Source organism: Petaurus breviceps, unplaced genomic scaffold, assembly GCF_028583685.1.
Source record: "Petaurus breviceps papuanus isolate PSGF00001 unplaced genomic scaffold, PetGlider_PUasm1.0 90731, whole genome shotgun sequence".
Taxonomy (NCBI): Eukaryota; Metazoa; Chordata; class Mammalia; order Diprotodontia; family Petauridae; genus Petaurus; species Petaurus breviceps.
The window spans coordinates 369,686-441,774 of record NW_027187325.1 but is presented as its reverse complement, the minus strand read 5'-3'; the positions used below and the strand labels follow the sequence as shown (position 1 = coordinate 441,774).

The following is a 72,089-nucleotide window of genomic DNA, read 5'->3' as shown; positions in this document are numbered from 1 at the left end:
TTGCAATAGTCACAGAGGGAAACCATCTGGGTCTGAACTCGGATGATGGTAGTGTTAATAGAAGGAGAAAAAAGGACACATGAATACTGTTATGGAAGTAGACTAAATGTTCCTTGGCAACTGATTCATTTCTGTAGGGGCACAAGGGAGAGGGAAGAGCCAAAAATAACTCTAAATTTTCCAGTTTAGATGACTAGGCGAATGGTGGTGCCATCAACCAAAAATATGAAATTGAGAGAGGAACAGCTATAGGAGTTTAGAAGATGAATTTACTTTTTTGACATGTTTAGTTCAGAGTACTATATACTTTAATATTTCAAAAGATCTATGATATTGCCAATGTGAATACTCCCTCCACTAAAACAGCTTAAAATCTTTCCTTGACTTGGTAAAAAATCTTCACAAGTTATTTAAGGTAAAAAAAAAAAGTCAGCTAGTGGTTAACTTTCTAATTAGTCTCTCCAAATTTAGACTGAACTTCAGTTATTACAAGGTAATATTCAAAGTTTCCAACTTGGTAGGACCTAGCAAAACATTCAAGAATCCAGGTCGCTTCCACACTATGAAGAAGGATGACAATAGAATCATAGCAAAGGTATACTTTGAACAAAAGAACAAAAATAAATAAGGAGAATATGAAATATAAAATATGAATAAAGAAATATGTGAAGAAAAATTGCCCAAGTAGTGAAATGATAGCCTTCTTATAAATATATTTTTGTTCTTTTTGTTTTTTCTTCTTTGATGGACCCAGGAGAAAATGAACAAAAGAGGAAAACGTATCAATAAACCTGGAGAAAGTGAGGAGGTTAGAATATCAATAAGTGAAAGGGAGGATGAACCACACTAATATTGTGTCCTCTCTCAGATGAATAAAATGTTGGTCTCCTGCTGAGAGACAAATTCATTATCATAACATTAAATGGAGCATTTTAAGAGGGTAAGGAACTGGCAAGGTTTTGTGCTAACCACAGTATAGTTCAAAAGTCAAGGGCTTTGTTCTTGGCAGATATAAATAATAAGGATATATAATAATAATATGGAGAACAATAACCTTATTATCGTCTTTGCTTAGGATTTGCTCTTGTAAAATTCATTTACATGTCAGTCAAAGATAATCTTGAGAGTTCTAGCCAACATACAGCTCCTGTGGGATATTTTTTTAGGAAAAGTCCCAGAAAATGAAGTTTTGTGGAGACTCCTTGTGGTTAAATGAGAGTAACAAAGAAATTTCTAACAGTACATCATATGATTGTGTGGAACAATGGACAGCAAATCAACACCAGATATTGGCAATCAAAAGAACAGGCCTTGGTTCACAGTGGCTAGCTTCTATAGACCAACTTGGTGGCTCATAGCTTCAATTATGGACTAAAAGAACACATCCTGCACTTGTTAGAGAGAGGTTTTTCAGTCACCAGGCCTTAGTAGATGGGAACAGAGAGCCAATAGTCCTTAAGAGATAAAACTCAAAAGAGAGAAACAGAGAAAAGCTCAGCCGGAAACAACCGCCAGAGACATGATGCCTCCAGTAAGCAAAACAACCTCAGCCCAGCCCCTAAGCCCTAGACATGTGTGTTTTCTAGGACATGTGTGTCTTGGTCTTATAGATGTCCCCTCCATGTGTATACATACACCTTCACACTTGTGAAGGCCAATGTGGAACAAACACCATTTCAGACCTTAGTACATACACTGAATAAGTACTGAGTGGTTTATTTACAAGTTATCAAGAGTAAGAAACTTGGAGTGATTTATTCACAAGTTGTAAAGGACAGAGGTACTTCTTTATTCCTTTATGAGGCATGAAAAATTTTTTCAAATTGCTTGATTGAATTATATGATTACTAGCTACTGGCTAGTCGAAGGATCACTCAGACACTTGGTGGCTCTTAAAGTGGGCCATAGCTTTGAGAAGAGCAATTCCTGAGAGTGAGGAGAGAGTTATGAAGTCAAGTCAAGCTATGAAGATGCAATTCGCAGGCCCAGTGGAGATGTTATGTCGGGGGAGAAGCATGGGGACACCATGAAAGAAGACAATGGGGCTTGTGAGTTGTGAGTTGCCTTGGCCACGTGTGTTCTTTACATGTATATCTCTATTAGTGTACATTATATATACACCTACTTTCTCCACTGATACCATATGGGAAAATGCGTTGCAGGTTTTATAGGGAATGTTTTGTTATTATTGTTCATGCTATGTCAATAAAATGCCTTTGCTTTTGAGTTAATTGTGTCAACGAGCTGATGTTTGAAGGCACACGTTAGTGGAGTCCGATGAACTACAGTTTTAGGTGTTCAGACACACAACTTTAAACTTGGTGCAGTTGTGCCCGCAGGACCCAGGCCCAATTGGTGGAGTAAGCTCAAAGGTCTCTACACCTCATGCTTGTACCCTGTCCTTCTGGTAGTGTGGAGTGTATCCCTTATGTGCATGGAAAGGAACTTTTTTGTTACATTATTTGCTACATTGTTTGATTAAATGAATTTTTAAAAAATTATTTAATCACGTTGGTGCCTTTTTTGCATCTCTCTCATTTTTTGTACCTCTTTCATTTCTGAATATATCCTTTGTACCTTTTTTGCAAATCTCTCATTTTTTGTACCTCTTTCATTTCTGAATATATCCTTCCCTATTCCCCTATCCAGACAGCCACCCTTTGTAACAAAGATTTTAAAAAGATAGGAGGAGTAGTCCAATAAAATTAGCTAACACTTTGACTATGTCCTATAATATTCCACATCCATGGTTCAACACCTTGGCAATGAAGAGAGGGAATTGCATTTTCTTACCTCTTTTCTGGGGCCAGGCTTGCTTGCTCCTAACAATTATACAGCATTCAGCTTTCTTTTTGTTGTTCTTTCCACTTACATTTTTATAGTTATTGTATATACATTGAGTGGGTCTATAATGTGTGTTTCAAATATGCAAATTTGTTTCAACCAGAATGATACATTAGGGAACATTTTTTTTTTTAAGCAATTGGGGTTAAGTAACTTGCTCAAGGTTACATGGCCAGTTATTTCTGGGTGGGTGCTAAGTATCTGCGCCCGGATTTGATCCCCAGGTCATCCCGACACTGGGGCGGTGCTCTTACTTGCTGAGCCACCTGGCCGCCCCTAAGCAATTGGGGTTAACTTGCTCAAGGTTACACAGCCAGGTGTTTCTGGGTGGGTGCTAAGTGTCTGAGCCCAGATTTGCTCCCCAGGTCATCCTGACACTGGTGCCAGTGCTCTTACTTGCTGTGCTACCTGGCCGCCCCATTAGGGAACATTTTAAGCATAATTCAAATGTTGAGATTTCTTCTGGGAGAACATCAATAACGCAGAAAACTATACCACTTCACAATAACTCCCAGACTGCAATCTTTCTCACTCCCATTTCCAAAAAAACCTTCAAGTCTTAGTTAAGGTAAAGTGCCATGTTCATTATATGCTGTAAGAGCTGTGAAGTATCCCCATCCTACCCCCTTCCTCTTTCAACTTGGCCTCTGGCCCAAGGCCCCACCCACCCAGGTTCAGACCTGGGGCCTGCCCCTGCCCAATTTGCTGGGGGTGAAGGCTGAGCAACAGCCCAAAGCTGCAGACACTGCCACTATTTATGATAGTGTTTTGTATTTTGTAACCATTTAACATGTATAAAATTGTATAAAAAATGTATAAACCTTTTTTAAAAATTAGGTTTCCACCTTTTTTTATGTGTCAGCTGACAGTTTTTGATCATTATGCCCCTTAGCCCCATGTCCCCCATAAGCAGAGTGGTTTTTAGCACAGTCTGGTATTTGGAGAGTGTTATAGGCTCTATTATTTTTCTAGTTCTACTCAGCTAATCCTCAATCAATGGGCACCTACTTTCATTCCAGTTTTTTGCTGCTATAAAATTGCTGCTCTGAATATTTAGGTATATAGGAGAACTTTCTTCCTACCTTTTACCTCCTTGGGGTATATGGCTGGCAATGGGATCTCTAGGTTAAAGAGTATAGTGCCTTGAGGCCACAGGTTCCCCACCCCCTGGATAATCATTTTTTTAAGTATAATTCCAAATTGCTTTGCACAAATGATTAGGCCATTCACAGCTCTGCTAATACTACATTAGTGTGCCTGTGCTTAAATGTCTTATTTTAAATGAGTATGGTTCAATGGTAAAAGTAAATACATATTTGGGACTCATGTACTATGGTTTTGAATGGGTGCTAACTCACAGAGTAATGAGGAGTAGGGGTTCATATGTCAAAAAGTGGTGACCCAAGTGCTATATTTTAGATAATTTTGTTATTATTGATTTGCAAATTGTGATTCTTTTATCATCTGTATTTACAAATATAATCACAGAGAAGTCATATTTCACATCTCTAAACCTCAGTTTCTTAATCTGTAAAATCAAGGAGTTAAATTAGCTAAATTTTAAGTGAATAGGAACTTCTTAAAAAAGCCTGAAATATAAAAATCCAAACTTGCAAAATATATTAGGATTTTAGTTTATATTGCTAAATAGCAGCTCTAATAGCACATTTTAAATAAGATTTAATTTGTATCAATTTGCTTGAGAAAGAATTTTTTAGGAACTCATAAATTATAAAAAGTGAGGTTCGTAGGCGTTTAAAAGGACTGTTCTTTATATGTTTCATTCAACTATGCCTCATCATCTCCCAAGAAGTATTGTAGGCACTTTAGAAATGGGTAAATTGGATCTGTGTATGTGCCATCCTTCACATCCAATCCTACCTGCAATCCTCCCTGGCAGCTGAGACAATAAAGATCACTAAATGAGGTTAAGGTGAAATGATCTCAAAGATTATTATTGAGTTGCTAAAGTTGCTCTAATCGACAATGAAAGAAAATTGTTTAACCTGATTGAATCTCTATGCTGTATAAGATTTTACATGGAGAATATTTATAGTAACCTATTACTTATTCAGTGATTAAGTGGACCTGTATTATTTCTGTAGGACCAAGTCTTAGTATTTACCATTTGTTGGATACTGATGGAGTTCCAGATGCTGTAAGAGCAAGATACTATAAAATTATAGTCCCTGTTCAATGGCATTTTCAGTAGTCTAATTTTGAGTAAAAACTGCCAATTTCTCCTTTTTTATAGCTGGGTTTATAGATTTTGCAGTTGAGATTTCTGTTTCCATTGGCATTGATGAGAAGTAAGCAGACACAGACTAAAGAGTTATATATTGATTTTTTTTTTTTTTTTGGCAAGGTCAGTTTCAGCGTAGTAGAGTGAAAAAAGCCAATTCCCATTTCCAGAGTAAATCGAAGTCCCAAACACCCTCTTATAAGATGACAACTCATTTTACTATGTATAAAACATTCATTTTGGCTTTGGTAAAATTGTTTCCTGTTTGGTAAAGGAGACCTGTAGCTGTACACTTTCCCAATTACTTTTGTATTTCATTCTCTGGATATAGCCTATTGATCAGCATGCAGGGAGGGAACTTACCAAAAAGTCGTTCCATCGTCTCATTCCTGGTGAGTTTCATTAATTCTAGTGGCTGATTTCGATGAATTGTCAGGAGGCAAGGAGATACATTAAATACCTAGCACAGTGCTCTGAACCTAATAGGTACTGAATGAATATTTGTTTCCTTAAATGAACTTCTGGGGTTTGCTCCAATCTATGATTTCTAAAAATAAAGACAAAAAACATAAAACAAACGAACAAAAAACTTCTTCATTTTCTCCAAGAGAAAGGTCTATGGAGGACATGTAGACTTCCTCCTCATTTTGTCTGTCCCCTCCTTTCCAAGTCCATTTTCCAACTTTACATCTCTCAGAAACTAGTAGAGTGATGTTATTGCATTATGATGTCTATAAATCCCCGTGTGCTTGTCTTTCAGTGTGTTTTCCTAGTTGTCAGTAAGGATAAAATATTTAGACATTTGGAGAATTGCCGAATGGAAAAATATTGCTGATATTTTCCTTCTCAACTGGCAGTCAAAATATACTTATTACCGGACATGTCCAGATGGCAATAATTACTGCTCTCTACAGGCTTGAATCAGCACCTCCAAGATGAGTGCTGTACCCATATTACACAACTTAAAACCCCGTTGGTGGCAAGCCTGGTGCATGTTTTAAGGAAAACTGGAGGGGCATTGTCCTGTACTGGACAGAGAGCTAGCTTCAAAGGCAGAAAGATTAATCGTTTGTGACACATAATCTCCGTGTGAGCATAGGCAAGTCACTTAACATTATAGTGTCCCAGGAAACTGTCTAAAATTATAAGTCGCAGAGAAGATAGGACCTGCTTTGATAAAAGGAAGTTTGTGAAATCATAGTTCTGCCTATAGTCCCATGGTTCTAGAATGAAAAGAAGTCATTTATAATGAAGTTCTAGTTCTGAGATATATGCAATACTTTGTGACTGGTTCTAATCCAACATGTGGAGCTTTGGTGAATCTTCTTCTGGCCATAAATGACTAAAGGGACTGATATTGCAATGGTGACAATGTTGTTGTTCAGTCGTGTCCAACCTTTCATGTCCCCATTTGGGGTTTTCTTGGCACAGATACTGGAGTGGTTTGCCATTTCCTTCTCCAGTGGATCCATTTTGTCAGAAGTTAATTGACTTGGCCAGGGTCACACAGCTAAAAAGTGTCTGAGGCTGGATTTGAAGTCAGGTCTTCCTGACTCTAGGCCCACTGCTCTATCCACTGAACCACCAACTGCCTCTGATAATGATTAAGATGATAAAAAATCTTCTTATTGGCTGACAAGTTGGAACTGAGCTTATATAGACCATTTCTTTCTTTCTCCCCTGGTAGATTTTGAGTGAGGAAGATTGCTTTGAACCACCAGATGGGGAAAGGGCAACAGGCAGGGTCTCCCACCCAACCACCATGTGGCCATAATTACACTGCCGTCCTTGTTTCTTAAGTGCTTATTATATCCTCATCTTATAGTGCCCAGGTGAACAGTGAGATTAGGAAATCATTAAAACCACCTGAGTCTCACTGACATTTAGAGTCCTGGAGCTGGTAACAGCAGTAGCTGAATCTAGTAAGCAGAAAGAACAGTAGCTAAGCAGCCTGTTTGATGCAGGCCATCAGCCAAGATATCTACCCCTAAAAGGAGCTAGCCCAGTTGACCAAGGGATGGATTCATCATCCACTGATGATGCCCAGAAGCAAACTGGGTGGGGCCTCCATGAGAGAAGAAAATGACTCTCAGGGCTAGGAGTCATGAGGTATCCCTCAGCTCTCTACACATGTGTCTAACTGCCTTTGTATCTTATATTCTGTTTGTCCTTTTGTCATTCTTTACTCACAATATGATCAGCCCATCTTTTTTTTTTTACTGTCATATAATGTTTTAATAATATCCTTTACTCATTCAGAGCTCCTCATTAGTTATGGATGAAGGCTGCTCTGATTTCTGGTACAGTTGTTTCTTTTACAATTCATCACCTCTACATGCTTTGATTGCATGTTTTTGTACTATAGAGAAATAAAAATATGGGAGGAAGATCAGAAATGAACATGCGAAATTTTCAAAAGGAATGAATAATTCAAAAGCAAACTCCTCTGATTAAAATATCAGTATTTAATTATGGAGAGGATAATTATTTTCATGCATTTTTATTGCTCCTCTGTTACTAACATTTCTAAAGGACAAAGCATGAAACAGAAAGTAAGGTAAAAAGAAAAGGACTCATTACCATTAAAATGCCACCATCTAGTCACTTAACCCTGTTTGTCTCAGTTTCCTCTTCTGTAAAATGACCTGGAGAAGGAAAGGGCAAACCACTCCAGTACCTTTGCCAAAATGGGGTCATGAAGAGTCAGACACAACTCAGCAACAACAAACCTATCAGGAGGTGAGCTGTTCTCTCGAGGCCTTTTCTCTCCTCTTAGAGAAGATATTTTGCTGCTTTGCTGTCCCTTATACCAAAAATTAAAAAGAGAAAAAAGTTCAACAAAACTAATGAGCACATACACCAAGGATGACCATATTATATGCAATACTCCTCTCAAAGGAGGAAGGGACGCGCATTCTTATATCTCTTCTTTGGGACAAACCTTGAGTATAATTTCATAGCATTCAGTTTTATTTTTTGTTGTTCTTCCATTTGCATTGTTATAGTCATTGTGTATATTGCTTTTCTGATTCTGCTTACTTCCTTTTGTATGAGTGTGATAGTAATGGAATATAAAGATTCCCCTGTATTGGCTTGGTTTTCAAATTGATTGTGTTAAAACCCAGAGCTTGTTAATCCCACCTGTGGAATGGACTTGTTGATGTGAAAAGAAAGTCCTGAACTGGGAGGAGCTGGTGACGTAGATTTGGAGAGACACAAGAGAGAGGCAGAAGAACTTTTTGGAAGCAGCACCCTCGTGGAGGCAGTGGGAGAGACTGAGAGAATTGCTGGGGGCCACTTTGAATTGCCCTGGACTTTTGAGACCTGCCCCCTGAGCTGCCAAGGACTGAGGAGACATGGCTGTTTTGCTGGTACTTTGTCTGTCTGTTTTGATGTTGTTTTGCCAGATTTGTCCACTGGTGAAAGACAGTCCTGTTGTTGAAGAAGTCCTGGAACCTGGCTTTTGGTTAAGAAGTCCTGAGACTGTCCTGCAGACAGAGAGTGAATACTGTCCACTGGTGAAGGACAGTGCTGTTGTTGCAGGGGTCTGGGAACCTTTCTGTTGGTTCAGAGCTACTGAGACTGTCCTGCAGACAGAGAGTGAATACTGTCCACTGGTGAAGGACAGTGCTGTTGTTGCAGGGGTCTGGAGACTGTCCTGCAGACAGAATGAATACTGTCCACTGGTGAAGGACAGTGCTGTTGTTGCAGGGGTCTGGGAACCTTTCTGTTGGTTCAGAAGCCCTGAAGAAGGATTTTCTTGTTGTATGTTTACAGAAATCCTGGGAGAGGGTTTTGCTAATGTTTTCAGGGGTTCTAGGACTGTTCTACAGACAGAGGATGAATTAATGAAGAGACTGGCAATGTATCTTGTGGCCTTGCTAAGCCTTGTCTCCCCAGGAACTAAGATTGCTGAGAACTTGCCTCGTGTCAAGATGAAGAAAAGACCTCCATTTGGGTATTAAGTGCTGTGCTTAAACTTGATGTAACTCTGGGGTAGATTCAATTGTGATCCAGGGGTGGGGAACTTTTGACCTTTTTGTGTTCTATGGTTGAACAAATGAATGTACTTTACTTAGATTGGAAACTAATCTCCATTTGAGAAGAGGGGCTTTGTGGTGGACTAAATGAAGGTACAGCCTAGGGGTGGAGTAGTATTTAGAACCGGGACTTTGTAATTGATTAAATGATTGGAAGGTCCTGGGGTGGGGTAGTACTTGGAGATTATTTAATCACGCTTAGTAAATGCTGTATTTTGAATGATGTCATGTTTTGATCTTCTCTGTTCTTGGTTGGTCACTGAATAAAATGGAGAGCACCTATGCTAGTATTCTGAACCTTGGGAAGTTGCCTTTCCTTGGCATTACATTACAATGAGTTCCTTTAAGTCTTCATATATTCCATGGGGTGAAGTCCAGTTCATTCTCCATTCTAGTTAGGTCTTTCACCAAGCTTTATTTAAACTAGTTTAACTTTCCACTACTTCTCTATGTACAGTTTTATAAAAATAACATACACATGCATAGAGAACATCATTAAGGAGGGGATTACTGAGAAAAGAATTTTTAATGGGTGTATTCGTGGGAATAGGCAAACTTTTGTAAGCCATATTACACAGTAGACCGTGTTTACCATCACACAATTAAATGAAAGATATAAGGAAGAGAAGAATCAATTGTCCTCATTGTTGACTATAAAAAAAAGCTTTGGATTTAACCAGTCAAGGTGCTACTTTTTTTTTTTTTGCCTTTTTTGGAGGGCAGTTGGGGTTAAGTAACTTGCCCAAGGTTACACAGCTAGTTTTTTTGTGATAAGTGTCTGAGGCCAGAACCGAACTCAGGTCCTCCCAACTCCAGGGCTGTGCTTTACTCACTGCCACCTAGCTGCTCCAAGGTGCTATTTTAAAGCCAATAAAGTTTATTACATGTATACATTAAAATTATGCAATTATATAAAGCTTTTGTAGCAGAGATAACCTTGCTAAAAGGTGTTCTGATCATTAATATCAAGTAATATATAAAACAGGAAAACATATGCTCACCAAAAGTGTTCACCACCAACATGATGTATATCCAGGGTAGAGTCCAAGTTGAAGAATTTCCTGTTGATTGTGAGTTCCTCCAGATGTTCCTATTTGTAGAAAATATTATGCTAGGGGTATCAAATCCTGGAATATTGCAGACTTACTGGATAATAACCACTCAAAAAAAGTGTGGTGTAACTATCCATGTAGAAAAATCCAAGTGGGTGAATATCTATTATCCATAAAATGATGTTCCATTAGATAGATAAGGGGGGGCGGAGTCAAGATGGCAGAGTAGAAACAGGACTTCCGGGTGGCTCCAGCTCTCACCACCTCCAATCCATGTAAAAGGGGACTCTGAACAAACTTTGGAGCTACAGAACCCACCAAATGACACAGAGAAGCTAACCTCCCACCGAGGACAGCCCAGCAGGCCAGCAGGTAGTGGCCAGCAGGTAGTGGCCTGGGACTCACTCTGGGAGCTGAGCCCAGGACATGGAGAATTAGTTGTACAGAAAAAGAAGAAATGACTAGGTTGCAATCTGCATGAGTAAAGGGAGTAGATACACTGATGATATCAGAGAACCGCTGAAGTTCACAGTTAACCTTCATTCTTCATCTCAAGCTAGGGTAGGTATGAGGGTGGAGTACACACATGTTCCAAGAGGAACTTGGTCATCCTGGAGAAGGAGTAATAAAAGAACATGGCCAAACAAACTGAGGGACAGGACTAGAAGAGAGTTAAGCATATGTCAGGGTCCAAAAGTTTGATGTTGAAGAAAGGCAAGTACCAGCTTAGCTTTCAAAAAAGAAAAGAGAATGGAGTTTAAAATCTAATAGGTCAGCGAACTAGACTTTGATTTCCAGCAAAATCAATTATAAGACAGAAGAGGAATAAATAAATAGCAGTAAAGAAAAAAAGAGAAAGGTGAGTCTGAAAAAGAAAGGGGTAAGTTTTAGCAATATTGTATGATGATCAACTGTGAACGACTTAGCTATTCTAAGCAATACAACAATCAGAGAGAATTTCAAATTTCATGATGAAAAATGCCATCCCCCTCTAGAGAAAGAACTGATAGAGTCTGAATGCAGATCGAAGCATACTATTTTTCACTTTTTTTGTTTTTTTAATCTGTGTTTTATTTTACAACATGATTGATATGGAAATATGCTTTTCATGATTACATATATATATAATCTATATCAAATTGCTTGCTCTCTCAGGGAGGGAGAGAATTTGGAACTCAAAATTTTTTTAAATGGATGTTAAAAATTGTTTTTATATGCAATTTGGAAAAATAAAGTATTATTATAAAAAGAAAAAAGATGAGTTTTAGTAGATCAAAAATTCAAGATGAGTCAATAGTGTGATACAGTAATAAAAAAACTAATGCAATTTAGGCTTCATTAAAAAAAAAAGAGTACCTAGGACTAGGGTAGAGAGGTATAGTCTTCTGACATTCTGCCTGAGACACACATCTGAAATATGTTTTTGGTTTTGTGTGCCATGTTTTAAAAGAGAGGACATTGATAGACTGGAAAGTGTCCAAAGGAGGGCTCCAGAAATCATGCCATGTAAGGGTCCATTGAAGGAAATGGAAAGTTTTTTAGTTTGGAGAAGAGAACATTTAGGGGTACATGATAGCTACCTTCAAGCATTTGTAATGTGAACAGGATTCCCCTTTATCTCCTTGTCCTCAGAGAACAGAAATAGAAGTGATAGGAGAAGTTGGAAAGAGACATGTGGATAGAAAGGCTCCAAGTAGGCAGTGGAGAGACTTGGGAATGGTGGACATGCATGGGAAGCGGACTCATTATGTCCCTGTATTTTCTTGAAATTCCAGAGACAACTGAGGGTGGACCTCCTCTTAATGAGTTCATTCCCTCCCTGATTAAGTTGCGATCCAGGCTTCCAGGTGGGGCACTCATTTACTTTGTGCATTCTTTGGTATATTCTAACTGGTATAACTTCTCTGATTACTGTTTGTTGTTTTGTTTAGATAAATGGATTTACTTGTTTTTTGTGATCTAATTCTAGCTCAATATCCCTCTTGGGGATAGGTGAGGGAAGGAACAAACACCCAGCCATGACTCTTTTCCTATTCTGTTCAAAGCAGAAATCTCAATCTCTCTTCAAGTGAAGTAGGCCAGATTCCAGATATCTACCCAAGACATATATCTACCCAGCCATCTTTTATATATAGGCTTACATATAAACCATATACATTTAATATTCCTTACACTGAACTAAGGTTCTAATGTTCATGAGTACTTTATAAATCTAGATTTTTATTGCCTGTGCTTAAGCTATATAGTTTCATGGTTTTCTTCTTGTGTGAACAAGTTGATCTTTTCTGGCACACTGTTAGTCAACAGAAACACCCAGAAATGAAATTAATTGCTCTGAAATAAAATTTTTTCTTGTGAGTCAGAATTATTAAAATAGGATAACAAGAAAGTTGAGCTGACATTGTTTAGGGACAAGTTATGGATTGCTGACTATGTAAATATAAGCAAATTTATGGGTTTTCATGGAATCTGGAGTCTGAGGACTTTGGTTCAAATCTCACTTCTATTGCTTGTGACCTGAACTTCCCTAAGACTTGGTTTCCTTCCCTGTAAAATGAAAGGGTTGGATTAGATGGCCTCAAATAACAAAATCATAAATTTAAAGCTGGAACTGACTATTAATTCCTTTATTTTGCAGATGAGTAAACTGAGACTTGGACATGAAATGATTTTTAACCATCAGATAAGTAATGTCAGATCTAAGATTTGATCTCAAGTTTTCCTTACTCCAACACTGTATCTACTGTCACACTGCCTTTCTTCCAGTTCTTTATCTATGATCTCATGATACCAGATAGCTCAGGTTCAATTTTGCTTACATATCACTATCCACTGGGAGTAGATGGGTAAAAGAAAAAGAAGGAACACATGGAAAATGGATCATTAACAGTGATCAGAATGACTTTGCAGAGGAGGAAAGGACTATTTCATAGCAGATGAAGTGAGGTAGAGTTTCATAAGCACTATCTTATACTTGGGGAAAAAACAATAAAAATGACAACGTGAAATTCATTTAAATAATTTCAACTATTCATGTAATTTTGCTTTCATGGGTAATCCTCCCACTGATGTAGCTTACAATAACTCTGTGACTTAGTAGACAGTCTTGGATAGTGGCGATGCCCAGAAATTAGTCACTCTGAGGCCCACCTGGAGATGAGCTTCTCTTAGCCTAGTTGGACCTGCTAGAACTTGTGATCTCTTGGCAAAGCCTTCAAAAACACAGGGTCTGTTAAGTTTAATATATACTTTTAAGCACTACTGTGTGCAAGAGACTCTGTTAGGCACTCAGGGTAAGGACAAAGAATGAAACATCCCCACCATCAAAGAGCTTACAGTCTACTGGAAGAATACAAAATGTAAACAAATAAGTATGTATCAAGTAATCACAAGAGTCAGAGAATGTTAATAACTGGGGAATAAGGAAGGTGTTAGGGATGCTCACAAAAGGCATCAAAAAAGGATTTTGTGAAGAGGAGGAAAAGGAGGAGGAGGAGGGAAAGAAGAAGAAAGAGGAGAAGGAGGAGAGTCCGCTCTAGGTATGGCAGAACCCTTCTAATTCAGCTACACGTGTTTGAGGCACTGGTGCTGCATGGTGATGGAGTCTTAGCTGTCTGAAGTGTCATAAGCACTGATAACTCATGAGAGACTGACTGAGCTGTAACTGAGAGCACTTAAAAGTGACTTGCCTGTCATTCTAACTCCTTTGGCTTCTCTTTTTCTTCCAGGTAATGAGTGAGGCAAGCTGCATTTCCTCATCTAGCAGCTATTGGGTTCATAAGTACATGGTACCTCTGTTTCTTTTGTGTTTCTTCTATGATCTTAGGTGAATGAATATCTCAAGATAGAACTGACTAGGTTTATGACCTTCTAAACTTCAAAAGGTTGAAATAGTCCCTGTGCCAATTTGAGGCAGTAAAAATTGACTAACAATTTTAGAGAGGATGTACCTGCAGAGAGTTGTGGAAAGCCAATCAGCTGGGGATTGCAGTGTCTTTGGAGTGTGGCTCTTTAAAAAAAAAATAATATCTTATTTTTCCCCAATTACTGTTAAAAACAAACTTTTAAAAAAAGTTTTGAGTTTCAAAGTCTGTTCCTTCTTCCTTCCTCTCCCCCCTGCCTGAGATGGTAAGTCACCTGATATACATGTGCAGTCATGTAAAATATTTCTATATTAGTCATTCTGTGTAAGAAGATGCAAACAAAAAAAAATGAAAGAAAGTGAATAAGAATATGCTTCATTCAATATTCAGATAATATCTGTTCTATCTCTGGAGGTGGATAGCATGTTTCATCATGAGTCCTTTGTGACTGTCTTGGATCATTGTATTGTTGATAATAGTTAAGTTATTCACAGGTCTTTGTCATTTAACGTTGCTGTTACTGTACACAATGTTATCCTGGTTCTGCTCACTTCACTCAGCATCAGTTCATATAAGTCTTTCCAGGTTTTTCTGAAGTCTGCCTGTTCATTATTTCTTATAGCACAATAGTATTCCATTACATTCATATACCACAGCTTATTCAGCCATTCCCCAATTGATGAACATTCCCTCAGTTTCTAATTCTTTGCCACCACAAAAAGAGCTGCTATAAATATTTTTGTACAAGTTGATTCTCCCCCACCTTTTAAAAATATCTCTTTGAGATATAGACTCAGCATTAGTATTGCATAATACATATTAGTATTATGTACAGCTTTATAGCCCTTTGGGTATAGTTATGAATTGTTTTCCAGAATGATTGAATCAGTTCACAACTCCACCAACAGTACATTAGTTCTCCATTTTCCCACATCCTCTCCAACATCAATCCTTTTTAATTTTTGTCATATTAGCCAATATGATAGGTGTGAGTTGTTTTAAATTTGCATTTCTCTAATCAATAATGATTTAGAGAATTTTTTATATGTCTAGATAGCTTTAGTTTCTTTGTCTGAAAACTTCCTGTTTATATCCTTTGACCATTTATCAGTTGGGGAATGACTTGTATTCTTATAAATTTGACTCAGTTCTCTATATATTTGAGAAATGAGGCCTTTATCAAAGATACTTGCTACAAATTCCACCCCCCACCAATTTTCTACTTTCCTTCTAATTGTAGCTGCATTGGTTTTGTTTGTGTAAAACCTTTTAAATTTCATATAATCAAAATTATTTCTTTTACACTTTGTAATGCTCTTGAGATCTTGTTTGGAATTCAATTCTTCCCTTATTCATAGATCTGACAGGTAAACTATTCTATGTTCTAATTTGCTTATGGTATCACCATTTATGCATAAATCATGTACCCATTTTGACATTATCTTGGTATACAGTTTGAGATGTTGGTCTATACTTAGTTTCTGTCATACTATTTTCCAAATTTTTCCAGGAATTTTTGTCAAATAATGCATTTTTGTTCCCCAAACTTAAATCTTTGGGTTTACCATTGATCACATACCACAATGTATTGTGTACCTAATCTATCCCACTGATCCACCATTCTCTTTCTTAGCCAGTACCAGATTGTTTTGATAAGCACCACTTTTATAATATAATTTGAGATCTACACTACCTTCCTTCACTTTTTTTTCATTTACTCTCTTGATATTCTTGGCCTTTTGTTCTTCCAGATGAATTTTGTTGTTATTTTTTCTAGCTTTATAAAATAATTTTTGGTAGTTTGATTGGTATGGCACTGACTAAATAGATTAATGTAGGCAGAATTGTCATTTTTGTTACATTGGCTCGGCCTATCCACGAGCAATTAATATTTTTCCAATTGTTTAGATTTGACTTTATTTGTGTGAAAAGCATTTTGTAATCGTGCTTATATAATTCCTGGGTTTATCTTGGTAGATAGGGATTGTGTGACTCCTTAAAGAGAGGAGAACAGTGTGGACTCTTGCAAAGTACCAATACTCAGAGCTCAGAAGAGAGTCATACCTAAGAGAAATTTCATGAGGACTCCACATAAGGAGGAAAGGACTTTCATGACCAAGAATTCTTGGTTTCTGTGTTCTCTACATATGAGCCTACCTTTGTACTTTAAGTTTGAGCCCCCTCTCCCAAGGGAGCTTGAATTTTATTTTATTTTATTAAGCAATTAGGGTTAAGTAACTTGCTCAAGGTTACACGGCCAGTTATTTCTGGGTGTGGTGCTGAGTGTCTGAGCCCGGGATTCGATCTCCAGGTCGTTCTGACACTGAAGCCGGTGCTCTTACTCGCTGTGCTACCTGGCCGCCCCAGGGAGCTTGAATTTTAAATGGAAAAATGTACCTCTGGTTTGAGGGGAATTTTTTTTGGTAACAACTGTTCTTGCTATACTTCCTTAGAAAATCCCTTTTCTAAAAGCTAGTAAGAATTCTATCAATCGATTTATATTGGGGATAAGAACTTAGACTATAACTAGGGGGTCAAATCCAGCCCACAGACTGTTTTTTCTTTACATTTTTTTTTTCCCCTTTGGAGGGCAATTGGGGTTAAGTAACTTGCCCAAGGTTACACGGCTAGTGTGTGTGTGTGTGTGTGTGTGTGTGTGTGTGTGTGTTAAGTGTCTGAGGCCAGAACGGAACTCGGGTCCTCCCGACTCCAGGCCGGTGCTTTACTCACTTCTTTACATTTTAAAATAAAGTTTTAGTGTACTTAAAAATTTAAAACCCATTCTTACTTCAAGATCACAGTTTAAAACAGACAAGCAGGTTTAGGAACTTTAATTCTAGAAGCCTCAACCCTGAGGGATTACATCTAAAGCCCTCAGGGGAGTCATAGTCAGCTGCCTTCTGGTGACCCAATCTGCCAGCATGAGTGCAAACTGGATAAAATGTGAGCTGGAGAAGTGTGCCATTTACTACATATGGGGCTTTTTCTGATATATATTTGAGTGGCCTTCACATTTGCAGGAACCTGCTGAAAAAATTCTTATACCTTGCTCAGTAAATCCCTTTTCTACAAGCTAATAGAATTTTACTGATTGATTGATATTGGGGAGCATACCTGGGGGTAACTCAGAAACTTCAGTGTTAGAAATGCCACTCCCTATGGATTACCCTTTTAGTGAGCTGCCTTCTGGGGATCCTAACCTGTGAATGTGAGTGGTCAGTTAAAGGAGCCCAGAGACATTGCTATACAAGACTTCCCGGGTTTCTCTGAATTGATCCCTTTTGTCATTTCTTACAGTAGAGTAATATTCTATTACATTCATATACTATAACTTTAGTCATTTCCAATTGATGAGTATTCCCTTATTTTCTAGTTCTTTTCCAAAATAAAAAGACATACTATAAATATTTCTTTATATATGGGTCCTCTTTCTTTGATCTCTTTGAGACCCAGGCCTAGTAGTGGTATTGCTGGGTCAAAGGCTATGTACCAATTCACAGCTCAACTCACAATGTCTTAGTGTACTGTCCAGTTCAACTGGAATTGAGAGTTTATAAAGGGGAAGAATATGACATAATTGTAGGATGTAGATTTGGGGAGAGCTTTGAATGCCAGGGTCACCTTTATACTAAGAAGTATGAGAGTAGGACCATAGTAGAGGAAGAAAAAGCTAAGGTAAAAAAATTAATCAACGTATTTCTATAATGTAATAACTCACATTTATATAGTACTTTACAATGGACAAGGTCTTTTCCTCATAATTCCATATTTTCTATGTTGGGCTTTCTTTTCTTCTCTCTCCCCATTTTTTTTTTTTTTTGTGATTTCATCAGCTATCATAGGTTTAATTATCTTCTCATTGAAGGGGATTTGCATATTATATTCAGCTCAAATCTTTCCTCAGATCTCCACTCCTTTATCATCAATTGCTATTTGTACATTTCAAACTCAAAATGTCCCAAATACAAATTATCATCTTTCTCCCTCCCAGAGCTCACCTGTCAATCACACATTAAGAGTCTGGTATGTGTCAGGGCACTGTGCTAAGAGCTAGAGATGCAAAGAAAGGTTAAAGACAGTCCCTGCTCTCAAGGAGCTCAGTCCAATGGGGGAAAGGACATGTAAACAATTATGGAATACAGGATAAATTGTAGATAATCAATAGAGGGAAGGCACTAGAATTAAGAATTTGGAAAGGCTTCATGCAGAAGGGATTTTAGCTGGGACCTGAAGGAAGCTAGGGAAGCCAGAGGGCAGAGCATTTCCGGCATGGGGGACAACCAGTGAAAATGCCCAGTCAGGAGATGAAGTGTCTTGTTTGAGGAACAATGAGGAGATCAGTGTCACTGGATCAGAGTATGTTGGGGACAGTGTTAGTGTGACAAGACTGGGAAGGTAGGTTATGAAGGGCTTTGAATGCCACACAGAGGATCTGGGGTACCGATGTGGGGAGACCTACGTAAACTTCAGGACGATCACTGACAGCTGAACGATGGATGCAAAGGCTAGAGTGGGGAGAGGCTTGAAGCGAGGAGACAAAGCAGCAGGATATCATAGTAGTCCAGGAGTGAGGAAAGGAGGCCTGAACCAGGGTGGTGGCAGTGTCAGAGGAGAGAAGGGGGCACATGGGAGGAATATTATGAAGGCAAGAGACACCCCCCCTTCCAAATGTCCCTATTTGTGGTACCTCCAGTATTCTGGGTGCATAACTTCAGCATTATCTTTGCCTCCTCAGTCTCATATGTAATCAGTTAACAAATCTTGTTTCTACTTCTACGGCATCTGTCACACCCAACACCTCTATTCATGCAGCCACCACTTCAGATCTGGTCCTCATTTCTCGCCTATATTATTTTGAGAGACTCCTAATCTGTTTTCCCTCAAGCCTTCCTCACATGTCTCTCCACAACTATCTTTTATAAAACTGCCAGGGATTTTCCTAAACACACATTTGATCATGTCCTCCCCCTATTTGATAACTTCTAGTGGATGCCTACTGGTTTTAGAAGAAAAGTCAAACCCTTCTGTTTAAGTTTTAAAGCTCTTTGCATCCTGGTCCCTAACCCTAAATGGATGGAAAGATCCAGAAAGGCTTCATGTAGAATGTGAAGTTTGTTGCATTGTTTGGAAAGACATAAGGATTGTGTGAGGCTGAAGTGAGGAGTGGTGCACTCTAGGCATGGGGAATGGCCAGGAATGTCACGTGAGAAACAGTAAAAAGGCTGCTCTGGCTGGACCTTGGGTGTGTGAAGTAATGGGCAAGACTGGGTAGGGAGGTTGGCACCAGGTTGTGAAGGGTTTTAAATGTCAGAGGATTTTATGTTTGCTTCCAGTGATACCAGGAAAACATCTTAGTCAATAGAGTTGACTAAGTAGGGTAAGGCAAGGAAAGAAGCATTTATTATGCACTTATTATGTGCCAGGAGTTACACTAAGTTGCAGGGATACAAATACAAGCAAAAAGAAAGACAGTTCCCACTCTCAGGGGGCTTGCCTTTTCACGGGGGTAGACAATCCACAAAAAGGAGCTGAAAAGGGAGTGAGGGGGACTGTACCCGTGTGTGTATGTGTTTAAGATGTGCTCAGGCCTATGCTTTAGGAAAATCACTTTGGTAGCTATATGGGGGGCAGATTGAAGAAGCAGGGAGATCAATTAGGAGGCTCATGCAATAGTCCAGGAAGAGATGACAATGGTCTGATCTAGTGTGCTAAATGTCAGTAGAGGTACAAATGACAAGATTTGGCAACTGGCTGGACATTTGGGTTAAAGGAGAATGGAGGTCAAGGATGTCACTGAAGTTGCAAACCTGAGTGTCTAGAAAGGTAATGGTGCCCTTAACAGAAAAAGGGAAATCTGGAAGAGGGCTGGGTTTGGGCATATAGATAAGTTATTTTGTATAGCTTGAGCCTGGGGTACCTTTGGAACAACCACTTTGAAACAGGCAGTTTGTGATGAGGGACTAGAACTCAGGGGAGAGACTAGGGCTGGATTCCAGACTCTGGGAGTCATTTGCAGAGATAATTAAATTGATGGGAGCTTAAGAACTCAACAAGAGATTGTAGAGGACAAAGGTCAAAGACTTGGTATTTAGTTAGGGGGTGATGATCCAACCAAGGAGACCAAGAATTAGTGAGACAGAACACTGACAAAAGCAGCATCATGAAAACCCAGAGAATGTCCAGGAGAAGAGTGTGGCTGGCCCTATAGCCCTTTCCACTGATTGGCTGGTTCTTCCCAGAATCCCCATTTTAAGAAAAATGCTCTGGCCAGTCTCTAGGTCCCACACTTGACTCTCTAGACTTCATCATGCCACTGTAGGTACCCTCTCCATCCATCGCTCTCGACCTCCCTTTTGCATTATCTTCCCTCATTAGGATGTAAGTTCCTTGAGGGTTGGGGCTCCTTCTCTTTGTGTTCGTGGTCCCATTGCTTAGCACTGTGTCTGGTACACAGTAAGCACTTAATGCTTGTTCACTCGACTTGCTCAAGTGCCGAAGAGGTCAAGAAGATAAGAACCCAGAGGAGGCTGTTGGATTTGGCAAGTAAGAGCTCACTGGTGACTTGGCAAGAACAGTTTCATTTGGACAAGGAGTTTGAAAGTTGGCATGCAAAGAGCACGGGGAATTTGACAGCTTCTTGAATGCATGTCTCAATGGCACCAGATAAGCTTCTATAATGGTTAGCACAGTATGGATGTCTAACAAACAGGATTATATCCCCGCATCATTCATGGAACACAAAACTATCCTCTGCGATGTTAGGGAGCTTCCTTCTTACAGAAAAAAGGGCTTTTATAAAAGTCATCTCTGAGAAATGGGATTCATGGAACTAGTTGCAAAGCAGTATCCCAGGAATAGCCCCATCTTATCATAACAAAAGGCATTATTGTTTCTAATCCATTATGAGTTGTTGGGCTGTTGGATTTACCAGGAAGCTGCTTTCAGACTGATACTTTATTGCAATAATGAAAAGAGATTGCTGTTTTAGAATTGCTAGGGGTTTGGGAGAGACCAAAATCCCAACCCCAATACTAAGGAGCCATTTAACATAGGGTCTCACTTTACACAGCTAAGAAAAGCTTATGTACAAGACAGCCCTATTTCCCAGTAAAACATAGACATACACATACACAGAAGGGCCACTTAGGCTGCTGACCAAACTTAACCAGGAGAAAAAGCTTTTCCTTGAAGCAGGGCTACATTATTAGCTTACTTTTGGAAGTTTTTCTGCCCTTCTGCTTCCCTCTACACAGCCCCCCCGCCCCAGTTTCCTCTTTCCCACTAAGAGTAATATGAGAAGGAAGGCCATTTAGAAAAATTGGAGGAAATAGTTATTAAAGAAAAAAACATGCAAGTTAGAGGGAGTATATCTTGATATTTGGAGAAAAAATGTCCTTTGTATATTTGAAGATGATACAATTAACTCATTACTGATAGATACCTGTGCTTCAGGCTATTTCTCCACCTATAGGGGCAGATCTGACTGGTCCCTCTCATTTTTGCCTCTTCAAGACACAGCCAATGGCCCCAGACTATGATAAAACTACTGGTTTTGGGGAAAGAGTCCATTATTTTGGCTTGTCCATCTGAACTAACCATCTATGGATGTGTATATATGTGATCCAATTCAAGCATAAATAACCAGATATTCCACTTAAGGTGACAGATCTCTACTAGTGAATAAGGGAATCAATAGAAGTTTTCATGAAAAGAGGACATTTAGCTTTTCTTCTAAATGTTTAATGTTCACTTAGCAGAACATTCAGATATATAAACTTTAATACTGTTACAAATCTTTACACACAAGAGCCTCTTTCCAAATTCCATTTGAAAAGTGGTTAGAAAAGACAAAAATAATTTTCTTTTATTATGCTTGGAGTGCCACAAAACTGTAACCAAGGACTTGCATTTACAACACTTCCTCAGTGAGGCTAAGCTTGGTTATTTAATCTGGACCCACTCAGTCAATGCTAGCAGAAAATAAAGCATTCCTTTGGCAATTCAAAGGATGAGCTTCATGCTTCAATATTTTGAAGTTGTTGCTCAAAACATACAGTCCTTGAAAGTCTTACGTTGACATCATTTTCTGAAGCGTTTGAAAAGTGGGTGGACATGCTTATTCACAGATGGCTTGCTTCGAGAAGAATGATATTCCATATAAACAGTGTCATCTGCCCCTGACATGGAGCTCATCGTGCCAAAACGACGGGACACCTGAGTGGGTAGAAGACACAGCAGTGAGGAGGGAGGCATGGGGGACAGCCATTGCAAATACACTGAAAGAAGTGATGAAGTGTAGTGCTACCAGTTTCCCAGGGACAAAAGAGGGCTAACTTCATTTCCATCTTTTAATCACAATATCAAAAAACAGTAATAATAGTAGCAAAGTCAGAAGCATCTCAAAAGTTCTAATCTCAGGCTTCACTAGAAGGCTTATTCCTTAAAGGTCATCAATAGATAAAGGAAGTCTAATTCAAATGGTGTCCAAAACGAAACCTCATATCTTTGAACTTGCAAGACAGGTATCTTCCATGGGTTTTTAAAGCCAGGGAGAGCACAAGCCACAATCCAAAGAAGTTTTCTCTATTATCTTAATTAATCCTTAATCATTTCATAAGGTCAACAGGTTAGGGATTATTACCCTTATGTGATTGATGAAGAAACTGAGGCTCAAAAAGATCAAATGACTTGCTTAAAGGCCCCACAGCTAGTTAAAAGCAAGGCTAGGATTGCAGCCCAGGATATTTAACTAACTCATAGCTCTAAATTACATTTTCTTCTATAGACTCAACAAATGGAGTCACTGGGGAAAATCTATTTCTTTGGAATCAACTGTTAAGAATCCTGTCTTTTGGCCCAAAAGTATGCTGAAGCCTAAAATGAGCACAAACAAGGATGACAGTAACGTCTTGCTTTATGAACTCACCTGGGTGGATCTGGAGCCAAATTCTCCTGCCACCACTTCTTCCTCAGCATCCAGGTCTGTGGCTGCCAGGACCTTCTGTAAAAGCTGCTGCTGCTCCTCTTTAGATGAAAATGCTAATTCTTCTTCCTCCATACCAGCAAGCTTAGTAATCACCTGCAAAGCAGAAAGTGACAAGCGGCTGTTTTCTTTTGGTAGCCATTAAAATACCTTCTTCATTGTAAACTCAATAACCATCAACAAATTTTGACATTCTAACTTATGAAGGAATAACAGAAGATTGTATATGAAACCGTCAACTTTTAAAAAAGTGAATGTATCCTTTAGGACTTTTTTTTTTTTTTTTCGCATTTGTCATGTCTCACTAATTAGCTGCCTTTTCACTGGCAAGTTTTATACTTCACCATGAAATAATGTGTTGCTTAAGAAAGAGGCCCAGCACCCTGGTTTCACTGCAAGAGAATTCTGTGACAAAAGAACATCTGGTAACATAATCCTTAATATATGACTATGACTCTTGGTACACCGTAGACAAGCCAGCAGCTCTCTGGGGTGGGGGGTGGGGATGGACTCATATAAAGAACTAGACAGCATCTTTGAGGTCACCTAGTCCAACCCCCTTTCTTTACAGAAAGGAGTCATAAGTTGGGATAATAAGCCGCAGGTCCATAAGGTAGTTAGTGGCAGAGATAAGAATAAGAAAAGAACAATAATCCTCACATGCTCATACATTCCTTTACGTTAAGGTGATGTTACCTTATGGTAAAGTGTTCAGTATCATGCCTGGAACACAGGAGATGCTATATAAATGCTTACTCCAATTACATGTAAAGATAGTTTCCAACGGTCATTTTTTTTTTTTTTTTTGCTTTTTGGAGGGCAATTGGGGGTGACTTGCCCAAGGTCACACGGCTAGAATATGTTAAGTGTCTGAGGCCGCATTTGAACTCAAGTCCTCCTGACTCCAAAGCCAGTGCTCTATTCACTGCACCACCTAGCTGCCCCTCCAACATTTATTTTTAATAAGGTTTCAAATTTTTTTCTCTCTACCCCCCTGCAAGATGGCAAGAAATCTGATATAGGTTATACACGTGCAACCATGTAAACATATTTCCATATTAGTCATGTTGTGAAAGTAGAAACAGAACAAAAGGGAAAAGCCTCAAAAAACAACAAAGAAAATGAAAACAGTATGCTTCAATCTGCATACAGACTTCACAGTTTTTCCTCTGGATATAGGTTGCATTTTCCATCATGAGTCTTTTGAAATTGTCTTACATCACTGTATTGCCGTTTCTCTGTTATTTTTCCAAGGAATCATGTAGTTCTTCCCCTCTGCTTGTATTTGCCATTTAAATGAAATAATGTATAAAGCCTCACACCTTCCTAACACGAAAACCTAGTTTAAGAGACGAATTAGTAGGTGTTGGACATTGTGAACACCAAAAAACCCAAATCTGCTACATTTTAACAGACAGGAAAAAACTTGTAACTGATGTGGGAGTTTATCCTTGAGTCAGTTGTCTGTGCAGAGTCAGAGCAATGAATCATAAGAACTAAGATAGGAATTTGTAAAAGGAAGAATAATATGGAAAGATTTTGTTATACTTTTAAAATTACTTAACTAAGAAAATCTGAATTAAATAAATCATTGAAAATAAAAAGTGGGAAATGGACATCAGAAATGATATCAACACTATCACAACTTTATCTTGAAATTTAACCAGTGTAAATTAATTTCTGCAAAAGACCAAAAGAGAAAATGCTTTAGTCAGCAAACATCAGATTTGCCAAAGCAACACCAAACTAGACTATAAACTTATCTGTAAAATCTTACAAAGAATAATGATGGGTAATTATGAGCAATATTGTCTCATAAAGCAGAGTGAAAGGGTAAAAGGTTATATTAGTTTAAAGAACACTTGGCAAGGTAGATATCCAATAAAGTAAAATCATCCTAAGAGCATTCAATGATGAAAATAAAACTATGAACAGAAGGAAAACGCAAAAGATTTGCAAAAACTTTTTCAACAAACTGATTCCTGCATCATGGATAATGGAACGACTACACTCGGATGGACCCTAACATCACAATACACAGAGTAGGAGAAAATAAAGAGAACAAAGACTGGACAAGCAGTCAGAGTGGACTAAGTGTAAGAGGAAATTCATACTGAAGGTGAAATAAGTGTGAAGCGATTTATATATGAGGTATCCAGATGAAGGGAAGATACCAAAAGAACAGGAAAAAAATCTTGGGCCATATTAATACTTAAAAAGGGGTACCAGGAAAACATTAATAATCATTGATCTATTAGACTATTCTCCCATTGACACAAAAATCTTCTAAGTCATCTATATACAAATAAATAACATCTTTGATAAGTACATTAGTAATGATAAGCAATTTTTAACAAGTCACATTCAAAAATAGATCACTTCTTTATTATCCCACAATTAATTAAAAGAGGTAGAGACTATAAGGTCCCATTGTTCCTACTGTTTGTTGAATATGCAGAAAAATTGATCTGGGAGAGTAAAGTGCTGCCTTATAAGTTCTTTTACATCAAGGTGTCACCCATCCACACATGAAGATCTTTCTGAATTCCTTGAAGATGTAACAACAGTAAGGCATGCTTACTAAAGTTATTCACCAGTCTGATGGAGATGAAAGAGAGTTCCTCCATCAAATTCGTTCTCTGGGTCATAAAATTATACCTGGATGGTCATTAGCCACTACCCACCAGGTAAGAAATCTGGGCTGGCAGCTAGGTGGTGCAGTGAATAGAGCACCGGCCCTGGAGTCAGGAGGACCTGAGTTCAAAACCGGCCTCAGACACTTAACACTTACTAGGCGTGTGGGCAAGTCACTTACCCCCAACTGCCCTGCCTTCCCCCCTCCAAAAAGCAAAAAACAAACAAGAAATCTGGGCATTCCTGATTCAATGAAGATAGTTTTATGCTCCAGCTCTTAGGATAAATCCAGCCATTCGTTGGGAGGATGTGGCAGGGGAGCAGAAAGAGCCCCAACCTTGGGAGGCCTGGGTTTATGCCCTAGTCCTCTCATTTCCTAGCTCTGTGATTTAGGTAAAGAACTGCACCTTCTATGTGCAGAGGACAATGTTAGGTGCTGGGGACACAAAGACAAAAGGAAAGAGCCTCTGTTCTCAGCAAATTTCTATCCTGCTGTAAAATGGAAACAGATACATACAACACGTGTAGGGGAAATAAACATTATACACACACGTACATACACAAAGACACATATGTGTGTGTACAAAATGGTATTTTTGTTGAACATATTTACCTAGATTTTAGCAAAGTACTTGACAGAAGAGCTTATACTTTTCTTGCGGAAACATGGAAAGATACAGACTAGACTATAATACAATTAAATGGATTTATAACTGCTTTCTTAGTCAATAACAGTTCAACTTCGAACTGGTAGGAGGTTTCCAATGGAATGCCCCATGAATCTGTGGTCAATTTTGTGGTGTTTTAAATAGTTTTATCAATTACTTGGATAAAAGCATGAATGATACTCATCAAATTTGCATATGGCACAAAGCTAGCTGCTAATAGCTCTAACAGCTCTGGATGGAAGAGTTAGTATCTAAAAAGATTTCTGATAGGCTAGAACACTGGGTTAATTCAACAAAATAAGATCCAAAAAAGATAAAGTCTTATATGACTTAAAAAAACTTAACTTTACAAGTACTTTTTTTAACTCATGTAAGCCATTTAAGGCTTAAGGACAGAGGAAGCATGACAGACAGTAGTGTGTACAAAAGAGACTTCAAGACTCAATATTAGTCAGAAGTATGATACAGCTGCCAAAAAACCTTCAATGTGTAATGCACTCTTGGACTGCATTAAGGTAAGTACAGCTTAGTCCTTTTGTATTCTGATCTGGTCACATCATATTTGGAGACTGTGTTCACTTCTAGGGGCCAGAGTTTAGAAAGGACGTTAAAAAGTTTGAGAGTATCTTGAGGAGGGTAACCAGGATGGTGAATGGCCTTCCTTAATTTCATGTGTATCAAAGTAATCTTTCTAAAGCCTATGTCTATTCATATCATCTCCCTAAATTCCAGTGGTTCCCTATTGCACCCTGGATTAAATATAAAGTCCTCTGGTATTCAAAGCCCTTCATCATCTGTACCCTTTTTCTTACAACTTACACCTCTCTATGTATTCTATGATTCAATACACTACCCCCTTGCTTTTCCTTGAAGACACTTAAGACTACAAAAAAATTCCCTAGCAGAACTGTGTCCCAACCTAGGTCTCCGGCTCCCCTATCAGCCCTTATTCTAATCCTCCTTAAGATACCTGGTTTTGAAGATTAAAAAAAAAAACAATGAAAAAACCCACCATACCATTCTCTTAAGACAAAAATCTACTCAATAATTAGCAGAAAGTAAATCCTGTCCTTTCTAAAGATAAGTTACTTGGGATTAGTTTTTACCAGATTTGTGGGATGGTAGTTGGATGGAAAGAGGCAGCTAATCTTCCTGTGGTGTGCCAAGAACAACCAGCACCTCTGTTCACTCTTTCCCCACATAACTTATTTAGGATACTAAATTCTGCCACTGACTTGCTATGCACAGTAAGTAATCTAAAAAATATAGCCATGGCTCAAGAAAGTCCAACTCCTGAAATCTCCCAGTGATATGAATCAACCTGCAATAGCCTATTCTTGCAAAATCTTTCAAGTGAACAATTTTATTGCTATTCAGTCATTTTTCTTCATGAACCCATTTAATGTTTCCTTGGCAAAGATACTGCAGTGGTTTGCCATTTCCTACTCCAATTAATTTTACAGATAGGGAAATGGAGGCAAACAGGGTAAAGTGACTTGCCCAGGGTCACACAGCTAGTTAGCATCTGAGGCCAGATTTGAACATACAAATCTTCCTGATTCCAGGCACTCTCTCCACTGTCCCATCTAGTGATCTAAGCAATTTTGAAAGATTGATCCAAACAATCAATAATGTGCCTTAAATACCTCTCTCAGCCTAATGCTTCCTAGTCAGAGCAAACTAAAGGATTAGTATTGCAGAGCACCCCTATGCACAGGTAAGGGGGGTGTGCTGTGCAAGAGTGGAAGCCAGAAAGATTAAGGCATGCTAATTAATTTTGATGATTTTAGAAGGACCTAGGGGATCCATTTACTTGAATTTTTCTTTCCTACACATGCCCTCACTCCTACTCCAATCCCGAAATCTGATTCAGAATCTTGGCAGAACCTCTAAAGCATGCCAAACTGCATTATATTCAGCTCATTTTCCAACTAGCCACCAATTTTCATTTCTCAATCTTCCCTCTCTATTCCACCAAAGAAATCTACCTCTGTCCTCTAGTTACTATGTTTGAAAGGCACAAAAGCCTTTGCTTCAAGGCCCTAATTGAGTACCTTCCCAATTAGTTACCCAACAATTCATTCAGAGCCAAAGAAGGACTTTTGTAAGATCTTTAACTACCTAGGGATTCTCTATGCCTCAGGTTTTTCTCAAGCAAATACTGACAGGCTTCCTTACAGGATTTGTCCTAATGGGAAAAGGAATCCAATGCTGCTCACCTTGAAGCTATAGCCTTGATCGACCAGGAACCTCTGCCGTTTCGTTGAATATGCCATTTCCTGTGTATCCTGGGACACCAGTGAGTAGAAGAAGGCATTATACTCCTCTGCAACCATTCCTAGGGGATGTGAGGCAGTAAACATTAGCGTGTGAAAACCAGGATGTGAGATTTCCTATCAAGACGGCTGCCTGAATGGGAGGCAGCCTGCCCGACTACTATAGGCCCACTCCACCGAGACCATAAAGTTTGTACCAGACTGAATAATGATCAGATATCCAAAGAAAAAGTACTGTGACAATCTTCCATCCCAGAACTGTACAAGATGCCAGCCAGAAGTGTGACAATAAGGGAGTCTATGACTAACAAAGGCAGCAATAAACCAGCACAGCCTCTCAGTATGACTAGCAATGGTGAGAAACATATATAGCCTGAGGATGGTTGGAAAACCCCAGATTTGTCAGAAAATTCCAGGGTGGGGACCTGGGAAGTTTTGGAGAACAGCAGCAACCAGCACAGAACTACAAGAGCTGGAGCCTGGGGACGCTTCAGGCCCAGGATTCTGAAACCCCCAACAGTCTGTCCTGGGATGTCAGAGGGGGCCCTGAAGATGTAATATTCTGAATCAAAAATATGGGAGAGAGGTGTGTGTCCTTAATTCAGGGCAAGACCAAGCAGAGCCAATAATTTTACTCAAATTGGAGCCAGCCCAGGAAGAAAGCCCCAATTCAGGAACTAAGGTTGGAGAGGGAGTAAATCCAATAAAACACCAAAGTATTACAAATCTAGAGAATTCCAAAAAGGAGGCAGTAACTCTAACAACTATAAGTGGTGATTCAAAAGGAAATTTTTTTTTCTATAAGGACTACATGAATATCTGGAAGAAATATTATGAAATAAAAAAAATAAAATGTCTGAGGAAAGAATTAGAAAGAAAAAAAATAAGTAGTTTAGCAGAAAAAGAAAAACCGGGTTTACCCAAGAAATGGACTCCCTGAAAACTAGAACAGATCAAACATAAATCAAGGATTCCATGAGATAGCAAGAAATATTCTAACAAAAATCAAATGACTGAAAAAAAAGGAGAAAAATTTAAGATATCTCATATATATATTTAAAAAATAAAAAACAAAACTAGACCTGGAACAGGTCAAGGAGATATAGTTTTAAAATCATGACTTAAAAACCACTGGACTCATAGTCAAAACTAACATAAAAAAATTTTAAGACTTTGTTTTTCTTATTTTCTTCAAATTAGTCTTTTCAAACTTTATTCAAATATGTAATTTCCATAACACAGATGACTTGGTGGTGGTCAAAACGATAGAACAATTCTCTAGCCACAAAATGAGGCAGATGGAATGAATAAGCTTTAACTTTGTCCTCTGCCCTTCCACCCTGCCTCCCAAGAGGCTTTATGATATATTGTTTCCAATGAATTTCAAAACAAAAGAGTAAAGAATGCTGCCACGTCTATTTTAGCAATAACAGAAGCAAACTGGATAGGTGCAGTCAGGAAGATTCAAACACAGAGGTAATTCCTGGAAGTCAACAAACTGTCCTCTGATTTGTTCTAAGGAGCTACTACTCTACCTATGACATTTCTTTTGGTAAAGCCCTGGAAAGACCAGAGATCATTGCTAAAAGCAAGTTGCCAAGACCCAGGAAGAACCAAATGTGACTATTCAGGAAACAGAAGGGGAGAGTGATCGATAAATCTCCCTTCACATCACCAATACAAGATGGGAAGCCAACTTAAGGAGTCCTTCATACTCCTCGGAACAATATTTAAAATCCTGTTTTCTTCCACTGGATGTTTCAGGTGCTTAGGACATTATGCTTCTCCCTTGCTCTCACTGTAGGTAACTATTTGATTGCAGGAAAATAAAACAGCAAAAACAAAAAAAGCCACCAAAACCTTCACAGTCAATGGTACCAGCCTTTAAATCAACTTTAGGCTTCACTGTAGGGTTGGTATGCTCCTCTGCTCTCCTTACAGGTAACTATAATCAACTATAGCAAAGAAACTAGCAAATTCAACTCAATAGTCAATAGCCTTGGCCTTTAAATCAGCTTTAAAAGCAATGACTCCTCCCATGATGCAGCCACTAATGATCGTGTTCTTCCAGCTGTATTTTCCCTGACAGGATTCCACCAGGTAGTGCAAGAAAACATGGTCCCAGCTGAGTTTTGGACACATGACATTCCTTTGTCCCCTTATCTTTAATATACTTTACTTTGAGTCAAGGTCCACGTAGATGTCAATGAACATCCCAAGTGCATCTAAGATAAATTCTCAATACAGGTCAACAGGGCTTTGAAGATGCAGCTGTCCCTTACGTTTTCGACTTATCTTTTGCCCTTCACTTTTGTTGGGACTGGGATCCCTTCCCAGGTGCCAGAGCTGTCACAAGAGAAGACTGCATTGGAGTGGGGGGCTGTGGAGTCACAGCTACTGTCACCTATGGCATCTCTGAGTGTTACTGCCCTGGGCAGACCAAAGGACAAAGGGAAGATAGGAAGAATCCATCAATCACCTCACAGAGGAAACTAAAAAAGGAAAGTTTCAGGAATGCCACAGTCAAAATCTTGAGCTTCCATATCAAAGAAATAAATACCTTAAGCATCCAGTAAGAAGCTGTTCAAGTACCAAGGGACCACAGTAAGGCTCACACAAACTTGGTAGGTACTACTAAAAATAAGAAGACTTCTTTGGAATGCAAAATTCCCAAAGGCAAAAGAGACAGGCTTACACCAAGAATAACTTACTCTGCGCAAAGTTAAGTATAATCCTATAGGTGGAAAAAAAAGAACCTTTAATGAATAGAGGAGTTTCAAGCATTTCTCATGAAAAGACCAAAAAGATCTGAGCTGAATAGCAGCAACTCTGAGATACAAACATGAATCCAGAGAAACCTAGAGGGATATTTATTTGAGCAACTGAAAGAAGCTGTGTGCTAATGTGGCATCTCTCTATGGAGGCGGAGAAGAAACAATGGAACTCCTTCAGAACAGTAAGGTCTTCAAAGGGTATTGAGGGAGTTAAATGAGAAAAACAAGGGGCCTGTGAAGTTGATTGGTTCAGTTCTGAGGGTTTGAAGAAAGGAATTAGAAGGAAAAGTAAAAGGAAGGCACTGATGCAAAAAGGAAGAAGAAAGGAGTAGAAGTTGCTATTTCTCGTAACTGGGTATATGAGAGGAAGAGCCCATCAACAATAGAGGAAGGGGTGGGTGAAGGGGCATCAGGTGACACACACAATGTTTGGTGCAGAAATACATCAAGCTGAATAGGGAAACAAGTGGGGTTAGCAGAGGGACATTCAGAGGGAAAATAATACCAGGGAGGGAAGAGCTACAAGCAAACCAAACTTCTTGATGCTCAAGGAAAAAAAATAAAAAGAACTAGAATTTAAGGCAGTTGTCTCCAAGTGCCTCTTAGACAAATGGGCAATGGCTGAACAAATTGTGACGTGTGAATTTACTGAAATGTTATTGGACAGTAAGAGGTGACAAGACAGACAATGTCAGAGAATCCTGGGCAGGCTGAATTGATGCAGAGTCAAATGAGCAAACCAGGAGTACAATTTATACAAGGTCAGCAACACTGTAAAGAAAAAGAACTTTGGAACCCTTAAGAACTCTGATCAAAGAAACGACCAGCCATGTCTCCAAAGGATCTATAACTGAAGCATGTTACCTACCTCCTAACAGAAAGAAGATGCAGAAAGAGACGGACATTTCTAGGCATGATCACTGTGTGGATTTGTTTGGTTTATGTTTGTTACTTGTTTTTCCTGTCTTTCTCTCAATTTTCAATGTCAGAGGAAGGAGGTAGGGAAGGGTTAGCAATAGTGATGCCCCCCCCAAAAAAAAGATCACTTAAAAATGCACAGAAACAAACAGAAGGAAATACAGACAAACAGGACAGTTTTGAATGTGATAAATAGAATTTATCATATACTTTCCTTTCCTTTTCCCTGACAATTTTTTAGGAAGTCCTAATACATAAATCTGTTTCAAGGTTTGAAACATTCATAAACTATGTCTTGTGAAGCAAGAGCACCCCCCCCCCCCACATACACACACACATATAAAATACAGGTATAAGTTAAAATGTTAATGCTCAGTATTCTACACACAGGTAGTCTTCACATAAGCTGGGAATTCTAAATATAGTCACAAAAAAGTTAGTACTGGAAAACAGAAGCCCCTACAACAGGGTACTTAATACTTGATTTTAGGTAACGTAATATCTCTGATATTTACTTCTGAGAACATTGAATCACTGTATTTCCCAGATTTGAAACCAGATCAGAGTAGATTATGTGCTGCTGTGTATAGATCTTTTCCAGTCTCTTCTCCAAACAAAGGATAACAGAATTTATAGCTGGAAAAGGTCACCTAGTATATCTGGCTCACGATATAGGAAAGAAAATTAAAGCCCAGAAACAAAATGGTGTGCATGAAATCACACAGACAGAAAGTAGCAGAAGAGTCAGGATTTAAATCCCAGGGTTCTTTCTACTACACTATTGGTTGTCTTCCTTTAACCTGTCCCTTTTAAATCTGAGAAAGAATTCACGCTAAAGTTGCTATCTACCAGAGAATTTTCTCAATAAGATACTCAAATTGTTTCTTTACCATAAAGGTTTTCCTACATCTGAAATGTAGATGAAGGATATAGTTTTCATTAGATCAAAATTTTTATTATCATGAGTACTGAGGCATTCTTAGAGTCCTAAAAACCATCTAGATAAAAAAATCCTCTCATATTACAGAAGAACATGGTTGAAATCAGGGCAGCCAATACTGGTGACCTTAGAAGTCTAGGCTATTTAAGAACATTTGCTTACAACATATATGACCCTAGATCCTTAAGGAATTACTATCACTTCTGCAGTTGGAAGAGTTGCTAATTCTCTAAAAAGCCTGGAAAGGCTCCTTTAAAGGGAGGGCCCAGTACCTAACATGCCAAAGAACATTTTGATTAAGAAAGGGCATAAGAAAAGACCTTTTTGAGTTAAGGTCTTTCCCAGGTCTCAGTTTGCCTGAGGCCACGCTCATTCAGTGATTAAGGCTAGAAAGCTATAGAAAGAATCGATGGATTCTGAATGCATCTTGAAGCATTAAACTCAAAATTTATTTTTCTTGGGGATTTTTTGTCTGTATTTTCTTTTACAACAAGACTAACATGGAAAAATATGTTTGGCATGACTGGACATGTCAAACCTATATCAAATTGCTTGCCTTGTCAATGGAGGGGAAGGGAAGGAAGAAGGAGGAAGGAAAAGCACTTGAACTCAAAATCTAAAAAAAAAAAATGAGTATTAAAAATTGTTTTTAACATGTTGGTAAAAAGTCAAAACGTTAAATAAAAAAAAATGTTTTGTTCTTTCTGGTTTAGGTATCAGCACTATTTGTGTCATATAAGGAATTTGGCAGAACTCTTTCTTCGCCTATTTTCCCAAATGGTTTATATGGTATTGGAATTGTTCTTTAAATTTCTGGTAGGATTCACTTGTGAATCCACTTAGTCCTGTGAACTTTTTCTTAGGGAGTTCGTTTATAGATTGTTCAATTTCTTTTTTAAGACATGGTTACTTAAGTATTTTATTTCCTCATCTGTTAATCTGGGTAATTTCTATTTTTATAAATATTCATTCATTTCACTTAGATTGTCAGGTTTATTGGCATACAATTGGGTACAACGGCTCCTAATAATTGCTTTAATTTCATCTTCACTGGTGGTATATTCACCCTTTTCATTTTTGATCCATTTTCCATTTTTTATACCACCTCTGGGCCTCAGAGTTTCTGAGCTTCATTTTTCTTTCACTGCTGCCTCATAAATAACTTTGAGCTGCAGATCTTTTCCCTTCAGGTATCTTTTGTATATCCTATCTGAAGACATCCTTAGTCCTCAGGGTTAGACTATCTGGCTTCTATTATCATCAGCTAAATTCTGTAGGAGCATGCCTTTGGCAAACACCCATCAGTTTCAAATTCAATGTGAATGACTGGATTAGCATCCCAATAAAAAATCTTCAGTTATTAACCTTTTTCATTTAACCCAGAGACTTTGAAAATTATAGCAAATACTCCATGGGTAGTGGATGCTTATTTATAATCTTAAAACTCATTCTGGTCTTAATTGTTTCTGAAATCATTCTTAAAAACCATTTTTGGTTTTGTTTAATTTCCATCTTTTGTACATGACCCTTTAAAATTTGAGCTCACACTGGAGCTGTGAATAAACAGAAGCAGAGGGGAAATATTTTACTTTTGGATCAAGGGATCTGATGTCCAAATTCAAATTATCCCTGACTTCTATCTTCTTCAATAAAACAGCTTGTACAGTAATAGAATTCTATAGGTGGCATCTTCCAGGACAAGTTTCCAAGCACAGGAATACTGGAAAAAACTAGATTACCTTTCTTGGCTCGAAGTACTCGCCCCAACCTTTGTGCCTCCTGTCTTCGAGAGCCACCATGAGAAGATATCTGAATCAGAACATTTGCTTCAGGCAGATCAAATGATGTGTCTCCTACCTGCGAGATTAAAGCAACTACTGAGTTTGGAGTAGGTAAGAACAAGGTTTTGTATAAACAATGCAAAGATATAAAGAAAAGTCTTGAATGTAATTAGATAAAGCATTTATTAAATGCTTATTATGTGCCAGGCACTGTGTTGAGTGCTGGGGATTCAAAAACAGGAAAACAAGATGATGTCTACTCTCAAGTAGCTTATACCCTAATGGAGGAAGACTTCATGTAACAGAGGTGAAAAGCAAGGGCAGGGGGAGGTTTAGGGAACAGGGATGTGGTAAGGATGGACTCAGAAGGGAAGAAAGAAGGATGGCGGGGACTTCTAATGATTTAGTGATACTGGCAAAGGATCTTCAATCATCACATCAGCCTCCGGGTGGAGTCATCCTCAAGGAACACTTCAAAACCCTAAGTCAATGTCGATTTTATCTATTCATCCCCAATTTTTTATTATCCTGATGATGGCAATATCACAGACATATGGGAATAGACTACTTTCATGTCATATTTTCAACTTTTATGGAGAAAATATTATGCCATCCTGTATCTGTGAAGATGTTATTCATTCTTTCTCCCATCGTGCACTTAGCCACTGCCATTCTCTTGACCTCATCTGCCTTCTGAACAACATGTGAGATGTTGAGATTGGCTCAGGAGTTCAGTCTGTGGTCATGGAATATACCAAAGAACTTACATAGAGAATTAACTTATAATCATGGTCACATTAGCATTATACTTGAATCACTGAGAATATGTAGATTTAATTCTTATTCAGACTGCCAAGCTAAACATGACATTTAAGAGTCTACAACCCAGCAAAAGGGTGACACTACTTAATCTAAAATTTAAACCAAAATTTTAAAATAACACTTTTGTGAGAATAAAAAAAAAAGAACTCTTTTTGTTTTATCTTTTATAGAAAATTCAGGTTAAAGACTTCCTACTTTTTTTTTTTTAATAAGGAACTGGAACCAAAAATGTACGCCCAAAGACTGGGGAATGATAAAAAAATTGTTGTACAAGAATATAACAGAATAGGGGTGACTGGGTGGCTCAGTGAATAGAGCACTGTCCCTGGAGTCTGGAGCACCTGAGTTCAAATCTGGCCTCAGACACTTAACACTTACTAGCCATATGACCTTGGGCAAGTCACTTAACCCCAATTGCCCTGTCTTCCCCCTCCAAAAAAAAAGAATATAACAGAATATTACTACACTATAAGAAGAGGTGAATACAGAGAAGTCAGAGAAGCATGAGATAAATGATGCAGAGTGAAAAAAGCAGAATCAAGGGCAATATGTATGCAACTATAATAATTAAAAAGAAATGGAATGCTATGGGATTATAATGACTGAACTTGGCTTTAGATAAAAGGAGAGAAAATGGTGGAGAATATCACACATACCATTAAAATGGGCAATGCGCCATTTGGTTTTGCTGAAATGTTTATTTTTTCTCTTCTATGTGTTTTGCTACAAGGGATGCCATACTGAATAGGGGAGGGCAAAGGTATATTATTTGGAAATGAAGATGATACAAATACAAAAAATTTTAAGATGAGAATTCCAATGTCCCATACTCTGTTAGCAAAGTCTTGGTCAATAGAAAGGACTCCTATCAAGTGGCATTAATAAATCTTCTACTGACACTTGGACTGGCTATATGATGCTGCTAAGTACTGGACTATAAAAAAATGTTAAATAATCAAATCAATAAAAACCTACTTGTGAAATATACTAAATTTTAAAATCCCAAACTGTTAAATCCCAAAAAACTCCTGGATAGAATTCTCCATGGGCCAACTTTTGTATAGGCTGGGAATGTAAACTCATTTTGGTACCACTATAAGCAAAACATAATTAAGAAGGTAAAGTTGTGGTCCCTCAAATCTTGATACATTCATAACACAGAATTTAGGGTTATTTGCTGTTTTGCTGCTCTGTAAGCAGAAAGAATGGAATGACAGCTTCTTCAGGGGCAGTCCATTTAACCACTGAAGTCACAACTATCATCTGTATGTTCAGCCAAGTGCCTTCTTCCTGTTACAGCAACATCATCTTGAAGGACCCCTTACTTACTTTGGATATGAAGATGGTGTTGATCTTTGGATTATGCTTGAAATTCTGCAGAATCTGCATCCGTTCTCCTTGTGATGTAGGACCATAGATATAGGGTCTAGAGAAGAATGCAGCTTAGTTAGAAGACCTGGGAATGATCTGTGGTGTGCAGCTTACAGAATGCTCTTTGAAACGGTCTTAAAAACTTAAAGCTATTTCATAGTCATATGAAAAAAAGCTAAGTGGCGCAGTGAAAAGAGTACCAACTCTGGAGTCAGAAGGACCTGAGTTCAAATCTGGCCTCAGACACTTGACACTTACTAGCTATGTGATCCTGGCCAAGTCACTTAACCCCAACAGCCTTGCCTCCCTCCCTCCAAAAAAAAAAAGAAAGAAAAGCAAAGAAAAAAAATGCTCTAAATTACTTTTTATTAGAGAAATGCAGATCAAAACAACTTTGGGGTACCACACCTATCAGACTGGCTGACATGACAAAACTGGAAATGATAAATGTTGGGGAAGATGTGGGAGAATTGGAACACTAATTCATTGCTGGTTGAGTTGTGAACTGATCCAATCAATCTGGAGAGCAATTTGGAACTATGCCCAAAGAGCTATAAAAATGTGGATACTCTATGACTCAGCAATACCACTTCTAGTTCTGTATCCCAAAGAGATCATAAAAATGGGAAAAGGATCCACATGTACAAAAATATTTATAGCAGCTCTTTTTGTGGTGGTCAAGAACTGGAAACTGAGGGGATGTCCATCAATTGGGGAATGCCTGAACAAGTTGTAGTATATGAATGTAACAGAATAGTACTGTGCTATAAGAAATGACAAACAGGCTGACTTCAGAAAAACCTGTTAAGATTTATATGAACTGAGGCTACGTGAAGTGAGCAGAACCAGGAGAACATTGTACACAGCAATAGCCACAGTCTGCGATGACTGATTTTGATAGACTTAGCTCTGCTTAGCAATGAAAGGACCTAAAACAATTCCAAAAGACTCATGATGGAAAATGCCATCCACATCCAGAGAAAGAACTATGGAGTCTGAATGCAGATCAAAGCATACTATTTGCTCTCTTTTTTTTGTTTTGTTTTTTCCTTCTCATGGTTCCTTCCATTCGTTTTAATTCTTCAACACAATGTGACTAGTGTAAAAATGTTTAATAGAAATGCATATGTAGAGCCTATATCAGATTGCATGCTGTCTTGGGGAGGAAGATAGAGAAAATATAAAACTTATGGAAGTGAATGTCAGAAACAAAAAAATAAATTATTTTTTTAAAAAAGGAACTGTTAAAAATATATCATAAGTGATGATGCTACTCAGATCTGTGATTTCACCGGTATGGGGAAACTCCCTTAACTTACGTGGATAAGCATTTCTTCTGAAATTTACAATCACAAGGAGCTGTACAGAGACATGGCATGCTTAAGAGAGTTGCCAACAATCACAGAGCTAGTAAATGTTGGAGGCAGGATCTGAGTCTTCCTAACTCCAAGGCCAGTCTTTTAGTCACTCCTCCTCCTCCTCCAATGCAAAACTGCTAACTGGGTTCACCACCACTTTATGCTACTTAATTTCAATCAGGCCCTCACTGTGACAAAGGAATCCTTTTATACACCCTTAATTAACTTACTATCCCAATCACCACCACACAGGGACTTATTTTTCAGCCCTCCTCAGATTTTTGTTGGTTCCTCCTCCTCAGTTCTCTCAGCTGAGAATTGTCTTTCATGTTTCAACGATGAGGCCATTTACTGAGCACTCCTTCTCCTGTGTTCCTGATCTCACAGTACAGAGATGCCCCTCCCCCCCATCTTTTCCTTCACTCCATGTCATATAAAATTGCCCTTGTTCTTGCCATGGCAAACCCTTCTTCATACACAAGGGCGCATTTTTTTTCCTGTCCTCTCCAGAACATTGACTGCTATATCATCCTTATTTAACTTACCCTCCTTTATCACACACACTTTCTAATTTAACTTTAAGCTGTTCCTGTCTACTGGATGATGCCTTACTGAGCACAAATATGCACCTTACCATTCTCCAAAAAATCCATCCATCCCTGCTACCTATTATCCTCTATCTTGTCTCTCTTTTGAGGCTAAACTCCTTGAAAAGGCCATTCACTACAAGTATCTCTACTTTCTTTCCTCACTTTCTTCTTAACTCTCTGCAGTATGATTTATGATTTCATAATTCAACCAAAACCACTCTTTCCAAAGTTAACCAACGATCTTCCAATAGCCTTTTGTCAATCCCCATCCCTGGCTGCTCTGCACTGTTATCACTCTCTTCTCTAACTGTACCTTCTGTGCCTCCTTTCCAAGATATTTACCTAGCTTAGGCCTGCTAACTGTGGGGATTCCACAGGGCTCTGTGCTCAGCCCTCCACTTCCTTGACATGATTTCGCTTGGAGATTTCATCAGCTCCTATGGTTCCCAATACCTTTTCGCAGGTGATGCTCAAATTACTTATCCAGACCTAACCCAACCTTTAACCTCACATTTCCAACAGCCAATGAGACATCTAGAACTGGAAATCCATCTTAAATTCAACACGTCAAAAAACGACCTCATTCTCTTTCCCTCCAAACTCTCCCCTTTTCCTACCTTCCCTCGACACTGTCAGGGCTACTACTACTGGTGCCTCAGGTTCTCAACAGGAGAGTCACCTTTGACTCTTTACTCTGGCTTTTCATGTTCAATCAGTTGTCAGGTCTTGTCATCTCCAATGACACTGCTGCCACACTGGGGCAGGCCCTCACCACCTCAGGCCTGCACTGCAACAGCCAGTGGGCTGGCTTTCATGCCTCAAGTCTCTTCCTCCTCCGTTCCACCCGTCATTCAATGGCCATAATGCTCTTCCTCAAGCACAGTAACTGTGGGTTAGGAGACTAGAGGTTGGGCTAGGTCTGGATAAGTAGATATGAGCATCATCTACATAGATAGTGGAAATTACAGGAGCTGATGAAATCACACAGAAAAAGTAGAGGCCTTTTGATCCTATCATCCCTCTCTGGGGCCATTCAATTCAAATAGCTCCCTACTGCCTCCAGGATTAAATACAGTCTGTCCAAAAAGTCTCAGACTTGCAAACCGTGTATGAAATTCTCTGTTGGGTTTTTAGTGCTCTCCACAACCTGGCCCAGTCCTCATTTCCCAGTTGGCAGCTTACATCCTACTCCCTTGCACATACTCTACGATCCAGTGACACCAGTCTCCTTGCTGTTTTTCAAAAACACCTGACGCTACATCTTCTGACTCTGCGCATTTTCACTGGCTGTACTGCATGCTTGGAACAGTCTCCCTCCTCAATTCCATTTCCTAACTTTCCTGGCTTCTGTTAAGTCTCTACATGCTAAAAGAAGCCTTTCCCAATCTTCCTTAGCCTTAGCATTGTGAGACGATGCTCAATTTACTGGGTAGAAATTGTTTGCGTGTTGTTTCCCTGTTAGAGGAACCATGAGCTCCTTGGGAACAGGACTATCTTTAGCCTTTCTTTGTAACCACAGCATTTAGCACAGTACCTGACATGGTGGGTGTATTTAATAAAAGTTAACTGACTTGATTTATAATATAAAAGAGAAAATTCTATCTAGGGATTCTTTTAGCTAAGGATTTCCTTGTCCAAAGAGGAGGACCATGAAGGATAAATGAAAATCACTGGCTGAAGAGACTTAACCCCATGCAAATGACTTACAGTGTGTTAGGGTGACCAATGACTTGAATTCTCCCTCACTTGTATCTGACTGTGTTTCTTACATTCTTTAGAATTCCACACTTAATTAGGATAACACGGCCAACTCAGTTTTTTAATGTAATTGCTAGAGGGAAATGAATGAATAACACTTAATGGTTTTCCTTGTTTGATGTGGTCTAATGGGACCATCAAGAGGAAAACTCATTATTATGAATGAAAAACTCCTTCCATGTCCAAGGCTAGAAGTAGCTGCATCACAGGACGTATGTATATTTAGATGAATGCGAGAATCTGGCAGGTGGGGAGCTGTGCCTTCATTCTTCTCTTGTCTTTGCTGTAGCTAGGCACAAACCTGTCCAGCTCCCTTACCAGTTATCACCAGCTGCACCACACTCCCTTCCCTCTGGCCTCTGGCTGAGACAGCCCTCCCAAGGATATTTCAGCACAAACTCTTGTGTTCCTCAGATACCTCCTATGGGTGACAGTCTCTGTGAACTAAGAATCAGGAGAGAAGTTTCAACTTTTACTAAGGTTGATGCTGCTTGGGCTTGCAAGCGGTCACGTTTCCTTCCACATTTGGTCTGCACAAATCTTGGGCCAAGCTTCCAGTGTCCCGTAGAGTCTGGTAGGGAGGGCATGGAGTATAAGGGTGGAGTCTGACTCAGCCTTGCTCTCTTCCCTGCTCCAATTCCAATGAGGGCCTGTACGTGTGCCAGTAACATTTCTGTTTGCCATTACTGCCGACACTGGAAATGTGGCATTAATAATAGGAAGAACACTGGGCTTATTGTTAGAGGAACACCTGAGTGTGAATTCTATGCTCTAGTATTCACTGCTAGTTTGACCTTGAACAAGTCACTTCCCCTCTCTGGGACTCAGTATCCTCATCTGCAAAATGAGGGAAGTGAACGAGATGGTCTCTAAGACCTCTTCCATATTTAAAATTTATGATTTTGTGATGACTAGAAAGGCTATAAAATTAGCATCTGCAAGGTTTCCAAAATATTTTAACAAATCCAAATCAAGAAAACTTCTGGAAACACTCCTGAATTATCTACTCTATGCATCTCAGATTTTCATCAAGTTGTCCTCATTCTTTCCCAAACATCAACATCTTGTTGATCTCAAACAACACCAGCTCTGTTGGGCACTTAGTATGCACTGAAAGCACTGTAAATAGTGACCAGCAATGGCTGCACTTCAGTTCCTTTTAAACATCCATTTTGGAAGCTACAGAAACTATTAAGGGTCATATGACAATAGATCTAGAGCTGGAAGGGAACTCCTATATAAAAGTGACTTCTATTGGACACTTCCCAGTACTCACACGGAAATGTCGAGGGTTAGAAAAGTCAATCACCTCTTTTTTATACACTGGGTTTATAAGCTTTTCTTATTTCAAGACCATCTACCAGTAACATGAGGGGAGCTCTAAAGTGTCCTTTGTTATCAAGACTTCAAAAGATTTTGTCCTCCTTACACCTTCAACGAGGCCAAGAAGAAGGCTTTGTTCTGAACCATTCTCTCTACTTAATATTCTCTTACTAATGGTCACACAGCAATCCATACTATGTAAATGAAACCTTATTCTTTCCCCAAGACAAGGTCACTCAGTTTCTACACAGGTAAATGGAGGCTCTCATATAGTAATAAAACAATCTTCTCAAACCTTAGATTTCCAACTAGAGGTTTTGCCTCTGGAAAAATAACTGGCAGCTATGGGAACTCTCTATCTGGGCCAAAAAATTGTGGTATATTCCGGCAGGAAGGGGCTTAAATTATAATCAAATTAAGGATATTTTTACATATTTCTATTTTTATATATTCATTACATGCCAAATCAACCAAACTGTTTCCATAATCTCTCAACTTCCTAGGGTCCCCAGATGGCAAACATTCCAGGTTTTCATCCACATGAAAGAGACTAGAGAAGGGCAATCATGTTCCACAAACTGACACACTCTTTCTTAAAAGACTACCTAATAAAGTACTTCATTAAAGTCCAATATTCTAAAATTTCAGAAGACTGAAGTTGGACTATAAACAAGAAAATATTCTCTTCAAGGTGTACTAAGACCCTACATAATAAAAGTCTTGAAATCAGCTGATGTAATTTTAGGCTTCATCTAAGAAATCCCACACCTGCATGATTTTGGCTTTGAGGAACAGACACAGGAGACAAAGGAAGTTCAAATAAAATTTTCAGCTCTAGAAAGGCTCTGAAAAGAGTTGACTTTTATATAAATATTTTCATGCCCAGTAGTGCAAAAGTTCCCCCTGAGGTGAAGGAAGCTCTTAATCACATTTTCCAAGCTTACTTGTTCAGCCGGATAGCATATTCCTTCAGGGCAAAGACATTGTCTGCAAAAACGATGATCTTGTCATTCCTTCGTTCATGGAATTTGATCAGAAACTGGCAGGCTCTGAATTTGTTGGGGTTCATGGTATATAGTAATATCCGTTTCTTGGTTTTGATTGCCACATATTCCCTATAAAATTCAGGAGACATTGGGCACCAAACCTAAAGTGAAACAGAAAGATAGCTATAATCTTTCAAGTTCAACATCCTTTCATTAGTATACCCAATATTCTAAGCTCCAAAATTTCCATATGGTCACCAACAAGGCATCCAATGCTGTCTTCAACCAGTCAGCACTTTCTCACATATTTATCATTTGCCACAGACCTTGGGAGATAGCAGGGTAGGAGAAAGAACAAAGAATTTGGTGTTAAGATATAGTTTTAAGTTCTTTCTCTACTCCTTAATTCCTGTGTAGGCAGACTTTTAGCCTTTCTGAACCAAAGTTATCTCATCTTTAAAAGAAGAGGGTTGGACTAAAAGCTTTCCTAAGGCAAATTCCAATTCTAAATCTATGATCCCAAAGGAAAAGTGTCTCCATTAGGAAATGATACACCAGTTATACAGTTAACAAGTGTCTGCGATGGGGTTTGAACCCAGGTCCTTCTGACTCCAAGCCTAGTGGTCCATGTACCTTGCCAAGCTACCCCTAAAAACTTTGAGGCACACTATCTTATACCCATTAAATAGTCAAAGACAGCTAAAAATTAGAGAAGTTGGTGCTGGCAGGGCTAGACAAAATTGGGCACACTCATGCAGAGCTGATAAAGACTGTGAATTAGTATAATCTTTCTAGAAAAGAAAATAGAATTATACCATAAAAGCTACAAAACTACTCATACTCTTTGCCTAATATGGGGGGGAAGGGAGGACGACATGGTATATTATCATAGCATATGAAATGATCAATAAAATGTCGGAAGACTTCTATGAAGTGATAGAGAACCAAGAAAATATACACACTATGACTATGTAAACAAAAAAATGACATAGGAGTACTCAGGATAACTCTGTTATTACCTTAATAATACACATATAATTCTATAAGTAGTCAAAGCTTATGATTTCATGCACAATCATTTTTTAGGATTCTTGTTTGTATATTTAAATATCTGTGTAAGTTAAAGATTAACTTGTAATAAAAACAGAGAAATTAAAGTACACAAGTAGTATACCTGCTTTGGTGAGAAAAGAGGAAAATGTGCACTATAGTACTAAGCAATGGGAAATTACTAGTGGATGACAGGGTTTTAACATCACAAACACTCTACAGAAGCATATCAATAATCTATCCAGTACGTATTCTATGTCCAATGGGGGCATTTAGGCTCAATCTGTAGGAAGTCAATATATGCTTTAAAATAGTTCTAATTTCTTTTGATAACTTAAGACTATCAACCATGAATCTGTGAAAACCTTTTTAAAAATTTATTCATATTCTACCCTCTAGTGCATTTGGGTTAATGAGTTACAACAGAAGAATTTGCCCAAAAGAACATTGGGCCCTTCCTCTTCTAGATTATAAAATAATCCTTGGAGAACTATCAATTAATCCTTACTTGCTGATTCCTGGTTTTAAAGGCATTCTCTATATATGAAAAAATATTTCATACAATCTTATGCTCTGTTTTGTTTCTAAATAGCTTTTAATCTAAAATGTTTTCAGAGGCCTTCTAAAAGTCAAATACCCAGAAAATATATTATTAGGTACACTATCTTGACAAAGTAAGTCTTTTGATAACTTGAAATGTTCCAGTTTTTTACAACCACCTCATTGTGAGTGGTCAATCAAATAAAACAACTATTTCTGCTAGAAAACAAAAAATGTGATCACAACATAGACTACTCAAAAAAAATTTGAACTATATCAGGTAGTGCCATCTGGTGGTCAAAACATTTACCCTTTGATCCAATGATTATGCAACTTTTTGGGTACTTGCAGAACCTTACCAATCTGATTTTGAGACATTGCAAGAAACCACATAGGATTTAAGATATGAAGTCAGCCCAGTTTTTGTAACAATCATGTCAACTATTAAAAAACTACTGTTTAAATTGGTTTGAGTGAAAAGAATTTTAAAATGAAGTTTTATCTATTTGAACAAAACCCTTTACAGGTTTTGAATGTTATCAATGTACTCAGAAAAAAGATCCACCAGGCAATTAATACAGTGTCCTCCCAGAATGCTAGAATCACTGGGCACTGAAAGAATGGCAAGATACTGTATGGCACCGGTGCCTCAGGAAGAGGCACATAAGGCTTCTCTACCTCCATATATGTGGTTCTGTTCTGGGCCTCAGTTAAACAAAATTACCAAAACCCCATCCTGATGTGATTCCCCTTTCCTGCTCTGAAACAATGATCTGCTCCAAAGAATGGCATAACCCTAACTACCACATGACAAATACCACACATTAGCCCTAACAACACTACTCATCTTCTTCCTCCGTATCTCTCCCCACAACTCTAACAATAGGAAAGAGTTATCACCTCAGCGCACTGGACTTTGGCAATGTAGCCATTATTCTGAAGTTCCATCCAATTGGCTTCATATAGTTTGGGTCCAATCAAGAAATTCAAGTCCACAATTTTGTCATCTTCTCGGACAAGGGTAGCAGTCAAACCCAGCTTGCAGTGAGCCTGCACAATGGTAAGAACTCGTCGAAACATTTTGGCTGTGGAAATAACCACATTATTCTTATTTTCAACAAATAAATGTCAATAAGAAAGTCACACCAAGTTTGATATTATAAACAACTACAATCTTAACAGGACTTTTCATTTTGAAATACATAAAGCATAACATATGGGTTCTATTTGTCAGAATAATCCCATGATAGATTAGATGGTGTTAATTCCTATATCCCTGAGTCAGAGCTGCATGATAGAAATGACTAGGTAGAACTTTTACTCTCATTTTTAGCCCCATATAGAGGAAAGATCAATGAGGAATGGAAGAAAATAGAGAGAGTTTTAAAGACAATGCAAACAAGCACAGGCCTGATATCCAAAATAAAATATTGAAATTGTTGGTAATTAAGAACTTAAATGAAAATGCTAAATATAGTCTGCAATATTTATAGTACAGTTGAACCTCAAATTACATGGGAAAAGAGGTTCCTGAAGAACAATGTAACTTGGAACATGAAACCTTTAAAAAAAAACTTAACTTTCATAAAAGATGAATGACTGGAGGGAGGGTGGAGGTAGAAGGATGCAGAAATGGTCCTTCCTCCTCCCTAAACTAAAAGGAAGAATAAACTCTTGCCTCAGAAAATGGGGCTCTATTAAAAAAGGAACTCCGTATCTTCACTACCCTCCCGTGAAGAGCCTGGAATGGTAAGACAAGATGGCAGAGGCAATGAGTAGGCAAGGAGTATTGGGAAGCTCCCTTCTTCAAAATCAGTTTCTTTACATATTCCACCAAAAAGAATTATTTGGGAAAGCAAGATCCCACTTTCAAATGTATATATTTCCATTAGACACAAATAGCTTATTGGAACTCTTTATGGAAGATTTTTGAACACATCAGAAAATTTAATTAGATTTTTAAAGTATGCAACATGTAGATTATGGCATATACATAGTTTTGGGGAATAAAAGCTTAGTTTTTATGTGTCCTAGTAATGATTTCATACTATTATTAGCTAATATTTCAAGGCATAATATATGCTTATGGCAGGGTTCACTGTTAACAACAATCAATGTAAATCAGTATTTAAATAATCTTGATACTTTTTCATATTTTTTGGTTGACCTGTCAGATCTGATTACATCACTGTTTTTTACTTTAGAATGTGGCTGATGTGGAGCTTGTACACAGCTGTTTGCATGCTGTCTCCCCATTAGAATGTGAGCTCCTTGAGGGCAGAAGCATAGTTTTGGCCTTTCTTTGTACCCTTAGACCTGAGCACAGTGCCATGGCACATAGTTATATTATAAATGCTTGAAACTGAATGACAAGGAATAGAAGAGTTGGCTCTGCCATTTTCTCACTGTTCATTCGTGTTTGCATTTTAGAATTATCTTAGTCTGAAGTTTGCTTTTGTTGTTTTTAATTCATGAAATTTTTATTCATAACTCAATAGACAATTAGTAATATTTTGGTATATGAAGAACAACAAAAGATTACATATTAAATATGAACTCCTGGTAAAATTTTCTTTTTAAAGTATATACTATATTTTAAAATATAACAAAATTGTAATTTATTTTTCTTTCTGAACTTTGTTTTCTCCCAAATACTTTTCTTTTCTTTTTTGTCTTTTTGGAGGAGGGAAGGCAGGGCAATTGGGGTTGAGTTGCCCAAGGTCACACAGCTAGTAAGTATTAGGTGTTGGAGGCTGGATTTGAACTCAGGTCCTCCTGACTCCAGGACCAGTGCTGTATTCACTGTGCCACCTAGGTGCCCCTCCCAAATACTTTTCAAAATTATTTTTTTGCTTCCTTCCTTCCCATTTCTATCTCTACCCATTAACTTGTCTCTAAATTATCCACCCCAAATATAAAACCTCCATTGTAATAAATAAGTATAGTCAAGTGAAATAATTTAGTAACACTGGTCATGTGTGAATATGCACATCTAATCTTATAACTGGTTCACTACGTCAACAGACAAAGTGGTATTCTTTACAGGAATCTTTTTAAGTCACTTACCCATTTTATGAGAGTTAATTTAGTTACAACTAGGTAATATAATTTATAAATCCACTTAACCTGGGACAAACTAAATTATGTCACCATGTAACAAGAGAACAAACAAGTGAGGGTGCCACTGTCAACACCTTCATGTTCTGGAACTTCAATTCCTCCCTCAGGATACATTGTATATCTTATGACATACATGTCTGAAATTTAGATTCAGTTAGGATACACACATACACGTATATATACATATATAGTAAAGACTTATTTTATTTTTTTCCTAGATATAGTTAGAAGTTAAATTATTTTCCTTCCACACTCCAAAGAATTTTCTTGTTTATACCCAACTTTAGAAACCACAGTCCTAGATTATGAAGAAAAACTAAATTATGTTTGGTATACTCTTTTAAAAGACTTCACTTTCCTAAGTGAATAATATATTTTGGAAAATTTTGTAATAAAAATTATTTAATATAAAAAAGTTCTGATGCTTAAATATACCTCAATTATGCACAAAGTCCAACTCTGTAAAAGACCTCCTTTGTTAATGATACTGGATGTTATACAGTGAAAATTTAACAAATTAGACTCCACTAATTCATGCTCTGTGATAATGCTTATAAATGAAAAGTAAAATTTACTTTTGTGTCAATTCTTTGTTAAATAACAATCCAAGTTAACAATAGTAATTAAGACCATAGGAGGCAGCATATTAGTGGAGAGAGGGTCTGATCTTAGCATCAGGACGGCCTCTGTTTAAATCTTGTCCCTGGCATATACTACCTTTTCAAAAATTTTTATTTTAATTTATGGAATAAAACAAGGATTTTTATAACATAACAAAAAGAATGAGTGCACATGAAATTGCAAATCTATTATGTACAACTTGCTATTCCTTATGTCAATTCCTTTTTTTCCCTCTTCCACTCCCCCCATTCCCCATGGCTACCATCAGACACAAACAGGTATATATACATAAAATTGTTCTTCACATACTTCTATCTTTCTCTGGATGCAGATACCATCTTTCTTCCTATGTCTTTTATATTTAATTTGGGTATTTATAATAATCAAAATGCCTTAGTCATTCAATGTCATTCTGAAAATACTATTGCTGTTACTGTATACAGTGCTCCCTTGGCTCTCCTCAGTTCACTCTTGTTCATTTCGTGTAAGTCTTTCCATGTTTTCCTAAGATCACTGAGCTCATCATTTCTTACTGCACAGTAGTATCCCATCAGAATCATATACTAAGACTTATTCTGCCATTCCCCAAGTGACAGGCATTTCTAAAGTTTCCAGTTCTTTGCCACCACAAAGAGAGTGACTAAGTCACTTAACCACTCAGTGCCCTGGGGAATGATAAGTCACAGAATAATGGCACATGTGCATTCTTCCCCAACTTTCTTGCTGGGATTTTTCTATATAGATGACAGACAAAATAACAGACAAAAAAAATCCCCAAACTTACAGGGAAAATATCTAAAATATTTAGGAGGACAAATTATATACTAAAGTACTCTCAAGCACTGTAGGAACTCCCATTTAGATGTAACTGGCAAACTTTTTATATACTCATTAAAGTATGGGCTTGCCTCCAATACAACCATGTCAAGCTTTATTCCTCCACTGTGCAAAGTCTTAACCTCTGCCCTCAGGTTAGCTATCACCTAATCACTATCTGGAAACCCACAGAAGCAGCTAGGCAGGTACTGCTGGGAAAATTCATTACCCTTTATCTTTTGACTGTGCCCTAGATTATCTCATAAGTGGTGCTGGCACCCCTCACAGAATGCACGGAATGCAGTCTACACTCCAGGTCAATAACTGGTAAAAGCTCGGCCTCCTCATTTTTTATTTTGGGTGGAACAGTCAATCACAGAGGATGAACAATTTCCCTTCCCTCCCTTGCTACGTTCCAAAACAGCTCCCACATCTGTCCCCTTCTCTTTACTCATGTGACCACCCTAGCTCAGGGCCCCATTACCTCTCACCTAGATTACTATAAAAGTTTTCTGATAGGCTTCCCTGCCTCAAGTCTCATTCCCATAGAAGGCTCTATCACTCCCCTACTCAAAAAATTCCAGTGGCTCTTTATTGACTCTAGTAGCAAATGTTATCTCATTATTTAAAAAAAAAAATCTATTTTTGTATAACTAATCATGCACATAATTACTGGTACAGATATATAATTGATAGACATACGTATTACAGGTACATGCTCAGAACTATTTGACAGAGGTCTGCATGCTCAAAAACCTATGGAGACCATTGCACTATGTGAAATTTTGTGAGCTCAGTTTAAGCACTGTGTGTATATGTGCATATGTAAGAAATAAAACTTCATTTCATGATTGTCTAAAATAGCCCTGCCATTTACTTATCATTCCTTATTCCCACTTTCATTAGTCTGAGTTAGTGAGATGTGAATGTACCCTTCTATTAAATAAAGGCTACTGTTACGTAATCATTAACATTAATATCTGAGCCTCTTTTAAAAATATCACCTTTAAGAACTCAATGCTCTTAGCTCTCAGTTCTCGGGGAGCTAAGAGCAAATGTGATTTGGATACTAAAGAGCCATAGAAAGAACATGAGTGTCGTTAAGAGCTGCATCCCAACTTGAAAATAAAAAAAAACCCCAAACCAACAAAGACTATAATGTTTACCGGACAACATGATTTGTGGGTATTACTGCTGCTGTTATGCCTTCTACTTCTCCTCGAAAAGACTAGAAAGCAGTTTATAGTCTCAACAAATTAGCTCACCAGGTATGGTATGTACTTCATCTAAGATCATAAGTCCCCATTCCTGAGTCTTGAGCCACTCCATGACTCGCTCGGCCTCCCAGGATCTCTTGGTGGTGTGGCCCAGCATGGAGTAGGTGCTGATGGCTATGGAGCAGCCAATGGGTTTATCTTTGGCATCCGAAGTGAACCGGCAGATCTGGCTGTCATCAATGGTAGACCACATCTTGAACTGTGCTTTCCACTGCTCCACAGACACAGCGGAGTTGCCAAGCACCAGGCACCTTTTCCGGACAGTGCATGCAGCTGTCACACCCACCAAAGATTTCCCAGCTCCTACAACAAAAAGCCACACAGCTTCACCCAGGGTCAGGTCAAGAGAAACTGCAAAAAAATCCAATCTCATTACTTGCTACCCAACAGAGAAACTTTTATTAGAAAAAGAGAAAAAATTATATTTATTCTCTGCTTTCAGCTATAAAATGACCCTGAAGCAAGAACAATTCAAACCATTCCTTATAAAAGATCAAATTAATGCCATAAAGAAATTGAAATAGCTGTCACTGAAATATGCAGACCCATTTTTTTATGAGATGAAGGCTTATTCCATTTAAAAACAAATAAGCTCTTAAAAATCAGCAGCCGTACCTGACCTTGAGATCTCAGGGCTGACACTTAAACAAGAGGGATAATACATGCTGTGAGACCAATTAAAGTGATCTCTATTGGAGATAACTGCTTCTTAGTTTTAGAGACTTTAATAAGGGAGGAGGGAAAAGGCTGGAAGCCCCAAAAGGAGAAAGGGGTCTTTTTTACTGATATCTATGGTGGGATTCAGGTTCCTCATCTGTAAAATGAGAGGGTTGGACTCAACGACACCTCACGTCACTCACCACAGGGGAGGACAATGACCCCTGACCTGGCACGTCCATTCCCAAACATTTTCCGTAGGCTCTTCTCCTGGTAGGGTCGGAGGACAGCTGTGGGTTTCAGGTCTATATTGATGTCAGGATTGACAGAATCATTTCGGAAATCATATTCGGCCAGCAATGGGTATTCCAGATGGATGCAGCGCTTCTGAAGCTCCTCAATCATTTCCTGGAAAAGAAGTATTTATGAAATTCTGTCGATTATTTTAACAGAATTAATGTTTAGGTAGAACTTATGTTTAGAACACCGCCTTTTAGATCAGTCTCTCTGCCTCTTCGGAGCTTAACTAATATTGACAGAGTTATGGAGCCACAGCGGGCAATGGAACCCAACAACATGATTACAATTACCAAGGAAAGCATAAAACAGGAAGAAATAGGTTTATTAAAGGGGCTCAACACTGTCATGCAGGATATCCTAGCAGGGGCCAAATGACAGACAGAAAGCTCTCCCAACTCTCCAATGTACTGACTGCATCAAGTCACAGGATAGTACAGGGATTCTTCAATGAGCTCTAAGGTCCCTCAAAAGAGATGAGCCTTACAAATCACACAGGAAAATTTCCCCATCTCAACTAGTAAGCCAGAGGTGGAATGAAGGGGCAGCCAGTGTAAGAAAGGGAGGTCAGGAGCTACTCTGATGAATACAACCATCCAAGAAAATTCCAAAGGACTCATGATGAAAAATGCTCTCCATTTCAGAGAAAGAATCAATGAATTCAGGGGGCGGAGTCAAGATGGTGGGGTAGAAGCAGGACCTCTGCTGGGCTCCGGCTTCCACCTTCCCCAATCCACGTAAAAGGGGACTCTAAACAAACTTTGGAGCTGCAGAACCAACAATGACAGAGAAGCTAACCTCCCGCTGAGGACAGCCCGGCAGGACGGCAGGAATCGGCCAGCATAGCGCTCTGGGAGCCCAGCCCAGCCCCATGCCAAGGCTTTAGCCCCAGGGCGGGCCTGACTTCTGACTTGCCACCAGCTGTAGGGACTCCAGATCAGTAGCAGCTGAGGCCTTTTCCAGATTTATCCAACACATAGATGAGAAGGACAAAGTGAGAGGTCAGTGCAGTCTGGACTTTGGGACCCAGTAAGTGGGAGTGCATGGCTTCTGCCCCCAGGGTGAGAAGCCACTGAGATGTGCCAGCCAGCGCCACGTGGCAGCTTCAGCTCCTGGCCTGCAGAGTGTAGGGGGACCAAGCACCAGTCTAAGGGGTAATCGCTCTTGCTTTAATCTTCCTGGATCTGGAGTGCAGTCTAGGGTGGAGGTCCTGGGGTGTGTGTCCAGCTTGCCAGAGCGTGTGGAGACCTCAGAGAGGGCACCCATCTAATACCTCCGACAGCTGAGAAAACCCCAGCATTTGGGACGAAAACTCCCCTGTCTTCTGGTGGCAGAGTCCTACTGTGGCAAAAAGCCCAGGGGTCAAGTGATTGAGGGGCGACATGACCAGGCAAAGGAAACAAAGCAGACAGAAGATGCCAACATTAGACTCCTATTTTGGGGACAAAAAGGAGCAAAGCATGGAACAGGAGGAAGACAGTGAAGTCAGAACTCCTGCACCAAAAGCTTCAAAGGAAAATACAAGCTGGTTACAAGCCACAGAGGACCTTAAGAAGCAGATAAGAGAAGTGGAGGAAAAATTGGGAAGAGAAATGAGAACCATGCAAGAAAATTATGAAATGAGAGTCAACAGCCTGACTGAGGAAAATCACAACTTTAAAAATAGACTAACTCAAATGGCAAAAGAGGCTCAAAAAGGCAATGAGGTGAAGAATGCCTTAAAAAGCCAAATTTGCCAGATGGAAAAAGAATCTCAAAAGTTCAATGAGGAGAATCATTGCTTCAGAATTAGACTGGAGCAAATGGAAGCTAGTAACTTTATGAGAAATCAAGATGCTGTTAAACAGATCCAAACAAATGAAAGAATAGAAGGCAATGTGAAATATTTCATGGGAAAAACCACTGACCTGGAAAATAGATCCAGGAGAGATAATTTAAAAATTATTGGACTACCTGAAAGCCATGATCAAAGTAAGAACCTAGAAATCATCCTCCAGGAAGTTCTCAAAGAAAACTGCCCTGATATTTTAGAACCAGAGGGCAAAATAGGTTGAAAGAATCCACCAATCACCTCCTGAAAAAGATTCCAAAAAGAAAACTCCTAGGAATATTATAGCCAGGTTCCGGAATTCCCAGATTAAGGAGAGAATATTACAAGCAGCCAGGAAGAAACAATTTGAATATTGTGGAAACACAATCAGGATAACCCACGATCTGGCAGCTTCTACACTGAAGGATCGAAGGGCTTGGAATATGATATTCTGGAGGTCAGAGGAGCTGGGATTAAAACCAAGAGTCACCTACCCAGCAAAACTGAGTATCATGTTTCAGGGGAAAATATGGTCATTCAGCGGAATAGAGGACTTTCAAGCATTCTTGCTGAAAAATCCATAATTGAATAGAAAATTTGACATTCAGATACAAGAAGCAAGAAAAGCATGAGAAGGTAAACAGGGAAAAGAAATCATAAGGAACTTATTAAAGTTGAACTATTAACATTCCTACATGGAAAAACAGTAATTGTAACTTATGAAACTTTTCTCAGTAGTTGAAGGGAATAGAAATATATATATATATATGTCTATATATGAGGTTATATGGGCATATGAATACATATGTGAATGTGTGTATATACGTTTACAGGTATACATAGATAGAGGGCACGGGACCAATTTAACAGGAAGGGAATGATACTTAAAAGGTGAAATTAAGAGGTGAGAGGAATATAATGAGAGGAGATGGGGAGAGACAGAGTAGGGCAAACTATCTCATACAGAAGAGGCAAGGGAAAATGGTTACAATGGAGGGGAAGAATAGGAAGGCAAAAGGGAATAGGTCAACCTTATTCCTATTGAATCTGGCTTGAGAAGGGAGGGAAATACACACTAAATAGGGGATCTCACCCTCCAGGAGAATGGGGGGGAAGGGGATGTGAGGGGGGATGATGGAAGGGAGGGCAGGCTGGGGGGGAGGGAAGTTGGAAGCACCCACTTTTGAAAAGGGACAGGATCAAAGTAGAGAATAGAACAAGTGGGAGGTGGGATAGGAGGGAGAGAAATATAGTCAGTCTTTTGCAATACATCTACTATGTTATTGTTTTGCATTAGCCACACATGTGCAACCTATACTGAACTGCTTATCTTCCCAGTAAGGGTGGGTGACAAGGGAGGAAGGGAATGAATCTGGAATTCAAAGTTTTAAAATCAAATATTCAAATATATATATATATATATACACTATTATTAATACTACTTTACATGTAATTGGGAAATAAGATATACAGGCACTGGGGCATAGAGATCCACTGAAAGTTGAAAGGGGTATGGGAGAAAATATGGGAGAGAGCAGATTGGCGGAGGGGATATCCTGTGGGACTGCTGTTTTGGGGCGGTGGATAGGGAAAAAATTGGGAGAAAATTTGTAACTCAAAATCTGGCGGAAATGAATGATGTAAATCAGAAGTTAATAAAGCATTTGAAAAAAAAGAATCAATGAATTCTAAGTTGAGACTGAAACATACTTTCTTCACTTTCTTTATATTTTTTGCTTTTTATTGTTTTGGGGCAACATGGCTAAATATGGATTTATGTTCTATATGACTTCACATGTATAACTGATTTCATATTGCTTGCCTTCTCAAAGGGCAGAGGAGGGGTGGAAGGGAGAGAATGTGGAACTCAAAATTTAAGAAAAAAATACTCCAAAAGAAAGAAAAGGTGGAGAAGGGAGGCCAAGAAGGCTGTGTTATCAGGAAGAAGCCTAGAAACAGGGAGAGCCAGAAGACTGAAGAAGTGAGAAAGGAAGATTTAAGATGAAACCAAGTTTGTTACTTTCAGCAGCTCACCTGGTGAATAAACCATGTAGAAAGTATATTTGCTAACCTGCTTGACTTCAAAAGATACAGTCTGTGTTTCTTCCTCTTCCTCCTCATCCTTGTCCATTTGCTCATAAAACTCAAACAAGTCTGCAGGGACATCTGTTTTATTCTGACTATCTGTTCCTTGTGATGTGGAGGGTCCACTGCCTCCTTCACTGGTTTTGGAAATCTGCAAAGCAAAGGCAGAATCAAGAGTTGTAGTACAGGTGAGAAGAACAGGATTAAGAAAAACATTTTCCCATTCAACAGTTTTCCAGTAACCCAACATACAGCAGATTTGCTTGTGAAGGTCTCAGTGATAAGTTCGGTTTCTTCCCCCTCAGCATTCCTCAGGCGGCATTCTCGAATCACCTGGTCCTGGAGAAGTTCTTTAATGACATCTGGGTGAGAGCTTTCAACAAAATACCTACAGGGAAGGAAGGAGTAAAAGAACAGGGAGATACTGATTTAGTTGATCTCTGACCTTTCCATTTTTAACATTCTATGCTACAAAAACATTCTGCTCACTGAACTCTTACAAGCCCCTGTTTTGACTGAACCATAGCATCTGACTATTCCCCAGGCAATGGGCACACACTTTAGTTCTACTTTCTTGTTATCACAAAAACTATTCCACTTAGCTAACCAACTTTAGAATTGATGGCAAAATAAATGACCCCTTCAGGAAACTGGAGAGCTGAGGCTCTTCTTGTCAAGAACTTCAGAAACATTCCCCATGACTCTCTCTGACTAGGTGGAGGGGAAAGTGAAAGCAAAAGTTTTGGATCAATATATCAATAAATATATCATTTATATCAATAAATTTCAATTCCCTCTCTTCCCTCCTGGGCCCTTGATTTCTTACCTGTTATGTTTCAGCACTAGCTTGACTTTTCCATAGCTGACAGTACACAACTATAATTAACAACAAAACCAAACAAAGACAAATTAGGAACAAGTGGTTCAGAATCACAAAAATATTAACATATTCAGGCATGGGATACATCAATTCTGCAAACCCACTGTCCAGAACAATGGAACAATGGAAAGCAATCTGGAACATGCAAATAAAGTGACTAAAATGTCCCAAGATCTCCCACCTTCTGACCCAAGATTCTACTACTAGGCTTATACACAAAGGAAGCTACTGATGTTATGAAAATCTTCATCTATACCGAAGTATTTGTAGCAGCACTTTTTGTGATAGCAAAGAACTGGAAACAAAGTAGATGCCCATCATTTGGAGAATGACTAAGTAAACTGTGGTCTGTGAACATAATGGACTATTTCTGTGGTTTAAGAAATGACAAATAGGATGGATACAGAGAAGCATAAAAATAGCTAACAAAACTGACAAACAGAACCAAGAAAATGATATACACAATGACTATAAAAGTATAAATGGAATAATCACAGAACAAAATCAAAAGTGAATATGAATTACAAAGAACAAACATGAATGAAGAGATGTGAGAAAACACCTTTACCTTTGCAAAGGTGGGGGGGGGGGAGGTGGTCCACAAACGTATGCAGCACATATTTTCAGACTTTTTCGAAATATTGATCAGCTATGCTGATTTTTTCCTTTTTTTTCTTTAAAAAATGCTATTTGTTAGCTCACTTGGAAGGGAAGAGGAAAAATTTAGTGATATTAAAAAAAGACCAATAAACACCTATTTTTTTTTAAAGTTGTAATTTTGTCAGTTTTTTTCCTGAACTGTATTTGTTTTAAGGGAGTTCAGTTTTATGGAGTCTTTTATTTGGAATGATTTGTTTTGCAAAATGATTGTACTAATTCAGACCTCCACGTAAGCATGCACTGGCATACCTACCTTTTTACAATGCTTCTAATTTTGACTATTCTCATCTTTCGTCATCTTTGCTAATTTACAAGATAGGAGATTTCACCTCAAGGCTATTTGGATGTGCACTCTCTTATTAGTGATTTGGGGTATTCTTTCTCTCTTTTTTATGTTATATTGCATTTTTATTTATTTTGTTAAGCATCATCCAATTGTATTTTTATTCTTTTTTTAAATTAAATTTTATGTTTATTTTTAGTTTACATCATTCATTTCCAAAGATTATGAGGTACAAATTTTCTCCCCATCTTTCCCCTTCCCACCACCGCAAAACCACAATCCCACTGAATACCCCCTCCCCCAATCTACTCTCTCCTATGTCCTCCCCCATTCCCCCTCTGACTTTCCAGTAGGGCAAGATGGATCTCTGTACCCCACTGCCTGTATATATTTCCCAATTGCATGTAAAAAAATAATATATATATTTTTAAACATTTGATTTTAAAACTTTGAACTCCAGATTCTTTCCCTTCCTCCCTCATCACCCACCCTTACTGGGAAGATAGGCAATTCAATATAGGTTGTACACATGTAGCTATGCAAAACATTTCCATAGTAGATATATTGTGAAAGACTGACTATATTTCCCTCTATCCTACCCTGCCCCCCACTTGTTCTATTCCCTACTTTGACCCTGTTTCTTTTCAAAAGTGTGTGCCTCTAACTTCCCTCCCACCCAACCTGACCTCCATCATCCCCCCTTTCATTCCCTTCCCCCCTACTCTCCTGTAGGGTGAGATACCCTATTTAGTGTGTATTCATTCACTCCCTAAGCCAAATTCAATGAGAGTAAGGATGTCCCATTCCCTTTTGCCTTCCTGTTCTTCCCCTCCATTGTAACCATTTTCCCTTGCCTCTTCTATGTGATAGTTTACCCCATTTTGTCTCTCCCCACCCCCTCTCATTATATTCCTCTCTCACCCTAATTTCACTTTTTAAGTATCATCCCTTCCTATTTAATTGGTCCTGTGTCCTCTTTTATGTGTACCTGTACACATATATACACACTTACATATATATGCCCATATACCCTCCTATATAGACATATATAAGTATATATTTATATTCCCTTCAACTCTTTTCATACTGAGAAAAGTTTCATAAGTTATAATTATTGTTTTTCCATGTAGGAATATAAATAGTTCAACTTAGTTAAGTTCCTTATGATCTTTTCCCTGTATACCTTCTCATAATTCTGCTTCTTGTATCTGAATGTCAAATTTTCTATTCAACTCTGTTTTTTTCAGCAAGAATGCTTGAAAGTCCTCTATTCCGCTGAATGACCATATTTTCCCCTGAAACATGATACTCAGTTTTGCTGGGTAGGTGACTATTGGTTTTAATCCCAGCTCCTCTGACCTCTAGAATATCATATTCCAAGCCCTTAGATCCCTCAGTGTAGAAGCTGCCAGATCCAGGGTTATCCTGATTGTGTTTCCACAGTATTCAAAATGCTTCTTCTTGGCTGCTTGTAATACTTTCTCCTTGATCTGGGAACTCTGGAACCTAGCTATAATATTCCTAGGAGTTTTCTTTTTCTTTTTTTTTAAAGCAATTGGGGTTAAGTAACTTGCTCAAGGTTACACGGCCAGTTATTATTTTTGTGTGGGTGCAGAGTATCTGAGGCCAGAACTGATCCCAGGTCTCCCAATGCTGGGGCTGGCGCTCTTACTCACTGCACCACCTGGCCACCCCTAAGGAATTGGGGTTAAGTAACTTGCTCAAGGTTACATTGCCAGTTATTTTGTGTGGGTGTTAAGTATCTGGGGCCAGAACCAATCCCAGGTCTCCCGACTCTGGGGCTGGCACTCTTACTCACTGCGCCACTGGGCCGCCCGTTGGGATCTTTTTCAAGAGGTGATCAGTGGATTCTTTCAACCTCTAATTTGCTGTCTGGTTCTAAAACATCAGGGCAATTTTCCTTGAGAATTTCTTGAAGGATAATTTCTAGGTTCTTTTTTTGATCATGGCTTTCAGGTAGTTCAATAATTTTCAAATTATCTCTCCTGGATCTATTTACCAGGTCAGTGGTTTTTCCAATGAGATATTTCACATTGCCTTCTATTTTTTTTTTTTCATTTGTTTGGATCTGTTTAATAGTATCTTGATTTCTCATAAAGTCATTAGCTTCCATTTGCTCCAACCTAATTCTGAAGGGAGTTGTTGAGATTATTTTTCCATCAGGCAAATTCAGCTTTTTAAGGCATTATTCTCCTCACTGGCTTTTTGAGCCTCTTTTGCCATTTGAGTTAGTCTATTGTTTAAGGTGTTACTTTCTTCAGTCAGGTTATTGACTCTCTTTTCATGATTTTCTTGCATCATTATCATTTCTCTTCCCAATTTTTCCTCCACTTCTCTTATTTGGTTTTTAAAATCCTTCTTAAGCTCCTCTATGGCCTGTAACCAGCTCATGTTTTTCTTGGAAGCTTTTGGTGCAGGAGTTCTGACTTTGTTGTCTTCCTGCTCTTCCATGCTTTCCATGTCCCCAAAAAAGGAATCCAAAGTCACATTGCTGTGCTTGCTTTGCTTCCTTTGCTTGCTCATGTTGCCACTCAATTACTTGACTTTTGAGCTTTTTGCCACAGTAGAACTCTTACTTCCAGAGAGGAGAGCTTTGTCCCAAATTGCTGTGGTTTTCACAGCTGCCAGAGCTATTACTTGGTGCCCTCCCTGAAGCCTCCACACATTCTGGCTCACTAGTCACTCACCCCAGGACCTCCACCCTAGATAGCAGTCCAGTTCCAGGTTAAAGCAAGCAATTACCCCCCATACTGGTTGCTTGGTCCCCCTACAATCTGCAGGCCAGAAGCTCTGAAGCAGCCACATGGTGGCAGCCAACACACCTCAGCTGCTTCTCCCTCCAGGGTCAGAGGCCGGACTGCACTCCCAGACTCCCTGTTCTCAAAGTCTACACTGACCTCTCACTTTGCCTTTGGCATTTATGGGTTGATAATTCTGGAAACCGCCGCTGGTGATCTTCCCTCCCTAAATCCCTCTAGCCAGGGCTAGTCAGGCGGCCCTGAGGCTAAAACCACAGGCTCACGTGGGGCTGGGCTCTGCACCCATCGGGCTGCGATGACCCTTCCTGCTGGCCTGCTGGGCTGTCTTTAGCAGGAGGTTTGTTTCTCTCTGTCACTTTGTGGGCTCTGTAGCCCTAAAGTTTATTTAGTCATTTTTTTATAGGTATTTGAGGTGGTTATAGAGGGAGTACAGTGAGTTTTACTGCTTCTATGCCACCATCTTGGCTCCACCCTCCCGCCATCTAGGGGCATTCTTTCTTATGGTTGTTAATAGTTTGTAATTTTTTTTCATATCCTTCAACCAAAAAAATGACAACTATGTATAAGCAACATTTCCCACATGTAGCTTTGTACTTCACTACTGAAAAGGAATTGTGTTTCATCATTTGTTCTTTGAGATCAAACCTGATTACTGCAATTAGAATTAACTTTTAGTGTTATTTACACTTACAATAAAGTAGTTGTGTATGTTGTACTTTTGGTTTTTATTTTACTCTATAGTAGCTCATATGCATTTTTTCTGTATGGCTACAAATTCCTTGTATTTTTTGCTTTTTATATTGAGAGTATTTCATTACATTCATAAACCACAATTTATTAAGTTTCATCCCCAATAGGTACTTGTTTCCAAATTTTTTTCAACAGGTACTTCTATAAATATTCCAATAATCCCACTGATCTGTGCAACCTTATTAATGTGGTTGTTCCCTCCGAAGATGCAGATTGTAATTCACCTATACGTGTCCTTTTTAATTCCTTTCTATGTCCTTCTGTGAATTTGATACTTGGGGTTACCCAATGTACTGTAGGTTATCCTCAATTTCTCTTTTTAAAAAAATAAATCCCCCTTCCCCCAATTATCAAACATTATTTTCTCTCCCTTTTACCTCCTCATGGTGATGGCGGGGGTGGGGAAGAAAAACAAAACCCTTGTAACAAATATGCACGGTCAAACAAAACAAACTTTCAGGCTGGCCAAAACATCTCATTATGCCTATTAGTCCACCTATCATTCTCTACCTCGTTGAGGAAGTGGGTAGAATTGTTCATCATTTGTACTCCCCTCAATTTTTCTTGCCTGAATAAGGAAATCACTGGAGTATACAGGCTATCAATTGGTTATCCCTTGTTACTTTATTCTTACCACATGACCAACCCCAATTCTTTTAAACTCACACATTCCTTTGAGGGTAGTCTTAACCTTTCCTCTTGTAACTGCCTATCTGTAAACATCTTCCATTCATGCTAATCAGTACCTCCCCACTGCTCAATAGATAAAATTAATATTCAATTCTTTGGAGTCTCTGATATTCCCATGTCTTGTAACTATACGCTACCAGCAGAACAGTGGTATTAAGAAAATGAACCACAGTTCCTAGAGATGCAGGTGGGAGTTGTAGAGATTTGCTTACATGTAGCCTAAGAAGAGAGATACTGAAAGTTGACTTTTTCAGCCTTGAGATTTGCTTGTTAGTTAACCCCAACTACAAGAGTAAAAGGATCAGACCTTCTAGAGAGGAAATACTGCCTGATTCTAAGAGCTTCTTGTAGAAAGTTCCTATGCAGCATCCTAATTGATACGTGAAGCCAGTGAGTTATTCATTCAGGGAATGCTCAAAGTTCAACCACATTAATTTTAAAACTTTATTATACTTCAAGGAAAAAAAATTTTTGATTCAAAGCAGGCTTCACAAAGAAAAGAATTAAGTTTGTAGAACTGTGGGATTCCCATAATCAAAGAAATAGCTCAAGTAGGTAATCCTGTGTCCCTGAAAATACAATGAGGTGTCTAGCTATAGTCAGGTTAAGAAGCAAGATATTAATAATGACAAATTTATGTACAATAAAACTTAGAAACAGTTGTTCATTAAGTGCTCAAAGCATAATCTTGATGATCAAAGATTCATAGTTGGACCCAGCGCAAATTTGGGGAGTTGGCCCTTTCAGTCCCCCCACCCCAACTTCAAGGGTGTCTAGTACATTAATCTTAGTCATAGATTTTACGAATATACCTTAGACCCACAACTTTCCTTGTGTCCAAAGGTTCCCTATCCTAGGGCCTTCTCTTCTAAAAGGGACATAAGATTATAACAAAGCTAGCTGACATATTCATGTAGCACAAGTTCTATGTTGTCCTTTTAGGTAACACAATGCCTACCCCAATGAAAAAATTTATACAATTTACTAAAAAGTTCTGCCTTTCCTTCAAAATATCTTCTAGACCTGCCAGTGCTTTTCCCTTTCACTACTAATATGCTATCTGGGCTTCTCACTTCATTCTGCAACAGGTCTTCCTGCCTCATCTGCCCTGCTTCAGGAAAGGAATAGCTGAAGTACCAGGGGAGTTCTAAGGAGGAGATTCTGACTGAGGCTGTGAGGGAAGGTTTCAATGAAAAAATGGCATATTAACTAAGCCTTTATGCATAGGTAGGAGACAGGTGGAGGCTAGAGAACTACATTCTGAGCATATGTAGGATATAACATGAACAAATTCATGAAGGTCAGAAAGCACGGGACATGCTAGTTTGATGGGGGGACAAGGTGTATGTAAAGAAGGATCATGTGAGCAAAAGCTAGAAATATCAGTTGTTGCCAGACTGAGGACTGTGAATGCTAAATTAAAGAGTCTAGCCTTTCTTAGGTAGGCAACAGTGAGTTACCAAAGATTTCTGAGCAATGGAGGAATCAGTCAAATTTGTATATTAGAATATTAATCTGGCAGTGGTGAAATACAGAGTGGAATACAAGTATGAGACATTGGAGGTGAGGAAACCAATTAAACAATAGTCTAGAAAAAAGTCATAGGATCTTATGAAATCTGGCCTTTATCTCATGAAACATCCGATCTTGGTTTCTCAAAATCATTGACTTACTATCAATTACAATGAATAGTAACAATGAGCTACCCTAGAGTTACATTACACAATGTAATTAATTTTTGACAGTCTCAAATCTAAATATGCTATAAGCCAATAGTTTGAGAAATAGTAATTATGAAATTATTAATGAAGCAGCACTCTACTTTGGGGGAAAAGAAAGGGAGAAAGGCTAAAAATTTTGTTTCAAAAAAGAAAGGTAGAAGAAATCACCAATAAAGGAATGTATCAGTAAGTCTATAATAACCAAGAATACACACCCTAAAGGTGGCATTCAAGCTTGTCACCATCACCAGTCTTCCCCATCAATTTTGGGTCACTGCTGACATCTGAGTGCCTTTTACACAAAAGTAAGTAAAACTATCCCCTCAATCACCCCATGTGAAAGTAGTCCCATGATTATTTCTCCCCCACATGCCAAGAGAACAAGGATCACATAATCATTCAGAAGAACAAATAATGAAACAATTATCACTTTCTTTTCAGTAGAGAAACAAGGGAGTACAAGGGCAGTGCAGTTATATACTTTGCCAGACAAAGTCAGTGTGGCAGCTGCTTCTGTTTTTCTTTAAAAGGAAAGGTTAGGGGCGGCCAGGTGGCACAGCGAGTAAGAGCGCCGGCCCCAGAGTCGGGATGACCTGGGATCGAATCCAGGCTCTGATACTTAGTACCACACCCAGAAATAACTGGCCGTGTAATCCTCAGCAAGTTACTTAACTGCAATTGCTTTAAAAAAAAAAAAAAGGAAAGGTTAAATTTCAGGGCAGGGCTGGGACAGGTTTGGATAAAACCAGAAATGACTGTGATATAAAAAGGAAGGGATCAATACTTTAATTTTAAGAGCAAAGTACTTTTCAAGAGTTGGTCAATGCTAGACTTAGAAGGGACCTTCTAGGCTATCCAGTCCAACCTTCTTATTTTACAGATAAGGAAACAGAGGTCTAGATATTAAAATGACTTTCTCAAGGTCGTAAGTTAGTAGATGACAGAGGAAGGATTTAAACCCAATCAATTTTTGGATCCATTATAAAGTACTTGGCAACTATGAAATGTTACTAAAGGCATCATACCAAGGCACCTCTTTTGAACTTGAGGCTACTGATGAGTTGGCTATAATTTTCAGCTGTAGCATGCCCTTACTTTTTATTCAACTCTACCAATCCTTCAGGTTGGTACAACTGAAGTTTCCCTTATATTTTATTGTAGACTTCTCTAATGGTTTTGTATGTAAATATTTCTCTGTAACCAGATTATAAATATCTTGTGGGCAGTCTATCTTATATTTCCTTTGTATCTGCCGGAATGCTAAGCACACGCAGAAGCCTCTGGTACTAGTTAAGGTACAGTTACTTGCCTTAATAAACTGCATGATTCCATCTGGAACACCCGTCTTGCTGAGCTTTTTGAGGTATTCAGTGATGTCACTTGTCTGTAATCCAACACTAACAGCAGCATAGAGGGAATAAGCAGTCAGTTTGTATTCATGCACATGGCTTGGTCTACATACAGGCTCAGCAATAGCCACCAGGAAGTCCTGAGCATATTTGTAAACAGGAGAGAAGGCTTCTAGGAAAACATGGCCATCAGGAGCCTAAGACAAATGACAAATATGACAGTCATAAGACAGAGAGAAGAGGAAGAGAGCCTTCTATCCTGCAGCACTCAGATCATATCACAACAGAAAACGTATACACATACACACTGTGCTTTAGAGCAAAGTTTGAGACATCTTCCATCTAATACAAAGTTCCTCCTATAAGCACTCCTGAAATACAGGACAAGAACACCTCTCTCTTATATTATAAGGAATCAGAGATGCTCTCTGTGACATCATATGGAACTCATACCAAGGCACCTCTTTTGAACCTGAGGTTATTGATGAGTTGGTTATCATTTTCAGCTGTAGCATGCCCTTACTACTTATTCAACTCTACCAACCCTCCAGATAACAAACTAAAGTTTCTCTTATATTCTATTTTAGACTTCTCTGATGGTTTTGTATGTAAATATTTCTCTGTAACCAGATCATAAATATCTTGTGGGAAGTCTACCATATATTTCCTTTGTATCTGCTGGAATGCTAAGCACATACAAAGTATCAATAGTTATTGATTTGACTTGGAACTCTTACCACCCAGAGTGGGCGGGAGGCATGGTCATCTTTCAGTGGCATCTGAAGTCTGTAGTCCTTGGCCCCATATTCATCCAATTTGGTCCCTGATTCATCCACTTGCTTCCCAGCTGCCGATGGAACTGCTTCCTGAGATTCATTCCCAGGGGCATCATCGTCATCATCATCTTCTTCTTCATAGTGTCTTTTTTTGGACTTCTTTTTATCTGCAAATAGTCACAGCAATGAAACATAGACTAAATTGTCTAATAAATAATAAACATTTATTGTCTATTATGTGCCAGACACTATTAGCACATGGGATAGAAAAAGTGGCAAAAGAGAGTCCCTGCCCTCAAGGAGTTCACAATCTTAAGTGGGGGAGGGGAGAGAATAAGTAAACACAGGGAAGGCACTAGAACTAAGAGAGGTTTGGAAATGCTTTCTGTAGAAGATGGAGTTTTAGTTGGGACTTGAAAGAAGTTAGGGAAGCCAGTAGGTAGAGATGTGGAGGGGGAGGATTCCAGGAAAGGGTGACAGCGAGAGAAAATTCCTGGAGCCAAGAGGTAGTGTCTTGTTTGAGGAAGAGCAAGGAGGCCATTATCAGTGGATCAAAGAGTATACGATGAGGAGTAAGATATAAGAAGACTGGAAAGGTAAAGGGGAATTGGGTTATGAAGGGCTTTGAATGCTAAAAAAGGTTTTGTATTTGATTCTGGAAGGAACCAGTGGAGTTTATTGAATAGGGAGGAGACATGGTCAGACCTGTACTTCAGGAAAATCACTTTAATGGCTGAATGGAGGAGAGATGTGAGATAGGCAGAACCACTAGCAGGCTACCGAAACGATCCAAGCATGAGTTGATGAAGGCCTGTACCAAGGTTGTAGCAGTATCAGAGGAGATTCAAGGACACATATCTGAGAGATGTAGTTATGTTTTCCAGGAAAAACCCCAAGTCAAAATTCAAATGATACCATCATCAAATATACTTCTTCAAGTTACCATCTGCAAGTAGCATTCAGCAATGAATAAAGCATGATCCAGTACTTTGCAAGACTGACAGATGACATCTAGGGTGAAAAGACCCAGAGATAGAACTTGATCAACACTGAACCTACAAATGACTGCCCACTGACCCCATGCCAATAGATGTGCCCATAATTGCAGAATAAATAAAGCAATAGGGAAAACACATGTGAGTTTTCTTAAATTTTTCATAGTTCTTTGCTGTAAACTCTCCTTTGCATACTCACTTTCTTGTATATCACAGCTATTCATGTTTACTGCTCTGTCCCATTAGATGGTAAATTCCTTGAATGCATCAATTTTTGCATCCCAGTAACTAGCACAGTGCCTCAGACACAGTGGGACATTTAATAAACGTTTGCTAAACCTATGTGGTTTAGAGCTCCCTGATCAGAAAGTGCCTAGCACAAAGTAAGCAATCAGCAAATGTTTGGGGACTGGTTGACTGATTTCAGGAAAACCATGCTCTCTGTTCCAGGTTAAGAGCTGATCTCTGCTCCCCTCTGTCTCATCAACATTCACTTATTATCTATTATGTCCCAGAACAATGCTATACTCTGAGGATACAAAGGCAGTGCCTATCTTCAAGAGACCTATGAGAAGAAAAAGATATGTAGAGGAATAAACAAAACAGAGACATGCTCATATGGGAAGGGGAGTGACAGACCCTTGCTTTGGGAAAATCACTTTGGCAGCTGTGTGGAGGATGGATGGGAGAGGGGAGAAAATGGACAGAAGGAGACCATTTAAACGGCGATTCTAATAGTCCAGGCCAAAGGTGAGAACTTGAACCAGGGCGGTGGCTGTGAGGGGAAAGGAAACCAATGCAAAAGACACTGTGAAGGCAGAAACGAGAGGTGTGCGTGGGGCGGAGGATGAAAGCGGGGTTGGGGCTGCAGTGACTGAAAGGACGGGCCCCTCTGATTAAAAAGGTCAGTCTGGGGCCAAAGACGCGCGTTATTTTGGACATGACGTGTTTCAGATGCTGAACGGACGGACGCCCAGTTCAAAGCCGGCGTGGGTGATGCGGGCCTGGAGCTCGGGTCGAGCCCGGGGCTGGATGTCCGGGGTGTCCCCCAAGTCTTACGCTTCGGGACGATGAAGATATCTGGGAGTCATCCACACGGAGACGAAGTAACGAAGCCCTGAGGCTGCTGAGGTTATCGGGAGAGCGGGCGCAGAGAAGGGAGAAGGGCAGAGCTGTCAGAGACACCCACAGCCGGGCCGGGGACCCCCGGGCTGAGCAGAGGGCAAGGACCGGACAGAGAAAGGCGGCTCTGGGGGGCGCCCTCCTCTAGGGCCCGGGACTCCCAGGAAGACTGCGGGGGGGCCTTAGGACCGCGTTCCCGGCCTTCCCTCCCCAGGCTAAGTCTCACCGCGGTCCGATTTGTCTTTCTTGCCCATGCTGGGAACGGTGTCAGCGGCGGAGGCAACGACAACGACGACGCCGGGAGATTCCCCCTCCCGGGATTGTCTTTTCAGGACCCGGAGAAGCGTCCTCCAAGTCCGACTCCCTGTCAGGGATAAAGGACTAGGGAATTAGAAAGCTTCCGGCTAAGTAACAGGAAGTCCCGCCTCCCAAGATGGGGAGTGTGGCTCTGAGGTAGGCCTGGGCGTGGTCAGAGGTGTGGCGTCACCCGGAAGTTCACTCTTCCTAAATTCCTCCTATCCTCCTGGCTACCTCTTTTTAGTTCCCACGGGGTTTGTGTCCCTACTGTGTGGCGCTGATGAGGGACTTAATCCATTAACGCTTGTTGACTGCCCTGCGACCATGGTCTCGACCATCCCCTTTAGTGGCCTTGCGACGAAAAAACTTGATTTAGACTAGAGGTTCTTAGATTTTCCTTAGGACCTACTCTTTCATATATTAGTATACATAATTATACACGGAAATTGACGGGATGCTGCTCATCATTTAAGAAATGACTGAACTAGTTAGGGTATATGAATGTGATAGAATACTACTGTGCTCTAAGAAATGGTGAAAGAGGTCGTTTCGAAAAAATAGATCCTGAAGCAATATACAAAAACCAAACTACACACTAGAGATAAGATAAGTTGGAGATCATCAACAAAGGGAGGGCACTAGCAGTAGGGAGGGTTGGAAAAGACTTCTTGTGGAGGGTAGAATTGCTGTTGGTCCTTCATTCTGGAAGACTACCAATGACGTCAGGAGGGTAGTGTCTTGACTTGCAAGTGAATTGGGTTCGAGTGAGGCAGAGCTAGCAAAGTCATCAGCCTCACTCGTCCAGGGTCATGGAAGGCTACTGGCAAGACCAAAGTCTAGACGGCTGGCGATTGGTGATAGCCCAGAGAAGGTAGGATTTTAGCTAAGACCTGAAGGAAGCCAGGGAGGGCAAGAGGTAGGGAGGAGGAGAGAATTCTAGGCATGAGGGGACAGGCAGTGAAAATGCACAGAAATAGACTTGTGTGCAAGGAACAGCTGGGAAGCCAGTGTCACTGCACCATGAACTAGGTAAAGGGAAGGGAGACTGGAAAGGTAGACTTTGAACTACAAAGACTAGAAACTGAGGTCTTCGGGTTTATCAAACACTATGTTACTCTTTGTTTTCTTCTTTCTGTTCTGTATCTAATCTGTTCTACTGATCAACCTCTCTTTTTTTTAAACCAGGACCAAATCATTTTTTAACAATTACCCGTTTTGTGGTATACTTTGAGAACGAGTACTGATACACTCCCTTCATTCCCTCTTTTTGTCATTATTGACCTTGTGGTTCTTGACTTTTCATTCCTCATTATGAAATTTGTAATTTTTTCTCTTTGTTGGCTTGATTGGTATGGCACTAAGTAAATTAATTTTGTTAATTTTGTCATTTTTATTATATTGATTCTACCTAGCCATAAGCAACTGATATTTCCCTAAATATGTGGGTCTCTCATTCTAAAAAAAAAGCGATTTATGATTGGATTCCTTTAGTTCATGGGTAGATCTTACCAAGAATGTACATTCCTCACCCCCAATATTTCATAGCTTCTATGCCTATTTTGTTTTTTAAATTAAATTTTATGTTTATGTTTAATTTACATCATTCATTTCCACAAGATTTTGAGGTACAAATTTCCTCCCCATCTTTCTCCTTCCCACCACCCCAAAACAGCGATCCCACTGTATACTCCCTCCCCCAATCTGCTCTCTCCTATATCCTCCCCCATTCCCCCTATGACTTTCCAGTAGGGCAAGATACATCTCTGTACCCCACTGCCTGTATATCGTATTTCCCAATTGTGTGTATAACATATATATATTTTAAACATTTGATTTTAAAACTTTGAATTCCAGATTCTTTCCCTTCCTCCCTCATCACCCACCCTTACTGGGAAGATAGGCAATTCAATATAGGTTGTACATGTGTACCTATGCAAAACATGTCCATAGTGGATATATTGTGAAAGACTTACTTTATTTCCCTCCATCCTATCCCACCCCTCCACTTGTTCTATTCTCTACTTTGACCTGTCCCTTTTCAACAGTGTGTGCCTCTAACTTCCCTCCCACCCAACCTGACCTCCCCTCCATCATCCCCCCTTTCATCCCCTTCCCCCCTACTCTCCTGTAGGGTGAATACAGTATTTAGTGTGTATGTCATTCCCTCCCTAAGCCAAATTCAATGAGAGTAAGGTTGACTCATTCCCTTTTACCTTCCTGTTCTTCCCCTCCATTGTAACAGTTTTCTCTTACCTCTTCTATATGAGATAATTTACCCCATTCTGTCTCTCCCCATCTCCTCTCATTATATTCCTCTCTCACCTCTCAATTTAACCTTTTAAGTATCATCCCTTCCTATTCAATTGGTTCTATGCCCTCTCTCTATGTATACCTGTAAACATATATACACACACTCACATATGTATTCATATGCCCATATACCCTCTTATATGGACAAATATATGTATGTATACATTTATCCATATCCATATATATATATATGTATATACAAACATACATACACACATTTATATTCCCTTCAACTATTCTCATACTGAGAAAAGTTTCATAAGTTACAATTATTGTTTTTCCATGTAGGAATGTAAATAGTTCAACTTTGATAAGTTCCTTATGATTTCTTTTTCCTGTTTACCTTCTCATGCTTCTCTTGCTTCTTGTATTTGAATGTCAGATTTTCTATTCAACTCTGGTTTTTTCATCATGAATACTTGAAAGTCCTCTATTACATTGAATGACCATTTATTACCCTGAAACATGATACTCAGTTTTGCTGGGTAGGTGATTCTTGGTTTTCATCCCAGCTCCTTTGACCTCTGGAATATCATATTCCAAGCCCTTTGACCACTCAGTGTAGAAGCTGCCAGATCCTGAGTTATCCTGATTGTGTTTCCACAATATTCAAATTGTTTCTTTCTGGCTGCTTGTAATATTTTCTCCTTGATCTGGGAATTCCAGAACCTGGCTATAATATTCCTAGGAGTTTTCTTTTTGGGATCTTTTTCAAGAGGTGATCAGTGGATTCTTTCAATCTCTGTTTTGCCCTCTGGTTCTAAAACATCAGGGTAATTTTCCTAGAGAATTTCTTGAAGGATGATTTCTAGGTTCTTTTTTTGATCAGGTAGTTCAATAATTTTCAAATTATCTCTCCTGGATCTATTTTCCAGCTCAGTGGTTTTTCCAATGAGATATTTCACATTGCCTTCTGTTTTTTCATTTGTTTGGGTCTGTTTAATAGTATCTCAATTTCTCATAAATTCCCTAGCTTCCATTTGCTCCAACCTAATTCTGAAGGAATTATTATCTTCAGTGAGCTTTGGAGATTCTTTTTCCATCTGGCAAATTCGGGTTTTTAAGACAGTCTTCTCCTCACTGGCTTTTTGAGCCTCTTTTGCCATTTGAGTCAGTCTATTGTTAAAGGTGTTATTTTCTTCAGTAAGGCTGTTGACTTTCTTTTCATGGTTTTCTTGCATCATTCTCATTCCTCTTCCCAATTTTTCCTCCACTTCTCTTATTTGGTTTCAAAATCCTTCTTAAGCTCCTCTATGGCCTGTAACCAGCTCATATTTTCCTTTGAAGCTTTTAATGCAGGAGTTCTGACTTTGTTGTCTTCCTGCTCTTCCATGCTTTGATCCTTTTTGTCCCCAAAAAAGGAATCCAAAGTCAGATTGCTGTGCTTGCTTTGCTTCCTTTGCTTGCTCATGTTGCCACTCAATTACTTGACTTTTGAGCTTTTTGCCACAATAGAACTCTGCTTCCAGAGAGGAGAGCTTTGTCCCAAATTGCTGTGGTTTTCACAGCTGCCAGAGCTATTAGTTGGCTGCCCTCCCTGAAGTTTCCACACATTCTGGCTTACTGGTCACCCACCCCAGGACCTCCACCCTAGATAGTAGTCCAGTTCCAAGCAGGTTAAAGCAAGCAATTATCCCTTAGAATGGTTGCTTGGCCCCCCTACAATCTGCAAGCCAGGAGCTCTGAAGTAGCTATGTGGTGGCGGCCACTGCACCTCAGCTGCTTCTCCCTCTGGGGTCAGAGGCTGGACCACACTCCCAGACTCCCTGTTCTCACAGTCTACACTAACCTCTCACTTTGTTTTTGGCATCTGTGGGTTGATAATTCTGGAAACCACCAGAGCTTCTGGTGATTAACTCTCCCAAAGACCCTGTAGCCACAGCTGGTCAGGCCACCCTGAGGCTAAAACCACAGGCTTACGTTGGGGTGGGCTCTGCTCCCAGCGGCTGTGATGGACCCTTCCTGTCTGTCTGCTGGGCT

At 39.1% G+C, this 72,089-nt stretch overlaps 1 protein-coding gene across 1 annotated transcript; it reads right to left on the bottom strand.

Annotated features, from left to right (window-relative positions):
* Nucleotides 1-21,765: 21,765 nt before the first annotated feature.
* Nucleotides 21,766-67,945, bottom strand: ERCC3 (ERCC excision repair 3, TFIIH core complex helicase subunit). The gene is made up of 15 exons (XM_069066859.1): nucleotides 67,729-67,945; nucleotides 65,347-65,552; nucleotides 64,570-64,806; nucleotides 56,323-56,372; nucleotides 55,749-55,884; nucleotides 55,483-55,647; nucleotides 51,508-51,712; nucleotides 50,636-50,950; nucleotides 45,714-45,898; nucleotides 43,182-43,384; nucleotides 37,167-37,263; nucleotides 34,974-35,091; nucleotides 28,546-28,664; nucleotides 22,968-23,120; nucleotides 21,766-22,255 (listed from the first exon to the last, which is right to left on the bottom strand). The coding sequence occupies exons 1-15, from the start codon at nucleotides 67,754-67,756 to the stop codon at nucleotides 22,121-22,123; spliced, it is 2,352 nt and encodes a 783-aa protein (XP_068922960.1). The 5' UTR covers nucleotides 67,757-67,945; the 3' UTR covers nucleotides 21,766-22,120.
* Between the last annotated feature and the right edge of the window lie 4,144 nt (nucleotides 67,946-72,089).

What these genes read in the sequence shown, in the direction of transcription:
- ERCC3 (XM_069066859.1), bottom strand. Translation starts at nt 67,756, where the DNA reads ATGGGCAAGAAAGACAAATCGGACCGCG. An exon ending in CCTCCCGCCCACTCTGGGTG is followed by an intron (nt 64,807 to 65,346) that starts GTAAGAGTTCCA and finishes CATTTGTCTTAG; the next exon opens with GCTCCTGATGGCCATGTTTT. An exon ending in ACACCATCTTCATATCCAAA is followed by an intron (nt 35,092 to 37,166) that starts GTAAGTAAGGGG and finishes TTAATCTCGCAG; the next exon opens with GTAGGAGACACATCATTTGA.